The sequence below is a fragment of the Acinonyx jubatus genome, chromosome B3 (genome assembly GCF_027475565.1).
Source record: "Acinonyx jubatus isolate Ajub_Pintada_27869175 chromosome B3, VMU_Ajub_asm_v1.0, whole genome shotgun sequence".
Classification (NCBI taxonomy): Eukaryota; Metazoa; Chordata; class Mammalia; order Carnivora; family Felidae; genus Acinonyx; species Acinonyx jubatus.
This window is the reverse complement of record NC_069386.1, coordinates 91,940,849-92,012,937: the sequence shown is the minus strand read 5'-3', so window position 1 is coordinate 92,012,937 and position 72,089 is coordinate 91,940,849. Positions and strand designations below refer to the sequence as shown.

General features: G+C 36.0%; 1 non-coding gene across 1 annotated transcript; it reads left to right on the top strand.

Annotated features, from left to right (window-relative positions):
- Positions 1-46,542: 46,542 nt before the first annotated feature.
- TRNAG-UCC (transfer RNA glycine (anticodon UCC)) lies at positions 46,543-46,626 on the top strand. The gene has a single exon. It is a non-coding gene; the product is annotated as a tRNA-Gly (tRNA).
- Positions 46,627-72,089: the final 25,463 nt, after the last annotated feature.

Sequence of the window (72,089 nt, the reverse complement as noted above, 5' to 3'; positions counted from 1 at the left end):
GAAAGAAAAAAAATACCATATGATTTCACTCATATGTAGAATTTAAGAAGCAAAACAAATGAGCAAAGGGGAAAAAGAGAGAGAGAGAGAAAGAGACAGAAAGAGAGAGAAATCAAGAAACAAACTAACAGAACAAACTGATGGCTACCAGAGGGGAGGCGGTTATGGGACAGGTTAAATAGGTGATGAGGATTAAACAGTGCACTTGTGATGAGCACTGGGTAATGTGTGGGATTGTTGAATCATTATATTGTACATTTGAGACTAATATAACATTGTACATAAACTGGAATTAAAAACTTTTAAATTTTTAATTGATTAATAAGTTAATTTAAAAAGGAAAGAAAATAAAATAGTTGCCACTTTAAAATTCTTCACCTAGTGAAAATACTATTTAGAAATGAAAGTAAAAAAAATGCCATTTTCAGAAAGGCAGAAACAGATAGACTTCTTCCCAGAAAAGATATACTAAAAGAAATACTAAAGAGTGTTCTCCAAACAGAAAAAAAATTATCCCAGATGAAAGGAAAGAGATGCAAGAGAGAATGAAGGAGAATGAAACATATAAATACATGGGTAAATATAAATAAATATTTACTGGATAACAATTATGTTTCATGGGGTTAAAATACAGATAGAAGTTAAAATTCAATAACAGCACATAGATGAAGGAGAGATAAATAAAGCCAACATACTCCAAAGTGTATATATGTTCTAGGAAGAAGGTAAAAGTAAAACTTAACATTACACTTTGATCAGTAAAGGATGCAGCTAGCAATCAATTAAATTTTTACTTTAAAAAAGAGTAAAAGTAGTTGAAGAAAAAAATGAAATAATTTCAATTTCTCAATCCAAAAGATTGAGACTGTGATATATAAAGAAAAACCTGTCACCTCAGCTCTTACCATGTACCTTTACAAACTCCACAAAATAGATTCTATTATTGTCTCCAATCATAGGATTCATTGCACCCACTTATAATAACAGGAAACTGAGGCATAGAAATGATTTTAAAAAGGGACACCTGAGTGGCTCAGTCAGTTAAGCATCTGACTTTGGCTCAGGTCATGATCTCACGGTTTATGAGTTCAGGCCCCGCGTCTGGCTTCTGTGTTGACAGCTCAGAGCCTGGAGTCTGCTTCGGGTTCTGTGTCTCCCTCTCTCTGTGCCCCTCCCCCACTCATGCTATCTCTCTCTCTCATAAATAAATAAATAAACTTTTAAAATTTTTTAAAAAAGAAATGATTAAAAAGCTTTCCCAAGGGGGAGGAGCCAAGATGCCAGAACAGCATGGAAGTTTTGTGTGTCTCAAGACCAGGAAATACAGCCAGACCAACACTAAACCATCTTGCACATCTAGAAAACTTATCTGAGGATTAACACAACAATCTGCACAACCTGAACCACAGAATTTATCAGGTACACAGCGTGGAAAGGTGAACTGGGGGAGAGAGAAGCCGCTGAGGGCAGGGAGTCACTTTTGCATGCAGAGACAGGACGGAGATGGGGGGCAGAATATGGGAAAAGCACCCTGCCCCCAAAAGCAGCTGGAGAGAAAGTGGAAAAAGGGTAGACAGCTGCAGGGACCGAGCAAAAAAGGGAGAAAGGAGAAAGGAGAGGGTTTAAATTCCATTAAGACTATAAACAGGGGGAGCGCAGAGTCTGAAACTCCGCAGCTCAATCCCTGGCAATGCTCTGGTAGGGAGGTTGAAGCCCCAGGAGCAGAGTGGAGTCCAGGATTCTTCAGACCAGGAGAGGCAGTTGCCCTGCTGGGAGGACACCTGGTAAAGACTGTGTGGGTCCCCCAAAGGCAAGGACCGTGCTGGAACAAGGTCCTAAGGATGAAGCCTGGTGCCAGATTAGTGTTGTGGTTTTCCATATTCCTGAAACACTGCTGCTACAATATCTCGTGAACTTTTTCTGGAGAGGGCTGGCACCTGGCTACAGTCTCTGGGCATCGGCAGCAACACAGTCACACAAATGTTCCTGGGTGCAGCAGGCACCCGTCCATTGCTGGTGAGACCCTCCTGCAGAGGGGCAGAATGGGTCAAAGCTGCAGTCCATCAGAAGTAAGTGGTCGGGAAAAACAGCCGCATCTGAGACAAAACTCAGGAGGGAGATGCTGCCTGGGGCTTGGTCATAGTGTAAAAGCAGGGAGTGGGTGGAAGACAAAGACAAAGGATGGGTGCAGGATTGTTGATCTGGGAGGGTGACGCCATATTCACCGCCCCCGTGCATGTGCCTACACACCTGCAGACACCACAACAATCCAAGCCAGGAAGCTAAGCAGCGCCATCTAGTGGAGAATGGGCCCATTACACTAAGCCCCACCCAATTGGGCCAACCTCGCTCTTCAGGAACACAAGTCTCTCCGTCTGCTTAGTTTATGGACTATAAAGCACTTCATAGTTTGACTTCTAGGGGAAAACGAAGTAATTTTAGATGTATTTCAGTCTGTTGGCCAGTCCATCTAATCAATTTTCTTTCTTTTTTTTTTCTTTCATCTTTTTTCTCTTTTTCATTTCTTTTCTTTTTCTTGAATACAGAAAGGGAAAAAATTCGTTTTATTTTCAATTTTTCTTAAAAATATTTTTCTTTAATTTTTTTCTACTATATTTTTTACTTCATGTATATTTTTTCAAATTCTATTTAACTTCCAACATTTCAATTTAGTCTACTTCAGTGTATTCATTTTTTCAAATTTTCAAACTATTTCCTTTCTTATTTTTTTAGTTCCCCATTTTTCTCCACTCTGTCAAGCCCCTTTCAACACCCAGACCAAAACACATCTAGGATCTAGCATCATTTATCTGATATTCTTTGTTTATTTTTAATTTTTTAATTTAAAATTTTTTTATTTTAAAATTATTTTCAGTTTAATTTTTTCACCTCATTAATCCCTTTTCTCCCTTCAAAATGACAAAGCGAAGGAATTCACCCCAAAAGAAAGTACAGAAAGAAATGACAGCCAGGGACTTAACCAACACAGGTACAAGCGAGATGTCTGAACCAGAATTTAGAATCACAAAAAGAACACTAGCTGGAGTCAAAAATAGACTAGAATCCCTTTCTGTGGAGACAAAAGAAGTAAAAGCTAGTCAGGATGAAATAAAAAATACTATAACTGAGCTGCAATCACGAATGGATGCCACAGTAGCAAGGATGGATGAGGCAGAACAGAGAATCAGTGATATAGAGGACAAACTTATGGAGAATACTGAAGCAAAAATAAGAAAAGATTAAGGCAAAAGAGCACGATTTAAGAATTAGAGAAATCAGTGGCTAATTAAAAAGGAACAATGTCAGAAACATAGGATCCCAGAAGAAGAAGAGAAAGAAATAAGAGTAGAAGGGTTATGTGAGCAAATTATAGCAGAAAACTTTCCTAACCTGGAAAAGACAGACAAAAAATCCAGGAAGCACAGAGGACTCCCATTAGAATCAACAAAAACTGACCATCAACAAGGCATATCATAGTCAAATTCACAAATACTCAGACAAGGAGAGAATCATGAAAGCAGCAAGGGGGAAAAAAGTCCTTAACCTACAAGGGAAGACAGATTAGGATTGCAGCAGACCTACCCACAGAAATCTGGCAGGCCAGAAAGGAGTGGTAGGATATATTCAATGTGATGATTTGGAAAAATATGCAGCCAAGAATTCTTTATCCAGCAAGGCTGTCATTCAAAATAGAAGGAGAGATAAAAAGTTTCCGAGACAAACAAAAATAAAGGAGTTTGTGACCACTAAACCAGCCCTGCAAGAAATTTTAAGGGGGGACTCACTGAGGGGAGAAAAGATTAAAATAAATAAATAAACAAACAAACAAACAAATAAATGAATACCAAAGGCAACAAGACTAGAAAGTACCAGATAACACTACCAGGAACTCCAACTCTACAGACAACATAATGGCAATTAATTCATATCTTTCAGTCCTCACTCTAAAGGTCAATGGACTAAATGCTCCAATCAAAAGACATAGGGTAACAGAAAGGATAAGAAAACAAGATCCATCCTTATGCAGTTTATAAGAAACCCACTTTAGACCTAAAAACACTTTCAGATTCAAAGTAAGGGGATGGAGAACCAACTATCATGCTAATGGTCAACAAAAGAAAGCCAGAGTAGCCATACTTAAAATAAAGACTGTATCAAGAGATGAAGAAGGGCTTCATACCATAATTAAGGGGTCTATCTGCCAAGAAGATCTAACAATTGTAAACATTTATGTGCCAGATGTGGGAGCACCCAAATACATAAATCAATTAATCACAAACATAAAGAAACTCATTGAAAGTAAGACCATAATACTAGGGGACTTCAACACCTCACTCACAGTAATGGACAGATCATCTAATCAAAAATTCAACAAGGAAACAATGGCTTTGAATGACACACTGGACAAGATGGACGTAACAGATATGTTCAGAACATTTCATCCTAAACCAGCAGAATTATACATTCTTCTCCAGTGCACATGGAACATTCTCCACAGTAGAACACATTATGGGACACAAATCAGCCCTCAACAAGTACAAAGATCTAGATCATACCGTGCATATTTTCAGACCACAACACTATGAAACTCGAAATCAACCACAGGAAAAAATTTGGAAAGGTAACAAATATTTGGAGACCAAAGAACATCCTACAAAAGAATGAATGGGGTAACCAAAAAGTTAAAGAGGAAATTTAAAAGTTCATGGAAGCTAATGGAAATGATAACACCACAGCCCAAAACCTCTGGGATGCAACAAAGGCAGTCATAAGAGGAAAATATGTAGCATACCAGGCCTTTCTAAAAGAGAAAGAAAGATCTCAGATACATAACCTAACATTACACCTTAAAGAGCTAGAAAATAAGAGAAAACAAGACCCAAAACCAGAAGAAGAAAGCAAATAATAAAGATTAGAGCTGAAATTAATGCTATCGAAACATAAAAAAAACAAAAACAAACAAACAAAAAAAACCAGTAGAACAGATCAATGAAACCAGAAGCCGGTTCTTTGAAAGAATCAACAAAATTGATAAACCACTAGCCAGTTTGATCAAAAGGAAAAGGAAAGGACCCAAATAAATAAAACCAAGAATGAAAGAGGAGAGATCACAACAGACACAGCAGAAATAAAAACAATAATAAGAGAATATTATGAGCAATTATATGCCAATAAAATGGGCAATCTGGAAGAAATGGACAAATTCCTAGAAACAGGTACACTACCAAAACTGAAACAGGAAGAAATAGAAAATTGGAACAGACCCATAACCCGTAGGGAAATCAAATTAGTAATCAAAAATCCCAAAAAAAACAAGAGTCCAGGGCCAGATGGCTTTCTAGGGGAATTCTACCAAACATTTAAGGAAGAGTTAACACCTATTCTCTTGAAACTGTTCCAAAAAATAGAAATGGAAGGAAAACTTCCAAACTCTTTCTCGGAAGCCAGCATTACCTTGATTCCAAAACCAGACAGAGACTCCACTAAAAAGGAGAACTATAGACCAATTTCCCTGATGAACATGAATGCCAAAATCCTCAACAAGATATTAGCCAACCGGATCCAACAATACATTAACAAAATTATTCACCACGACGAAGTGGTATTTATACCTGTGATGCAGGGCTGGTTCAATATCCGCAAAACAATTAATGTGATTCATCACATCAATAAAAGACAGGACAAGAACCATATGATCCTCTCAGTAGATGCAGAGAAAGCATTTGACAAAATACAGCACCCTTTCTTGATAAAAACCCTTAAGAAAGTAGGGATAGAAGGATCATAACTTGGGATCATAAAAGCCATGTACAAAAGACCCAACACTAATATCATCCTCAATGGGGAAAAACTGAGAGTTTTCCCCCTAAGGTCAGGAACATGACAGGGATGTCCACTCTAGCCGCTGGTATTCAACATAGTATTGGAAGTCTTGGCCTCAGCAATCAGACAGCACAAAGAAATAAAAGGCATCTAAATCAGCCGGGAGGAGGTCAAACTTTCACTCTTGACAAATGACATGACACTCTATATGGAAAACCCTAAAGATTCCACCAAAAAACTGCTAGAACTGTACCATGAATTCGGCAAAGTTGCAGGATATAAAATCAATGCACAGAAATTGGTTGCATTCCCATATACAAACAATGAAGCAACAGAGAGAAATCAAGGAATTGATCCCTTTTACAATTGCACCAAAACCCATAAAATTCCTAGAAATAAATCCAAACAAAGAGGTGAAAAATCTATACACTGAAAACTATAGAAAACTTATGAAAGAAATTGAAGAAGACACAAAAAAATGGAGAAATATTCCATGTTCCTGGATAGGAAGAACAAATATTGTTAAAATGTCGATACTACCCAAAGTAATCTACATATTCAATGGAATCCCTATCAAAATAACACCAGCATTCTCCACAGAGCTAGAACAAACAATCCTAAAATGTGTATGGAACCAGAAAAGACCCCAAATAGCCAAAGCAATCTTGAAAAAGAAAACCAAAGCTGGAAGCATCGTAATCCCAAATTCAAGCTATACTACAAAGCTGTAATCTTCAAGACAGTATGGTACTGGCACAAAAACAGACACTCAGATCAATGGAACATAGTAGAGAACCCAGAAATGGACCCACAAATGTACAGCCAACTAATCTTTGACAAAGCAGGAAAGAATATCCAATGGAATAAAAACAGTCTCTTCAGGAAGTGGTGCTGGGAAAACTGGACAGCGACATGCAGAAGAATGAACTGGACCACTTTCTTACACCATACATAAAAATAAAATCAAAATTGGTGAAAGACCTAAACGTAAGACAGGAAGCCATCGAAATCCCAGAGGAATTAGCAGGCAAAAACCTCTTTGATCTTGGCCGCAGCAACTTCTTACTCAATGCATCTCTGGAGGCAAGGGAAACCAAAGCAAAAATGAACTATTGGGACCTCATCAAAATAAAAAGCTCATGCATAGCAAAGGAAACAATCAGCAAAACTAAAAGGCAACTGACAGAATGGGAGATGATATTTGCAAACAACATATCATATAAAGGGTTAGTATCCAAAATCTATAAAGACCTTATCAAACTCAACACCCAAAAAACAAATAACCCAGTGAAGAAATGGGCAAAAGACATGAATAGACACTTCTCCAAAAAAGACATCTAGATGGCCAACCGACACATGAAAAAATGCTCAACATCACTCATCATCAGGGAAATACAAATCAAAACCATAATGAGATACCACCTTACACCTGTCAGAATGGCTAACATTAACAACTGAGGCAATGACAGACATTGGCGATGATGTGGAGAAAGAGGATCTCTTTTGCATTGCTGGTGGGAATGCAAGCTGATCCAGCCACTCTGGAAAACAGTATGGAGGTTCCTCAAAAAATTTAAAATAGAACTACCCTATGACCCAGCAATTGCACTACTAGGTATTTATCCAAGGGATCCAGGTGTGCTGTTTTGAAGGGACACATGCACCCCAGTATTTATAGCAGCACTATCAACAATAGCCAAAGTATGGAAAGAGCCCAAATGTCCATCCATGTATGAATGGATAAAGAAAATGTGGTATATTTATATACAATGGAGTATTATTCGGCAAATCAAAAATAATGAAGTCTTGCCGTTTGCAACTACATGGATGGAACTAGAGGGCATGATTGCTATGTGAAATTAGTCAGAGAAAGACAAATATCATATGACTTCACTCATATCAGGACTTTAAGACACAGAACAGATGAATGTAAGGGAAGGGAAGCAAAAATAATATAAAAACAGGGAGGGGGGACAAAACATAAGAGACTCTTAAATATGGAGAACAAACGAGAGGGTTACTGGAGGGTTGTGGGAGGAGCTATGGGCTAAATGGGTAAGGAGAATTAAGGAATCTACTCCTGAAATCATTTTTGCACTATATGCTAACTCATTTGAATGTAAATTAAAAAAAATTAAATTAAAAAAATTTTCCCAAGATTACATAGCCAGAAAGTGGTAGAATCTGTATTCCAGCCCAAGAACTTCAGCTGCAGATTCCAGTCTCTTAACAACTTACTACTAATTAAGAGCCTATCCTTGCCAGCCAATATGCTGGACATTTTCATATCTCACAACAATCTTTGTTAGGTATGCATTATTATCATTTCTGTGTTTCACAGACAATGAATTAATCAAAGCATCATTTGCCTGTGATCACTCCAGTGGCAAGTAGTAGAGGTGGCTGGGACCCTAAATTCAGGTCTGCTATGATACCAAAAATATATGCTCATAACAAGAGAGATGGGAAGATCAAGATCCAAGAAGTTATAAAGGGCATTCTACTTTGGTGGTATTTTAAAGACTTTATTGAATATTTGAATTGTGTTCTTATTATAATTTCATGTGAAAGGATGGTTCTTGTAATGCTACTGAAAGTAAGCCACACAATGGCTGTTGTATATGTTACCTGTGGTTCTTAAACTTTGGCATTTATCAGAAACAGGTGGAAAACTTGGCAAAAATCCAGAGGTCTAAGCTCCATCCTACTTCAACAAGTCTAGTCCTCCCTAGCCTTTATTAGTTTTCCAAGTGATGCAGAATCACACAAAAGTTTGAAAACCACTGGGCTGCATAATATTTGCTGTTATCATTTACACCACTTGTCTATTAACCCCCAGATTATCAGGGGAAGTTCTGGTAAACCAAAACTTGGATAATAGATTGTCGACAGTCTATTATCCAAAAGGTAAAAACTTGAGCTCCTTTGGGGACACAGGACATCCCAGAGTCTGGCCAGTTTAAGAATCCAGTCTCATTCCCCACAATTTCCATAATTTTCACTATCCCCACAACCTATACAAACACTTACTGAAGCCTTACCATTCCCAAAATGTAGCTAGTGCTACTGGATCTTTGCTTTGCGCACATGATTCCCTCATCCTGGAAAACCCTTTTCCCATTTCTCTGCCTAGACACTCATAGCTATCCTTCAAAACCCACCTGAAAAAATCCTTCCCTCTTAAAGCTTTTTTTTCCCACTTTCTTTTACTCTGCTATCACACATGTCATTGAGAACCAAAAAACACTTTTCATATCTCAGTTATGACACTTTGCATTTTGCATTATATATTTATTTTCTAGTTAACACATCTACTCTGTCACCCGCATCCCATATACTCAAACTTGAAAGCAGGAATTGTACTTTACTTATTTGTTTGTTTGTTTATTATTTATTTATTACTGTAACCCTAGCATCTGGGCATAGATGGTGTTTAGAAGATTCTTATTGCATGAAGGGAAGCAAGAACTATAAACTGTCTAATATACTCTAACCCAATTCTTTGTACGATGTACCTTAAAGATATGATCCAAAAGCAAAGAAAAAGTCAATTTCTCCAATGAGTGTTATTTATAATTCAAAAATGTTGAAAGTGATCCATATACCCAAGATTACGGACTTTGGGTAACAATGATGTGTTGATGCTGGCTCATCAGTTGTAACAAATGTACCACTCCCCTATGAGATATTAATGGCAAAGGAAGTGATAAGTGTGTGGAAGCAAGACATATATGGGAACTCTATACTTTCTGCTCAATTTGCTGTGAAACTAAACCTGCTCTATTTTTTTTAAATAAACATTTTAAATATGTCAATGTGTTGAAAGTATATTTATAAAGATAACGCCATTAGATATTAATGGAATGCAAAATGGTATATACATTGGAATTCATATATTATATATAGTTACTTAGGTATTTAATGTAAAATAAGAAAAATAGAGTTTAATGTCATTCTTTACTTTTTTTTCTTTACAGTTGTTGAATTTCACAGGATGAAGGGAAATAAAAGGCAGAAGATAGGGTAGAGAAGGGAAAGAAGATGAGAAAGCAATTGTGCTACTTTTCTCTATGAGAGAAATTTATGTCGTAACTCTAAGAACCACTTCTTCAGGGAGCTGTTCTCAACCCCCATTCCATTGTTATGATGATAGGCTTGAAATATACTTTTTTGCAAATGTTAGATTATTTTTGTTTGTAAAGACTGCTGTGGTTTGGACCTAACTAAAATAAGTCAGCCTTCTCAAGCAAAGAAATACAAACTTCAATATTCATTTCAATCTGCTTACCTCATAGAAAACACCCATTATCCATTATATGAATTCAAGCCAAGAAAATAGTTATAGGCTAGACTGAGTTGGCTCTAAAAATGCAATTGCAAAATTCACAATCTGCTCTGCAGGGTTTCAATCCTACTTATGTAACAATTTTACACACACAGCAGTTTTTCAGTATGTTCAGAGGCAATTAACAGAAATGTTACTAACTCGTGTATTTGATAAATCTGTTTCAAAGATGCAAGAAGCAAACAGTATAACATTGTAAAGGTGAATCTTATCCAAGTTCAAACTACAGATAAGATGAAAATTAGAAAGTGGGTAAATGGATATTTCAGATCTTAGTTTTCATTAACATGCTATATTGATAGAAGTCATTTTTCCTTCTTGGTCGACTTTTTTCTCAAAGTAATACTTATCTGATTAGTAGCTCTTTCTAATCAATCATATGTTTCATAAATCTATGTAACACATGCTAGAGACAGAGAATCCATAGGTTTATTTATTCCTGTTTTCCTTGCCTACTTGAAAAGAACAGGAAAAGGTATCATATTTCACGGAGGAATAGTAATAAGAATGTGTGCACATTTTAGGACATGTGCACAAGAAATTACTATACTTCTTCCTTGCACCAATTGAGGTCACTAGGGTTGAAATCATTTCTGTGCAGTGCATAATGGAGGAAAAGCAACAAGGGGTTTGCACTGACTTTTACTATCAGGATTTCTAAACTAGCCATTTCCTTCAAAATACAGACTGACAAACAGATTGCCAAGCTTTCATTGTGTCCCTTTATAAGATTCTAGCCAACTATCTTGCTGACACAGCTGTCCTACCTGGGGCAAGGGGATAGAACAGATGACCTCTCTACATGGACCTTCTTCACCCACAACTCTGCAAGCAAGCTAAAATAAGGAGAGAAAATGATGGAAAATAAAGGTTGAAATTTTGATAAAATAAATTAGCTCATAAAAATGGAAGCCAAAACTATCTAACTCAAAATTGATATTTTAAGGATGAAATTTTAAAAATTAGAAACACAAGATTGAAGTGCTTATTCATAGAAAATCTATTGTGTTGCTTCTTATACTAGTCATGTAAAAAATAATCTCTCAGGTTATCTGTTTGGGGATATGTACAAAATAATGTCTTTAAAGAAAAATTATCTGGCCTTAGGAAGAGACCCTGGAAACAACTGCCTTAGATGATACCATTTGGAGATACTAATTCATGGCCCATGCATAGCTCTCTGCCTCCTTTTAGAACCTATATCACTTGGCTCATAATTTCCCCTATTAGTCTCTCCATGAAAGGAACATGTTCATGCAATGTGATGAGATTGTGTTGATTACCTACAATGTGCCAAGCAATGTAAAAAGTGCTGATAATTCAAAATGAATGTGGGGCCTCTCTTAAATTACTTAAAGTACGATAACCAGATAGCTCAGCATGTAAAAGAAATTGTGCAAAGACTCTTGACAAAGGAATGTACATGGTTCTTTGCAACAGAAATCACAACTAACTGACACAGCACAGTGTCAGGAAAGACATGTAGGTTGGGTGCTGACACTTAAACCAGGCCCAGAAGGCATTGCTGGTAGATGGAGCAGTAAGCAAATACAAAGAACAGCAGGAGAAAGCTGATGCTCAGAGAGCCCTTGTGTGACTGGACTATAAGCCGTGTCAAGGAAGCCTTTTATGAACTACTCTTCTGAGATAGTAGTGGGAGCTCAAGACCCTCTGGATGCCATTGCTCAAATACAGAGCAACAAGCAGGGGAAAGGAAGCCAAGCTACCTTTGGCTTTCCTCTATAATACATGAATACACATACTCCATGGACTAGTCTCACATTTTCAGCAGAACTCAGAATTCGTATCACAAGAAGGTTCAATGAAGAAAAATAGGAACCTGCAGCTCTGGAGGGCAACAGGCATTTGGTCACAGCAACATGAGATAGACCTTCAGTGCCAAACTCAGTGCCAAGCCGGATGGAGTGTGGCACCACAGGGTCCTGGATGGACAGAACTCCTGCTGATTGAGGAGAGCTAGTCAGCATAAAAGGCAACTGGCCCTGTGGCAGAGCATAGCTGGCCCCTGGGAGCACAACGATACTCAATAGGCAAAATTTAAAAAAATAGATATTAAATTACAAAATAAAGACAAAAAGGAAGAGGCTCTTTAGGTAATTTTATCTCCCATCTCTTCTTTCCTCTGCCTCCTTCTCTTACTGAAGGAGGGCAGTGGGCAGAATGAGGGAGAATCAGAATATAAAATCCATTTGGAAATAGTTAATATACATACATACATCACTCAAATAAATAGAAGATTAAACATTTTTAAGTCTGGGGAACTCCCAGCTAAATGAGAATGTGAGGACACAAAGAATGAAGCCAGATATGTTCATTGCTCCTGTCTTTTAGCACCACCTATAACTTTTTGTTACACTTTCCTCTTTTCATCTCTTTCCCTTCTGGTGGCCCAAACCAATCTTTCTCTTTTCTTTCCTCAATACATAAAAAAGATGGGCAAGATTTGTAGAAAAAAGGACACAGATTAAGATGGAGAGAAAGTATAGAGATCTAAGAAGGCAGTACGGGTAAAAAGGAGCAAGAAGAGGAACGCTTGAGAGAGGAAGAAAGAGTAGGGGCAAGAAATAAGAAGATACAAATAGTGCATCATGGTTTGTTTTGTTTTAAAATATTTTGACATTTTTGAAAAAGAAAGTGAGAAAGATGAGGGAATGAACAGGGACAAGATGCAGTGGTCAACAAATCTCACCTCTCCTCATTTTGCCTAAGTCTAAGTTCAAAGAAATCACAACCCCTTGTGAGATCAATACTTTATCTTTCAATACTAAAGGAAAACCAAAAATAAGGATGGGGATAAGTCTCCTTTATACGTTAATCTTGAACAAAGACACACATTCCCTGATTCACTGAATATAAGTCTCTGAAGTTAGCAAGGCATGGTCTATTTTTTTTTTTTTTACTTCTTAAAATGTTCTAAGGAGCCCCTTAACTACATTTTCCACAGGAAAGGAAGCATTAGCAGCATAACCAGCCTCTCATCTAATCACTATTAAGTTTCTGTCCTGTCTCTAAGCTACACAAGGAATATCTCTCTTCTCTGTGGCCCATTCTACCAGGCTCACACTGCACCTGAGCAGATAGTAGGGACTCAATCTTTTTGCATCCCCAAGCACTTTGGGGTTCAAGAGGTAACTCAATTTGATAACTAAAGTTTATTTTGTGCTTACTACATGCCAGGCACTCATCTAAGTGCATTATACATACACTATCTCACTTAATCCTCATCACTGCCCCTTAAGGTAGATTACAATATTTATCACTCATATAAAGATGGAGAGGGAAGGGTGGTACATGTTGCACAAACACAGGTATGCATTCAATTAGAGCACATGTACATGTGCACATTCCCTTACTTGACTGCTGAATTAATTGGTTACAAACCTATTTAGGGTCTACTCCTTTATAACACCATCCATAACCCTCTCTTCAACCTTGCTGCCTTACACTCTCTCACTTGAGTTTTGGCTATAGCCCATTATCTGCAACAATTTCTAAAATGCACAATTTATCCTCTACCATGGGGTTAGAGTAATAAACAATATACAAATTGCAGACTTGTACTGTTTTTATGACCTCCTGAGAGAAAGTAGGTATTCAACAAGTGATTGCTACCATTTCACATACAAACTACACTAACTACACCCATAAAATCCCCAAATTTTCTTCATAATATAACATGCAAATTTAAATACAAGTGAAAATAAAAACATTCTTTCATGCCTTTTCCATTTTTGCTAAGAAGCTACTGAAGGATAAGTGCCTACAAAACAAGGGAGTGAACCAAGAAGAAGAAAAGTGTGGCATGCAAGAAATAGTGGATCCAGAACAAAAAATGACAAAGGGAAGCACCAAATTTCAGCTATGCACCAAAGCCTAGGGAACAACTGATTCAGACTATAGCAGCAGGACAAAAGACTAGGAGGTGGAAGTCTGGAAGGAAAAAGAAAAAGAAATTTGTAGATTATTTGATGTGTATGAGTGTCTAAAAAAATTATCAATAGTCAACAAAAAATTAACGGTCAATAACACATAGAAAACAAAACAAGACAATTTTAACCATGTGAAAACAAATTATATACAAGAAGAAACAACTCTAAAATCCTTGTTTCAATAGTGAAAATTAGTATATGTGGCTATTAAACACATATAAATGTATAAATGTGTTTAATACTCAGAATTGAAATGTGCTGTGAGTGTAAAATATAGGTTAAACATTGAAGTCTTAGTATTAAAAAAAGAATGTATGATATCTTGCTAATAATCTTACATTGGTTATATGTTGAAATTATAATATTTTGGATATAATGGGTTAAATAAAATATGCTATTAAAATTAGTCTATTAGCTTTCTGTTTATTTTTGTAATGTGGCTGCCAGAAATTTTTAAATTTTATTTGTTGTTCTCATTACATTTCTATTGGACAGTGCTGCAGTAGATGGTTGTCAGTAGAATGAATTTGTCTTCCTTTCCTATCACTGGTGAGACATAACTTTGAGTATGTAGACTACTCATAAGAAACAAAATTTCATCAGAGGTGGAAATTAGGATAGCTATTAAGTTCAAAGTGGTCAACAATTCCAACTGCTGTCCGATTCCACAATCCAAACAGATCTAACATCACTTCCAAAGACGCTGTCACTGTCCTTACATATTTAGTCATCTTGAACTTTTTTTCTGCCCCAGGAAGGCATATGTCATCACACTTTGATTAATTGGATGCTGATATTTAAATGGCTAACTAACCATTGAACTAAATTGTCGAACTAACCTTAGTTAAAGCTGGGCTAAGACCAAAGCCCAGTGAGACTACCAATGTGAATATTCAACATACGCCTGAGTAAATGGCTGACAAAGGCCTTCCATTGAATATTGAATTAAAGTATTTTTTTCTGTCAGACTTAAGTCTGTGAGCTAACTGGAATCTATACCTAAAAGTGGCATTCTTTTAAAATCCTGGTTAATATATTGTGATATCTTCACTGGCTTTAGCTAAAAAAAAAAAAAAAAAGTAGATAATCCCCACTCCCATATGTGCGATTACTTCTATTTTCATCTTTTCCTGGAAAGCTTTTTACATTTCACTCTTGTGCAACAGCTCATAATTCTTTGGAAACAAGCAAATTCTCATGATCTTCAATGTTTGGCAAAGGAGAAGAAAAAGCAGTAAACAACAATGGTTTCTTAGTTATTTTTTGCCATCTTTAAGTAAGAACAGCCCATCCTAAATTTTAAAAATCATATCAACAAATTTAACACAACAGAAAGAATCTCTTCAGGTAGAGTAGCAGAGTAGGTAATATTTCCCTTTGGTGAGTCTCTCACTTACTGGTCTCTGCCAGTAGTGATTATTAATTGTTATCAATAATTATCACCAAACAAAATGAAAATACTAATTCTAAAAGATATATACACCCCTATGTTTAGTGCAGTATTATTCACAATAGCCAAGATATGGAAGCAACCTAAGCATCCATCAATGGATTAATAGATAAAGAAATTGTGGTACATAAACACATTGGACTATTACCCGAGCACAAAAAAAAAAGAATGAAATCTTTCCATTTTCAACAACATGGATGGACCTTTAGGGTATTATGCTAAGTGAAATAAATGAGACAAAGACAAATACCATATAATTTCACTTACATGTAGAATCTAAAAAACAAAGCAAATGAACAAACAACAAAAGAGAAACACTCATAAATACAGAGAACAAACTAGTGATTGCCAGAGGGGAGTCCAGGTGGGAGGATAGGTGAACTAGGTGAAGGATATTAAGAGGTACAAACTTGCAGTTATAAAATAAACTAGTCAGAATGATGAAAAGTACTACATAGGAAATATAGTCAATAATTTTATCATAACTGTACAGTAACTGATGGTAACTACTCTTATAGCAATGAGCATTTTGTAATGTATACAATTGTCGAATCACTGTTGTACACCTGAAACTACTCTAATATTATATATCAACTATACTTTTAAAATAAAAAGTAATAAGGAGTACTTGGGTGGCTCAGTCAGTTGACAGTTTGGCTCAGGTCATGATCTCATGGTTCTTGAGTTCAAGCTCCACATCAGGCTCACTGCTGTCAGACTGTCACCATCAGAGCAGAGCCCACTTTGGATCCTCTGTCTCCCCCCCCCCACTCCTCCCCGCTTGTGCTCTCCCAAAAATAAATATTTTAAAAGTAAAGTAAAATTAAAAAAAAATAAGCAAAATAAAAATTACATTTTTTTAGATGCCTGAATTGATGCCAGCTCCCTCCATATACCTCAAGGCTTTTCCTCAGTTGAGGGCTCTTCCACCCACTCAGCCCAAACTTCATTTGTAATTACCTTCAGCTTTCTGCTTCAATGTAATTTACTCAGAAGAAAGTTTTCCTGAGTAACTTCATCTCCTCAGGACTACTCAAAACAAGGCTAGCTCCCTTATTATGTGCTCTAGTAAGACTGTCAGACTGTATGTTAAATGACTAGTTTGAAATGTAGGTCTCTCCATCTAGACTAGAAGTTCCATGAACATAAAGATCATGCCTGTCTTGGTAAGCCTCCGACTGTGCCTAGCACCCAGAACAACATCTGACCTTTGATCAACATTTGATGCAAAGTCCATCTGCACCTCCACTCCAACTTGAGGTGTGATGCCATCCTGAAAGAGGTTGGAACATACATATACCTGAATAATAAACTGCTACAGGAAGTATAAAAATAGCAAATATTCCATTTGATTCCTACACTGGTACATGGTACATTTTACCACATCACTATCATCACTGAAAGAAAATTCCACATCAAACCCACTTAAAGGTAACCATGTTATCACTGGTTAAGGCTGATCAGTACAGGAATTTTTATTTGGTATTACTAAGTGTGCAAACAAAATGCACTTGTAATTGCATGTACTTACAATATAGCCAGACTAGCTAACTTTTCATCACGAAATTAACAGTTTCAGTCACAAGTTTTATTCGTAAGGCTGCTTGATCTCCAAATAAATAAGCCCATTCCCTGCCATCACTCGGGTAGCTACAACTAGCATATTTCCCTCAGTCAGAGCTAACAGCAAACTAGCACGAAGTTCAAGGAATGAATCAACCAATTAAGTGTTAAATAAGTTTTCTAATTATTTTCACCCTTAAAATTGCAATCTTTCAGAATATAATCAACCAAGAGGAAGGAAAGTGCTGAATAAAAAACAAAGTTAATCAAATCATAATGAATGATTAGAAAAGAAAAGTATCTCTCAGCTTAGAAAAATGATAGTGGTAACTAAAATCAATCTATTTCATTATTTAACGTATTCCATTATAACCTAGGTGTGTGTTACATTTACTTCTAAATAGAATAATTGATCTTCCCTGAATTTGAAATATACTCATTTAAAAAAACACAACTAATTAACTAATGTATTGAACCTGTCATTAACTTCACACACTAATATATTCTTCCTTAAAATTCTCTTACTATCTCTCTCCAGTAAAAATATTTAGAAGTATAAGACTTTTCATTTAAAATGTCATCCCACTTAACTGTTTTTTTAAAAAAAATCAACCTATATCAAATATATATACTTTTATATATATAGTTTGTTGAATATTTGATTATTAAGCATCATCTGCTCACCTCCCCCCACCTCCCATGTGTCTCTTTTTGGGCCACTCTCATTCTGCTCTCTGGTTTCCAGCTATAACTTTTTCTCAGTTTCTTAAACATACTGTGATCTTTCTAATCTTGAGGTCTTTGCCCTTTGCTAGAGAGTTCTTCCTCTTTTCTGTGCCTTGTTACATCCTACTCCTTCTTTAATTTGAGTTTAGCTCAAGTGTCACTTTGTTAAGAAATGCCATCTGTGTTCTTCCACTAAGTCACTGTCCTGCATTTTACCCTCTCAAGGCCCACTAGCTTTCTCCCACAAGGGATAACTGTAACTTTTTTAAAGCTTTTTAAAAATGTTTATTTATTTTTGAAAGAGAGAGAGAGCACACGAGCAGGAGAGGGGCAGAGAGAGAGGGAGAGATAGAGAATCCTAAGCAGGCTCTGTGCTGACAGCACCTAGCCCAATGCAGGGCTTCAAATGACAAACTGTGAGATATGACCCAAGCTGAAATCAAGAGTTGGATGCTTAACTGACTGAGCCACCCAGGCACTCACATAACTGTAGCTTTTAAAATAATTGTTAATGGCTGTTTAGCATCTATCTAAAGAATCACTAATTTAAATCACTAATTAAAAAAATCATTAAATTAAGATGTCATTCCTTCTCCTGAAGTTGCTTCCTCATCCTTAATTTTATGGAAAGGAGCTGTAAACAATGAAGGCTGAATCAGAACACTGAGTTTCAGATGAACTCATGCCATATATATACATATACATATACATATACATATACATATACATCATATACATATACATACACATACACATATATATGTGTATATATATGTGTGTATATATATGTATATATACACACATATATATGTGTATGTGTGTGTGTATGTGTATAATGAAATCTAACATTTAAAACTCTTTAGCTCTTAAAGTGCAAAGATGATCTAGGACCATCAAGCAGGCCACCCCCAAATTACCACATTTAATCAAGTGTCCAGGCTAGTAGGCCACTGTTGTCCTTACCAATCCTCTGCCTCAACCTTTCTTGTTCTCTACCCTGCAATGGACAGAAAGAACCTGCCACCAGACAATCATCTAATTACCCTCTGGGGAGGGGGATGTTCTATCCTGTTTCAAAGAGCATTTCCTTCCTCCTCCACCCCCCACCAAATCTTCTCATTTATATGCAAAGAATGTTCTGCTCATTTGAGTTAGTTAACACTCCAGCTCATCTTAAGAACAGCACAGACGGTAATCAAGATCTCATAATGGGACAGGAACAACACCTTCCCCAAAATGGAGAGACAACATGTATTAAAAACAGGTATATTTGCCTGGAGTTACAGTGACACTGAATGGTAACTACATAGCGAAGGAAATCCTGAACAGAAGTCAGGCCTTAAACTCTAGTTCTGATTATGCCACTAGCTCTGATACCTCAAAATAAATCCTTATGCTTCCTTTATCTTCTCTTCTCAAAAGCAAAAGAGATAAGCTAAATGACTACTTAGGCCTTTTCCAGGTTTGTGGTTTTTACTTTAATTCTTAAAACTTATACAAACAAGTTGCTTCCTCAGTCCCTACCCATTTGGCTAAGAAGAAAGGGTTTGTCTCTAACACAAGTTCTTTAACAGGCTTGTTATATCTGCACTGCTGCATTTAGCTTGTTTTTGGTGGCTTCATTTAGCAGTGTAGCTTGTCAGGAGCACTTGCATATTTACACTGTAATAGTCCTTCAGAGCAATTATGATATCAATAGAACAATTATGATTTCAATGCCACCATAACATCTTATAGACATAGCTAGCACTAGAGATAAAATTTTTATGAGACATACTCAAGCTACTGCACAAAGCAGCAGTTTTTCCAAATATAAATAGTTGAGGTCTTTAAAAACATTTTGGTTTTAAGAGATTAAAGGACATTAACATACACCAGATTGTGGTGTCAGTGTGGGAAGAAGATATCTATTTAAATGTGTTTCCAGAAAAACACAGCACATATATCATAGTCTATTTGGCTGCACTACAACTGCAAAATGGTTTAGCCTATGTGTGCTTCTTCAGACCACAATTACAAAGATCCAAGGCAAAGAGATATAAAATTACCATATTCAACTCATATTAAGTGGCTGAAACAATTAAAAAATTGACATTTTCAGATTTGTGAATATACTTTTCTGAGATTTTTGGATAACCTAAATATCTAACTCAAATACTCCTCCATAAGTTTTATGTCACACACACAAAAAAAAACTGTGTGTGTGTGTGTGTGTGTGTGTGTGTGTGTGTGTGTGTGTCCTAGCTCGATGCTGTGGTCTTTGTTGTACAGAGTCAGGGAAGTGAGTAAGGGAGAATTGATGAGGTCTGTAAAGGCAGAGTTACTAGGGAATAGAATACAGAAATGTGGAAGGGAGAAATAAAGGCCTAGAGAGAAGTTTAGGGTATTTGCAGTGAAGAAGCTTAGAGATGTAGGGAACAGAGCCTACTTGCCGAGAAATGGTAGGGAGTGGGAAACTAAGCTGGGCTCTGCAATCTCACCTTGGCATGCTTTAAGAGATTTAGGTGAATATTTTAAATTGTTTTTAAAACTATCCATTGGTCTGGTTCTATTCTTTTTTTTTTAAGTTTATTTATTTTGAGAGAGATTGAGTGAGAGAGAAAGCATGTGAGCAAAGGAAGGGCAGAGAGAGAATCCCAAGTAGGCTACACACTGTCAGTGCAGAGCCTGATGTCAATCTCATGAACTGTGAGATCATGACCTGAGCCAAAATCAAGAGTCAGAAGCTTGGTGAAGTGCCACCCAGGCGCCCCTGGTTCTATTATTGATGGCTGATATCTCAAGAGTAGGCCTTAAAGCTGCTTAGGTATATACATGTTATGCTTATATTTTACAAAGTAACAAAACCAGTTATTAAAAGGCTAAGAGTTCCACAATACAATAAGTTTTGGATGGTTGATATTGTTCATCTAGCCTCACATTTCCAGTTCTTAGCCAGAGTAGGTGTTCAATGAACATTTGTAGAATAGAAAATGGATGAATGGGTGGTTTCCAGATTCACACACAGTAGAAAAGGCAATTATACAATAATCTGCACAAAAGAAAAATTCCAAATAATTTTTTTTCTATTATCTCAAAGTTTAGATGAAAGTTACTCTAAGTCTGAATTATTGCAGATAATTTTCTCAACTCCTTATTTCACTTGTTATGGCTTAAGTCAATGTTTCCATTAAATATTTCTCTATGTGCAAAAGCTTTATTAGATAACATAATTCGTTCACAAATAATGACTTCATTGGCTGGATCCAAATTCTTCTGCTTCTTTGCTAGGTTACAAACAGAAATAATGGGTTTAGTTCAAGTCAAGCTGTAGGTCTTAGAATAAAAATCAAACGGCACAACTTTGACTGTTTACATTTGATGCTGGTTGCCCCTGAGCCACAGTAACTTTCTGTCAAAGGCAGGGAGTGTTTTGCCACTTTATCATAATTTCAAAATTATTTCATGACCTAAAGTTAGTATTAAGCAGTCACTTAGAGGAAAAATATTCACCATGGCAACAATCTAACATAGCATAAGTTTGAAAGGTAGAATAGCATAATTTTATCTCACTTTCTACCACTTTATACCCACATAATCAATACATACACACTCAGCTAACATGCAAAGTAAGCAAACTTTACCTGCTATGTTCACTCTGGATCAGTATTCCTTTCCTCCTCCTCCTTCTTCCCCAGAGATTTAGTGCCCTTCTTATTCTCTGAATGGCTCCCCAACTTAGATGGCAGGTTGAGAGTAAACAGAATTGATATAGTCATTCTAGCTAAGGCCATTAGCTAAGAGTAGTTTAACATGCTTGGAATTATCAGAGGGCTTTTGCATTTAACCCAAAATTTTAACCCATTTTAACCCACATTCATTCATATTGGCAGCTAGGTGCATTTTGACACCTTTGGGTCACATTATCCCTCCTCTACTTATGTTTAAGATATTCTTATATATATCCTATCTATTTCTCTGTTACCAACACAATATTACTTTAAGCTATTCATTTAAAATTTGCAAAGTGTCTCAAGAGTAATCACATACCTTACCACAACTTCCTAATTCAGAATGAGGAGAAGAACAATGGAAATTAATTAAGGTCATTTTGTATTTTATGCTAAGTAATTGAAAGCTTACTAATTTCCAGTACTAATATGTTACCACAGCAGGATGTATTCCAACAAAAAGCTGAAACTGATTTCCAATCCTATAAAGTATTTATATATTACTATATATCAAAATATTTGGAAACAATCTTGTCATCTTACTGTGCTCATTAATTTTCCTAAAATATTATATTATAAATTTGCTTGTTTATTCCAATTTTCATTGACAATTTAAAAATAAACTTCAGCCCGGCTTCTGTCTGAACACTCCAAAATTTTAACCTTGAAATAATCTTGTTAGTGATTAATGTGCATTTTTCCCAGAGCACAGTTTATATCAAAAATGCTCATACTTTGAAACCAAAATGAAATGTCATTTTTCCTTTTAGGCTTTAGTAGAACTGCCTAACTTTACTATCATCTTAACAATAGTTTAAACATTGACTTTGTTTTTATATGTATTCCGAACTGAACTACAGCTATTCCAACAGTCTACCCAGAAAAGGCCAAATGATAATGCAATTACTAAGGGGATTGCACATAGTCTGAGCAGGGAGGTCAGACTTTAACTAACCTTGCTAAAGTTTCTTTAATTTTCTCCTTGGCTCCCTTTATAGCTGCCAGATTGAGGGGGAGGAAAAATACTTCTATATTTACAAGATGATTGCCAAATTATTTGAGCTGCCCTGATAATTAAATAGCTTGACATGTCTTTTCATTTTTTGTCTTATAATATTAATTTTTATTTTGTATTTCTTCTGAAACCACAATCCTTTTAACTGGGATTGGAAAGGCAAGTTTTCTTGCCAGAGAAGTAAACACAGATACCAAACTGATCATGTCCTAGCCTAGATGACTATTTCTAAAACCTTATCCTGGTAGACTTCTGAGAGAATGGTTGATGGTGGATAGTCAAATCAAATTTTCCAGCCAGATTTCCTTCACTTAGAGTCCACTGTTCCCACTATCTCACATTCAAGCCTATTGCTTTATTTAGCTTGCAAAAAAATTTCCACTTTGAAACGACTGAAGGTAGGCAACACAGTAAGAATGACAGCTTTTGGATCCTTGGGCCAAACCCAGGCATATAAGAGTGTCTTAAGATTATAACTTCTTGGGGCAACATCTCCACTAGGTGAAAACTGGTACACTATTTGAGCAATAGGTATCATCTGTGTCATCGTGTACAAATTCTTTAAGTGCACCTAATGAGTCAATCTTATCATCTTTCCATCATTTGAACCGGACTAATAACATCACTCATTTTAAATATATATGTATATCTTTATAGTGAGTCTTAATGCCATTTCTGAAGGCTTTGTGAATATTCAGTTCCATAGTAATGTTCAGATGTAATAGAATCATGTTGAGGTATTAAATGAAACTCGAAATGCCAGATGAATTACATAATTCCTCTTGCTATTAACCTTTACTACCCTAGTCAGTATTCTTCACAAGAAGATAAGTGAACTAGTAATGGTCTTCAAAGCTAGGTAAGACAAGAGCAGAGAAAATTAGTCTAAGAAAATGATCTCGAAAGCAAAACATTTATTCGAAGCAATAAAGTATTTTCAATGAAATAAATGACCAAACATTGGATATAATTTCAAAATAAAGTTCCCATTTTAAAAAATGAAGTGATTAGAATACACAATTGAAAAGATTTCCTCCAGTCCTAGGTTCTATGATTATGGATTACATAGTATCAGGTATCCCACATAACAGTACAATAAGAGATGATTTAAAGTATAAGTTAGGTTTTTAACTTCTAAAATTATGTATGACCCCTAAAAAGGGTTATAGAGCACTTCAAACACATCACAACTACCAAGTCCCCAAAGCCAACCATATTTCTAACAACCTTATAGTCATTTCCATGATTGGCCTGATGCATAATTCAACTTTTATTTCATTTCCACTATAAAAATATAAATGAGGGGCGCTTGGGTAGCTCAGTCAGTTAACTGTCCAATTCTTGAGTTCAGCTCAGGTCAGTTCATGAGACTGAGCCCCACATCAGGCTCTGTGTTGACAGGGTGGAGCCTACTTAGGATTCTCTCTCCCTCTCTCCCTGCCCCTCCCAAGCTCTCTCTCAAATAAATAAATAAACAATTAAAAATACAATATATAAATGAACACTCAATATATGTACACAGTATCTTTTGGAAGTAGAGTAAAACATTGAAAAACACCCACATGCAGAAACAAAATATAATATGCTCTATATTCTATATATTTGTACATTTCTAAAGAAATAATGTCCTATCCCAGTTTTTTTTTATTTAAAATAGGCAAAGTACATGGTAATGAAAGAGAACATTTCTCCCTCTTATACCTGTCATTAAGTAATTCTTCAGCTGGTGTCTCATATATATCCTTTATTTTATATCATTTATATTTATCTATATCAGTCCTTCAGAATAAATGTTTTAACTTTTCCAAGAACTCTGTAAAGTGAACAAAATATCTACCCCAACATTCTCAAAAAGACAGGCTTCTAAGTATAATTCTTTCATGCATCTTGCTTGTCATTTTGAAGTCATAATAGCAATGTGTGTAGTTTCAAAGCCATTCTCTTTTAAAAACTGAAACGGAGACTGTCTTTAATTCCAGTTGCATATTGCTGAGAAATTTAACTTTGTTTCATTAATATTCCCTCTTAACAGAAATTCTAATTCACAGCAGAGGGCCAAGCTAAGGTCAGCAATTATGACAGCAGAGTAGCAGAGACTATTAATGACAGGCAATATTGTAGCTGCCTTAATGCCCAGTGACAGCAGTTCATGTCAGGCTGTTAAAGAGATCTAAAGGCACATAGTCTGAAGCAAGCAGCTTTTCAAACTCATCTGCTTGACATTCTACTTCACAATGTAAAGAGCTTATGATAAAGATATGTACAGGCCTGACAAATGGAGAAAACTTCCTGGCAAACAAACAACCAAACAAATAAATAAATCCCTCAACTTTGCTATGCAGTTCACTGGGAAAATATCTTTTTGAAGAGGATAGTTGGGTATTATATCAAGGTAAGAAGATTAGGGGATGAAGAAGAGTGGATAGAATCATGGTATTGGTGTCCACAGAGACTGCATTTAAAAGACTTTCCAGGAAAAGTCAAGTTCTTATTCAACTTAATACTATTCATCATGATTAATAGTGGGGAAATCTGCTTAATACAAAAGAGACTGCCACATTTCTTAGTTTCCAAAAGGTGCGATAGATTTGTGGTATCTTTTTGTACCTTAGACAAACTGCCAGTGAAAACACTTCCTATCTTCCCAAAGTAAAAGTGAAAGCATTAAACTAACATCTGATATAGTAGCATCCTATTTTTCCTGAGTATCTTAAACCACTTGTACAACCATGGACTCAGAAATACTTCCCCAAAGTCCCCAAGCATAAGAAGCAACACAATTTAAATGAGAACAACTAAAAACAAACAAAGTGATGTTGCATGTATCGATTTAACTAATCAGGAAAAAAGAGTGATTGCTCCCTGGCAGGTGGTAACCATTTTATTTATGTAAAAATAAGTCCTTCAGCAAAGCCACAAAGGATAGGAGGAGGAATGGAAAGAGGATGAAGACAAGGGATAGAAAAACAGGAAAAAGAAGAGGAGAAGAAATTTTTAAAAAGGAAATAGAGGGGCGCTTTGGTGACTCAGTTAAGCATCTGACTCTTGATTTCGGCTCAGGTCATGATCTCACAGTTCTTGAGATGAGTTCTCTCTCTCCCTCTCTCTCTGCCCCTCCCCCAATCGCACGCTCAACCATGCGCTCCCTCTCTCTCAAAATAAAAAAGTAAACTTAAAAAAAGAAAGAAAGAAATAGAACGTGTAACAGAATCCCAGGCTGAATGAAAGTAAAAGCATATAGCTAATGACGCCAAAGTCGGGATTAATGTCCAGCCTTGTATTGCAGCCTAGGCTTTGTCACTCAACACACAAGTGTGTGTCCTAGATCATTGTAGCATGATTTGACAAGAGAATATGGATGGCCTATTACATTGACTTTAAACTGTTTCAACCATGAACCAGAGTTTTTTGACTAAATAAAAGTTTTACAACACAACTAACATTAAGCCCTGCCAAAGGTGATAGTCTCTAATATTATCTAACAGGTTGAACCATGTAAAAGTTGCCTCTTATCTGGTCAAATATGGTAAAATATTGATTCAAATAAGCTAATATTTTAGACTACTGTGTTTTTTCCCTTCACCTTGCCCCTTATCCAATGTACTTCCTGAAAAAACTTGCAACTCTGAATCAATCATTCCAACTATACACCTCCATGTTCAGACTCAGCTAGTTAAAATCTGCTGGGAAAAAAATTACATAGTCATGCATATTAATACTATTTAAATGTGTACCCTTAAAAAATAATCCTCAGCTTTTCTGGATGCCATGAAAATGTGCCACCTACATCTCCTGCTGTGAGAAGCATAATTGACTGATATCCCTAGTTCCTAGGCTCTGAATCCACCACCATGTTTGTGCCTAGACTGCCCTTCCGAGACCTGTGCCCAGCAGATTACTGAGCACACCAAGGATAAAAATGCATGGATACTAATCCATCCCCATGAGATGTGGCACTCCTCTGACATGAAACTTTGGCATGAAGACTCCCTATCAACCTAGTCAAAAACTTCTAAGAACTGAGCTGCAGTGTAAGAGTCTCCCTACCAAGCTTTCTTTTTTTCCTCTCTTCTGCACAGCAGTCAGATGTGCATGCTGACCTGAAGACTCTCTCCATGCTCTCTGGCTCCCTTTCCATTTCTCCTCAAGATGTTTCCTCTAATAAATCTCTTTTGTGTCTGATCCCATCTTAGCATCTCCTTTCAGAGACCCAAAATAAAACAGTCTTCTTTCACAATAATAATAGCTGACACTTGGTGAATTAATATTTTTAATCATGTAAAACAGTGCCTGGCATATAGAAAGACTATAGAAATGTTTAATAAATAGAGGTTAAAAGCCCTACTTTATGTTAAGTATATTTATAATAATTAAAGATATGATATGTTTCATATGATTCTTAATTCATCCTATTCAGTAGTTATATTATTATCCCTATTTGAGTGTTGAGGAAAACTGGGTCTTCAAGAGATTAACTGGTTTGCTCAACTTCATAAAACCACTAAGTGGCAGAGCCTACATTCAAATCCAGGTATTAATGATATTGGCTCCTGTACATTTAACCATTGAGATAAATCAATCTTTTCCTTTTATTCATAGCTAAACTTCTCCAAATATTCTCTATATTCACCATCTCTACTTCCTTATTTCCCACTACTCATCAACCCACAACAAGCTGGTACTCTCCCCACTCCTCTATTAAATTTATTCCTACCAAGATCATTTCCAATGTACATTTGTCAGTCTGTATGTTGATTACACTGTCTTAAGATATTGTCTTCCCAGTTCAGATGACTTTTCACCCTCCGTGTTGCCCCTCTGCTGTCTATCAGTATCCATCTGCTTTATGGGTTGCTTAGCTTCTGCATCTCTCTTGAATGTCCTCAAACACCTGTTCAATATTCTCTTCTATAGCTTCAAACACTATTTTTGTCCTTACCGTATCTACAAATCTAGCTCTCAGACTTAGACCTATATATCCATCCATCTACAGGACATCTGCACTTCACTGGGCCATTGGTATCTCACACTCAGTGACCCAAATGAGTCATCACCTCACAAACCTACTGCAGCTACAGCTTACTCCTATCTCAGTGACTCATACCACTCTCATCACAATTCTTCCACAATCCAGAAGCTGGGAGATCATCTTTATTACCTTGTTCTCTTTTATCCCCCAAACACAGTTACTATAAAACTCAAACTGCCTTCCTAATTCATCTAATGTTTTCCATTCCACTCTTCTCTTTTCATTCACAACACTAACATCTCTTGATTGGATTACTGCAACAGTCTCCTAACTGATATCCTAACTCTAACCTTGCCCTGATTCAATCTACTTACTTATCAATAGTCACTTTTAATACATGCAAATATAATTATCAAATAATCAAATAAGTTGTGATTTATGAAGCCCATCAGCATCATGTTGTCACTCTTTCTCTTATTTATCTCTCATCACTTTCCCACCCCACATTCTATATTCTAGTAATACTGAGTTGTCTTCAATCCCCTGAACTCATTGCACTCTATTCTGGAATTTTATACATACTTTTCTCTCTAACTCAAAACACTATTCTCCCTATTCATCCCCTATCTTTCACTTAGCTAAATCTTCATCCTTTAGACCTCTGCTTATAAAATCTTTCTGGAAAGTTACACCTAACACCCAGACAGTGGTAGGTACTTCTCTCAAGTACTGTTTCCAAAATTTTCCTAGGTACTGTTCCCAAGATTCCTCTAAAGTAATTACATGCTGCATTTTAATTATTTTTTTTACTACCTTCTGTACTGAGTCACCATTCTAAAATACCAAGAATCATCTTTTGAATTTCTAATAGCTGGGATAGTGTGTGGCATAGCACAAGTGCTCAATAAAGGAATATGAAAATGAGGCAGATGAATCTTTATAGGACATGTTTCCAAAATGGAAAGTTAGAAACCAGAGAGGCAAATCACCAACAGAGCTCTTAAATATTACTTTTAAAGCCACAGAGGAGAACTCAACAAATTCTAAAAAGCATAATCTTAGTATAAGAATTTAACAAGTGGGTAAGCTAAGTGCTCCTCATGCCCCCCACCAAATAATATCTACTGAAAAATAATTTCAATCCTGCTAAACAAATGCTGGACTAAAAAGGAAATCAAAATGGAGATAATGAACTATAGGCTTTCTTCAGTTTCAAATTTTTATCATAAAAGACCTTTAAAGTTAAGCATCAAATTCCATTCTCGCCTAGCTGAAAAGAATATTACTTCAAGGTTAACAATGAGAAAAGTCCAGATAAAATTTTTAAAAAATCACCCTTTTTGAACCCATCAAACTGAAGTCATAGATCAACCAAGTAGTCCAAATCTGAGAGGAAACACACAGACTTACTTCAACTATGGAAAAAGAAGGCGATCACCATAGAAATCAGGTAAGAAGAAGACAGATGAAATTTTAACAACTTCTGAAGTCTAAGTGTGGGTTAGTGTGAGACTATAGAATCTCTATGACCTGCACAAAGAAGGAGAATTTACACCTTCGCATAGGCACTTTCTTCAAAATTCCATTGCATAGGAACTATGCAAGAAAGCAGACCAAACTTCCCTGACTGGTGCAGATATGCAGTTGGAAATCACCTAGTGATGATGAAAGCGGTGGGGGGGGTGGGGGGGGTGGGGGGGGAACAGCTGTGTCTGCCCCAACTCTACTCTCAAAAGCCTTAATCCTCTGGGATAAGGGAAACAAAGTTTATTGTCTTTGGAGCACAGATAAAGGCTCATTGTTGCTGGGAAAAAAATAGAAGAAAAAATTATGTTGGGGGAAGGAATAAGAAACAGTCCTAAACCCATGATCTTAAACTAATAGTATTAAAGGTCATATACCACTGAGCCATACATTCTCAACAAAGTAAACGCATTCCTCAAAGGGGCAACATACACTATTTGAAACTAAAAAAAAAAAATCTAAAATATTAATTCATTGACCTTCCAAAGGGCCACAATATATAAACATATATCTGTGGTATTAAAATTTCATAAGACAGAAAAGGAAAAAAAGTTTCTTAAAAGACTCCATAGTAAACAAAATTGTTTTTAAAAAAGGTTGAAAACACTGCACTGAGTAAGGAAAAGGACACTTTCTCTTAACTAAGTCCTGCCATATATACAAGGCAGAGCTTGAAGGAAGTGCAGGAGTGCTAAGAAGAATCTCACCCCCTTAAGGCTCAATCCCATTCCCTTGTACTTTTGGTACAAGGTATTTTTAGGAGAATTCAAAGCGTGTGCTGCATTAAAGGTAATCACAGCAAAAATAAAACCCAGTTTCAGTTCAACTCCTGACTGGTTTGACTCAGTCTTACATATGCTGCCTGAGAAGAAGCAAGCTCATTTTATTTTCTTTTTTTTTCGTTTTTTTTTCTTTTTAAATATATGAAGTTTATTGCCAAATTGGTTTCCATACAACACCCAGTGCTCATCCCAAAAGGTGCCCTCCTCAATACCCATCACCTACCCTCCCCTCCCTCCCACCCCCCATCAACCCTCAGTTTGTTCTCAGAGTCTCTTATGCTTTGGCTCTCTTCCACTCTAACCTCTTTTTTTTTTCCTTCCCCTCCCCAGTGGGTTTCTGTTAAGTTTCTCAGGATCCACATAAGAGTGAAAACATATGGTATCTGTCTTTCTCTGTATGGCTTATTTCACTTAGCATCACACTCTCCAGTTCCATCCATGTTGCTACAAAGGGCCATATTTCATTCTTTCTCATTGCCATGTAGTACTCCATTGTGTATATAAACCACAATTTTTTTATCCATTCATCAGTTGATGGACATTTAGGCTATTTCCATAATTTGGCTATTGTTGAGAATGCTGCTATAAACATTGGGGTACAAGTGCCCCTATGCATCAGTACTCCTGTATCCCTTGGATAAATTCCTAGCAGTGCTATTGCTGGGTCATAGGGTAGGTCTATTTTTAATTTTCTGAGGAACCTCCACACTGTTTTCCAGAGTGGCTGCACCAATTTGCATTCCCACCAACAGTGCAAGAGGGTTCCCGTTTCTCCACATCCTCTCCAGCCTCTCTAGTCTCCTGATTTGTTCATTTTGGCCACTCTGACTGGCGTGAGGTGATATCTGAGTGTGGTTTTGATTTGTATTTCCCTGATGAGGAGCGATGTTGAGCATCTTTTCATGTGCCTGTTGGCCATCGGATGTCTTCTTTAGAAAAGTGTCTATTCATGTTTTCTGCCCATTTCTTCACTGGGTTATTTGTTTTTCAGGTGTGGAGTTTGGTGAGCTCTTTATAGATTTTGGATACTAGCCCTTTGTCCGATATGTCATTTGCAAATATCTTTTCCCATTCCGTTGGTTGCCTTTTAGTTTTGTTGGTTGTTTCCTTTGCAGTGCAGAAGCTTTTTATCTTCATAATGTCCCAGTAGTTCATTTTTGCTTTTAATTCCCTTGCCTCTGGGGATGTGTCAAGTAAGAAATTGCTGCGGCTGAGGTCAGAGAGGTCTTTTCCTGCTTTCTCCTCTAGGATTTTGATGGTTTCCTGTCTCACATTCAGGTCCTTCATCCATTTTGAGTTTATTTTTGTGAATGGTGTCAGAAAGTGGTCTAGTTTCAACCTTCTGCATGTTGCTGTCCAGTTCTCCCAGCACCATTTGTTAAAGAGACTGTCTTTTATCCATTGGATGTTCTTTCCTGCTTTGTCAAAGATGAGTTGGCCATACGTTTGTGGGCCTAGTTCTGGGGTTTCTATTCTATTCCATTGGTCTATGTGTCTGTTTCTGTGCCAATACCATGCTGTCTTGATGATGACAGCTTTTGTAGTAGAGGCTAAAGTCTGGGATGGTGATGCCTCCTGCTTTGGTCTTCTTCTTCAAAATTACTTTGGCTATTCGGGGCCTTTTGTGGTTTCATATGAATTTTAGGATTGCTTGTTCTAGTTTCGAGAAGAATGCTGGTGCAATTTTGATTGGGATTGCATTGAATGTGTAGATAGCTTTGGGTAGGATTGACATTTTACCAATATTTATTCTTCCAATCCATGAGCACGGAATGTTTTTCCATTTCTTTATATCTTCTTCAATTTCCTTCATAAGCTTTCTATAGTTTTCAGCATACAGATCTTTTACATCTTTGGTTAGATTTAGTCCTAGGTATTTTATGCTTCTGGTGCAATTGTGAATGCAATCAGTTTCTTTATTTGTCTTTCTGTTGCTTCATTATTAGTGTATAAGAATGCAACTGATTTCTGTACATTGATTTTGTATCCTGCAACTTTGTTAAATTCATGTATCAGTTCTAGCAGACTTCTGGTGGAGTCTGTTGGATTTTCCATGTATAATATCATGTCATCTGCAAAAAGTGAAAGCTTGACTTCATCTTTGCCAATTTTGATGCCTTTGATTTCCTTTTGTTGTCTGATTGCTGATGCTAGAACTTCCAACACTATGTTAAACAACAAGCAAGCTCATTTTAAAATATAAATATTATAATTTCAGTCTCTTTTGTTCTATAGGATGTCCAACATTCAATGAAATATTATGAGACAAAAATTTTTTTTAAAAGCAATCAACACAATCAGACTCAGAAATAACCTGAGTGTTGAAACTATTGGACACACAAATTTAAATAGTTATCATTAACATGTAAAAGGATCTAGTGGGTGGGGCGGGGGGAAAGGTGAACAACCTGCATTCATAAATGGGAAATTTTAGCAGAAGAATAGAAATATAAGAAATAATCAAATAAAAATGCTAGAAATAAGAAAAATGGCATCAAAAATACGTCTTTAAAAAGCCTGTCAGTAGACTCAATACTGTTAAGAAAGAAAATCTGTAATTTGAAGACAAGTCAATAGGAAGCACTCAAATTAAAACACGGGGGTGGGAGAGTAAAAACAACAAAACACCAGACCATTATAGAGCTATGGGAGAAATATCTAAGAAATAAACATACTTGTAAATAGAACCCTAAAAGGTAAGGAGAAAGAGAATGGAACAGAAAAAAATATTAGAAATAAGATAATGGGTGACAAATTTAGAAAATAATGAAAGATATCAAACCACAGATCCATGAAGAACTCAAAACAGGATATATACAATTTTTAAACACCTACATATAGCATATCCAAACTGCTAGAAAGAAATACAAAGAGAACACACTGGAAATATCCAAAGGAAAAAAGACACATTCATAAACAGGAAATAAGCTAAGCATAACTGTTGACTTGTCATTAGAAACAATGCAAGCCAGAAGACAATAGAGTAACATCATTGAATTGCTGAAACGAAGGCTGTCAACACAGAATTCTATACACAGCCAAATATATTTCAAAAGTAGAGGTAAAATAAAGACTTTTTCAGAACAGCAAAAGCTGGGAAAAATCATGACCATTATCCCAAACTAATAAAAATGAAAGAAATTTAAAAAGACTTTGTCTTATTTTTAATCACTTTAAAAATAATAGTTACTATGTTTGCTTTAGACAATATATTTGGAGTTTATAACATATAAACAGATGTAAAAGTAAAATGTGTGACAACTATAGCACACAGGATAGTACTGCAGAATGGGAAGTACATAGTCCTAAGATTTTTACATTATACATGAAGTGGCATAATGTTCTATGATAAATTACAGATATGATAAATTAACAATGTATATTGTAAGCCCCAGGGTACCCTCTTAAAAATTAGAAATAGATGTATAAAAAGTCAATAATGAAGATAAAATGGAAACAAAATATGCTCAAGTAATCCATAAGTAGGCAGCAAAAGAGGGGGGAAAAAAGAATAAATAGAAAAAAAACAAGCAAGTTCTTAGACATCACACCAAAAACACAAATCTATAAAGGGGAAAAAATTAAAGCTTTTGCTCTGTAAAAGATACAATTAAATTAATGAAAAGACAAGCAACAGACAAGGAACAGAGTGAAGAATATACTTGCAAATTACATATCTAACAAAGGATTTCTATCCAGAATACACAAATAATTTTCACAATTCAACAGTAAGAGAACAAACAACCCAATTTTTTAAATGGATAAAAGACTTGAACAAATACTTTACCAAAAAGTTACATATAGGCAGCAAATAAGCACATGAAAAGATGTTTACCATCATTAGCCATTAGGAAAATGTAAATTGAAACCATGCTGAGATACCTCTACATCCCTATTAGAACGATTAAAATGAAAATTATTGACAATAGCAGGTACTGACAAGGATGCAGAGCAATTGGAATTCTCATGCATTGCTAGTGGGAATGTTAACTGCTAAAGTCACTCTGAAAAATAATTTTGCAGTTTCTTATAAAGTTAGCCAATCACTTAACACATGTTCAATAACACTGCTCCTGGGCATTTACTTTAGAGAAATGAAAACTTATATTCACACAGAAACATATACTACTGAAATGAGTATAGCAATCCTATTCATAATCATCAAAATCTGGAAACAACTCAAATGTACATCAACAAGCAAGTAGATTAAAACAAACAAACAAACAACAACAAAAACTATGGTATATCTACATAATGGAACACTCTATGATAAAAAAAAACTATTGAGGCACTCAATAACTTGTCTAAGTCTCAAAGATATTAGGCTAAGTGAAATAAACTGTCTCAAAGGTTACATACTATATACTTCCATAAACATGAGATTCTCAGAGTTACAGTGACCATGAACATATCATTGGTTTTCCAGAGATTAGGGGTAAAAGAAAGATGTGACTACAAAGGGATAGCCCAAGAACATTTTTTTGGAGTGATGCAATTGTTTTGAACCATAAAAATGTTAATAGTTACAGGAATCAATACATGTGCTGTGCACTATGATGATATTCACAAATTGGTTATATAATTAAAAATAAAGAGGAAAATAAACCAAAGAAATGTGAGGATACCAGACCTTTTACATACCTTCATTGTGTTTGTTTGTTTATTTTAGGGTTTTTTTAAATTTCTCTTAAAATATTAGCCTATAGCAGTGGTTTTTAAAATGTGGCCTTCTGACCAGCAGCATCAGTGCTATCTGTAGTTAAATTCTCAGGTCCCACTCCAAACCGTCCAGTTCAGAAACTTTGGGGACCCGACATAGAAATAAGTTTTAAGAAGTTCTCCAGGTGATTCTGATGCATATTAAAGTTTAAGAAGTATTGTCTATAGAGGGGTTTGTCAACCTTCCCACTATTAACATTTTGGTCCAGATCATTCTTTGTACTGGGGGGGTGGGGGGCAGTGTCCTGTGGTTTGTAGGATGTTTAGTTGCGTCTTAGATTTTTACCAACTACGTGGCAGTAGCAACCTTTCACCCACATGACAATCAAAACTGTCTCCAGATAAGACGAAAATCATATCAAGTATCTTTTCCAACCACAATGGTATGAACTAGAAATCAATTACAAGAATAAAACCAGGAAAAAAATGCAGAGAGTAAACAACATACTACTTAACAATCAATAAGTAATGAAGAAATCAAAGAAGAAATTAAGAAATACATGGAGACAAATGAAAATAAAAACACAACATTCCAAAACCTACAGGATGCAGCAAAAGCAGTCCTAAGAGTGAAGTTTATAGTGATACAGGCCCACCTCAAGAAACAAGCAGAATCAAATAAACAATCTAACTTTACACCTGAAGGAACTAGAACAAAGTCCTAACCTAGTAAAAGGAAGGAAATAATGAATATCAGAGTGAAAGTTAATGAGACTAAAAAAATTTTTAAGTAATAAAATAAAAAGATCAATCAATCTAAGAGCTTGTAGTTCATGAAAAAATAAAAAAAATTGATAAACCTAGAGCTGGACTCATCAAGAAAAAAAAAGAGAGGGGGGACTGCCTTACAGAAATGGGTAAGCTCCTAGACACATGCAACCTACCAAGACTGAATGAGGAAGACATATAAAATCTAAACAGAACAGTTTCTAGTAGAGAAGTAGAATCAGTAATCAAAAAACTCCTAAAAAAAACAAAAGTTCAGAACCAGTTTCACAGATGAATTCTACCACACATTTAAAGAAGAGTTAATCCCTATCCTTCTCAAAAGGATATGACAAAAAATTGAAGAGGAAAGAATGTTCCCAAACTCATTCTATGAGGCCAGCATTATTCTGATACCAAAACCAAATAAAGATACTGCAACAAAGAAAATTACAGGTCAATAACCTTGACAAACATAGAAGCAAAATATCCTCAACAAAATATTAGCAAACTGAATTCAACAATGCCTTAAAAGGATCATACACCATGATTAAGTAGAATACATTCCAGAATTTCAAGGATGATTCAACATCTGCAAATCAATCATTGTGATATACCATATTAACAAAATGAAGGGTAAATATCATTTGATCATCTAAACAGATGCAGAAAAAACATTTGACAAAATTCAACATCCATTTATAATAAAGACTCCCAACAAAGTAGGTGTAAAGGGAACATACCTAAATGTAATAATGGCTGCATATGACAAACCCACAAGTAACATCATACTCAACAGTGAAAAGCTGATTTTTCCCTAAGATCAGGAATAAGATAAAAATGCCCATGCTTGACACTTTTATTCAATATAGTATTGGAAGTCCTAGCCACAGCAATTAAGCAAGAAAAAGAAATAAAAGGCATCCAAATTGAGAAGGAAGAAGTAAAACTGTCACTATTTGCAGATGACATGATAGTATACATAGAAACCCTAAAGCCTCCACCAAAAATCTATTAGAAGTAATAAGTGAATTTAGTAAAGTTGCAAGATACAAAACACAGAAATATACAGAAATCTGTTGCATTTCTTCTTTTTGTTTTTATTTATTTTTTTTAATTTACATCCAAGTTAGTTAGCATATGGGGCAACAATGATTTCAGGAGGATATTTCTTAATGCACCTTACCCATTTAGCCCATCCCCCCCCCCCACAACCCCTCCAGTAACCCTCTGTTTGTTCTTCATATTTAGGAGTCTCTTATGTTTTGTCCCCTCCCTGTTTTTATATTAGTTTTGCTTCCCTTCCCTTATATTCATCTGTTTTATATCTTAAAGTCCTTGTATGAGTGAAGTCATATGATATCTGTCTTTCTCTGACTAACTTCATTTAGCATAATACTCTCTAGTTCCATCCACATAATTGCAAATGGCAGGATTTCATTCTTTTTGCAGAAATCTGTTGCATTTCTATATATTAATAGCAAAATAGTAAAAGAAGAATTAAGAAAACAATTCCATTTACAACTGCACCAGAAAGAATAAAATACCTAGGAACAAACTTACCCAAGGAGGTGAAAGACCTGTACTCTGAAAACTATAAAACACCAATGAAAGAAACTGAAGATAATAAAAACAAATGTAAAGATATTCCATGCTCATGGATTGAAAAATTGGTATTGTTAAAACGTTCATATTACCCAAAGCAAGCTACAGAGTCAATGCAATCCCCACCAAAATACCAATGGCATTTTTTACAGACCTAAAACGAAGAATACTAAAATTTGTGTGGAACCACAAAAGAACACTAATAGCCAAAGTAATCTTGAGAAAAAAGAACAAAGTTGGAAGTATCATGCTCCCAGATTTAAAATTATACTACAAAGCTATACTATCAAAGCAATATGGTACTGGCCATTTTGTAATGTATACAAATATCAAATGATTATGCTGTACATCTGAAAGTTCTGTCCTAGACATGATAATTTTGAGATAGCAGTTGGAAATGTAGGTTTAAGTGTCATGGAGAATTAATTGTAAGCCTCAGTGGAAAAGTTGAGGCTAACGATACATATTTAGGTAGCATTACAGGTGGTATATAAGCCAAGGGCCCAAGATCTAGCCCTTAAGCATGCTAACTATAGACTGTGACAAAGAGAAGCCAGCAGAACATAATAAAGAGTAGAAACCAATGAGGTAGGAGGAAAACTTACAGAACATGGTTTTAAGGAAACAAATATAAATGTTCTGGTAAAGTATGTCAAATGTTGCTGGGACTTTCATTTTAAATGAATACAGAGAATTCTTTATTCAATATGGCAAAGTAGAAGTCATTTGAGATAATAATAAAAGCCATTTTAATAGAATGGTGGGGTTGAAGGACCAATTTGCAATTTCTAACAAAATGTTCTATGAAGAGAATCAATGATAATGGGAAGTGGTTGAGAAGAACAAGCATTCAAGGAATTTTTTTAGATGAGTGATATTAAGGCTCATGCTTCTGAAAGAGATAAAAGTTCATAATTCAAAATAAAGAGATTATTGTAGGACAAGTCCTTGAATAGCAAGAAGTCCACAGGCTAAATGGAAGTGATAGTAGAATTATTTTTTCCCTGTCTTCATATTCATCATCTTAGTATCACTTGAAATCTGATCATACCTTCTTGAGAAATACCTCTCTCTTAGTTTTTATTCCTCCACCTTTCCTGATTTTCCTCCTCCCTCTCTGCCATGGCTTTTCAATGTCCTTCTCACCCAACCACCAAAAACTGGATTTCATCTTGGGCTGGTGCTCTTGTTGATTCCCATGCCCTTAAATAAATCTTATATGTTCCCAGCTCCCAAATATACCACTTTAGTTCTGAAGTTCACACTGAGCTTCAGATTCTTATAGACAACTGTCCACCCTAATTAGATATCTAATAGATTTCTCTAAATTACATTGTCCAACTTTTTTTTTAAATTTTCCAACTCTTGAGTCCTACCTCCTACCTCCTACTCCTACCTCCTACTTCCAACAAACCTAATCCTCCCGTGTCACAGACAATCATTATTCACTCAGTTCCTCTGGCCAAAAGTCTAAGAGCTGCCCTTGATTCCTTTCATTTATTTCCTGTATCCAATCAATCAGCTCAACTTCTTTGTTCCATCTTCAACATAATATTTTTAAGCCATCACTTCCTGTCCACTGTCATGATCTTAGTCTAAACCACCATCACTTATTGCCTAAGCCTCTATAAGAAGCTCCTATCTTGTTTCCTTGCCTCCATTTTTCCCCCACCCATCTTGGAAATACTTTCCACAAAGTAGTCACTTAAAACATAAATTATATCAGATCACTCTCCTACATGAAATATTCATAACTTCCCACTGATCTTAGAATAAATTTTTCAGGGTGCCTGGATGGGTCAGTTGGTTGAGCATCCAACTCTTGATTGCAGCTCAAGTCATGATCCCAGCATCATGCGATCAAGCCCCATGGTAGTGTCAATGCTGAGTGTGGGGCCCCCTTATGATTCTCTCTCTCTCTCCCTCTGCCTCTCTCCCCTGATTGCTCTCCCTAAAAAATAAGATATAAACATAAAATAAAATAAAGAATAAATTTGAATTCCCCATCTTGACCCACAAGGCACTATGTGCCTTGATTTCTCTCTTCCTTTCAAGGTTTACTTGACTCCTTTCTTATTCCTTTTCTCACTGTACTTCAGACACATTGATCCACCTTAGGTTACTCAATTATTCACACTAATTCCTTTCTGTGAGTCTTTGATAATGCTTTTTCCTCTTCCACTGGTCTTTGCACAGCTGGTTCTAATTCAATTCAAAGTTCTCTCTTCAGAAAGCCCTTTCCTAGCCACCCAATCTTAATACCCTCAGAGCATTACCTTACTCCCCTCTCAGCTTATTTTCTTTATAACATTTTCCATAATCTGTGATTATCTTTTTTATTCACTACCTTATCTATTTTTTGTTTTTCCCACTTGTCTCCCTTGGGCTCTGCTCTTCCAAATACATCCATACCTACACCTGGGTACAATCTGATATTCAACCAATTTCAGTCAACCATTTATTGAGAATGAATGACTCAACAAATGAATAAACTTATAAAATAAATTGTCTTTAGAAAACTAATGACTAATCATCAATTCCTTCTACTTGTTCAAACCAGTTATTCACTTATTTTTTTTATCATAATGATAATCCATGTTAAACTCACCAATCTGTAGATCCCAGAGTCTACTGTTTATCTTCTAGAAAGTCAGGATGGCTTTTATTCATAATTTGTTTTCTGTATTTAATTTAAAAACTTGTAGAAATTTGCAATGACAGTACTTCTAGGATTCACCTCTTAGCCTATCATAAGGCTCCCCTTTATCCTTTAGTGTAGGCTCCAATATGGAAAACAATTTATAAGTTACAAATTTCCTAGCAGCATCAGCAGCCACCACTGTTATTCTACCTTCCTCCAAACAAATTTCTTATATTTCCCACAGTCCTAAGCACTTGATCTTCATTGTGTCTTGCATCCCTGGAAGAATTTCTATATTAAATAAGCAGGTGTTATTACTTCTCAGTCTAGAATTCCCTCAGCATATTAATCTTCACCCCAAGCAGGACTTGGTCCTTGATCCCCAAGGACCTTGGTCCCCACATTTGTTTCCACTAGACAATCACTTCATAGTTCTATGTTTTAAAATCTTGTGACCCCCATAACACTTGTTGTGTCTGTAATCTGGCATGTTTTTGTCCCCTAAGTTTTTAATTACTTCAGTTTTAGAATTCCCCAACCTATTATAACCTGCACCAATTCACTAGAAGTAGAAACTCTTCTTTCTACTACCTTATTCCTCATAATAATGGAACACATTTCCAACCTTCCACATCCCACTGTAGCTCCCCTAGTCCTTTTAAGAAAGGCCAAGTGGGTTTTGATCATTTCAGCATGATCTTTAGGCTGTGTCAGTTCCTCTTCTACCACACAAAGTAATAACAATAATTCTCTTTACTGATTCAATATGTCTCTTTTTTCTTTTGCTTCTCTACCTTCAAATTGTTTTTTGTAACTCTAGATTATGTCTTATAGCATTCTCCACAGTGAGAGATATGCAGTCATTAAGTCCAAGGTCCGCTACAGACATCTATTGTTCAAATAAATTCTTCCTTTCTTCAACTCCTTGAACAGAGTTAAATGCTATTCCACAGAGGAAACAGTCTTCCATCAGTCCAACTTTAATCCAGGACTTTATTTGTCTGTATTGGTCCTGTTTGACTCATTTTTAATGTACCTCTTAATCAATGTATATTCTCATAGAGTTAAAACGTTATAAATTTCTAATCAAGGAACTTACCAAGCATGTGTTTTCCTTCTTAAAATAACTGTGGTCACCTTGAAACTCATTTAATAATGCTCAAGATGATTAGGAGTAAAATTTGAAGCTTAGCTCCCTCAGGCTTATCTAAATTTTCTGTAATCATTAGTATAGCCTTTCCAGTCATCCAAGGAAGACTCCCTCAAAGCTCTTGAAATTGACTCCCAGTCTGCAACTTTAACAAGGCATTTCTCAATTGTTTCATGGTTGTAGGCAAACTCTGAGTCAGTCTGTTGAATTTTGTCTTTGAGATCTCACCTCACATCATTTGTTTTATCTAGGAATAACTAAAATAACCCTCTAACTAAAAGGAGTTGAGTACCTGTGTTTTCTTTATCCTTTCATATCTATGTGCCTTAACATCTAATCTCTTAATCTTTCTTACAAAAATAATTTCTCCTCTTCCCCATCTGAACTCTATCTAATCCTCCCTTTTCCTTTCTCCCTCCTCTTGTTCCTCTTATGATTTATGACTAACAGACATAATTATTTTTGTAGATAATTCTATTCTTCCCAAGTTTCTAAGTAAATCTGAGAGTCCTGGAGTCATTGTGTTCCATACATGTGTCAGATATCCTTTCTAGCTCTCAGTTTGTAATAACCCCAGAGAAATTTTCCTCTCTACCTCAATCTAAGAAAATGACCTAGACTCTAAATAATTAAGGCCAATATTCCTCCTTATATGTTCTTTGATATATCAGCCTCAAGTACTGGTCCCTAAAATGCCCAATGATTAAATCCACTGAAGCAACCCAAAGTTAATAAATAATTTCTTTTGAAGACAAAAATATTTTTAATATTTTAATCTTGTTATTTTTATGAAGATATTTGACGTTAAGATTTGAATTTTGTCGGGGTGCCTGGGTGGCTTACTTGGTTGGGCGTCTGACTTCGGCTCAGGTCATGATCTCACAACTTGTGAGCTCGAGCCCTGCATCGGACTCTGTGCTGACAGCTCGCAGCCTGGAGCCTGCTTCAATTCTGTGTCTCCCTCTCTCTCTCTGCCTCTACCCTGCTTGTGCTCTCTGTCTCTCATAAATGAATAAATGTTTACAAAATTTTTTAAAAAGATTTGAATTTTGTCTTTAGACATAATTGAACAAAATGCTGAGAGCATTTTCTCTTGTTTTAAAGTGGGAAATTTTTTTTAAGTTTGATCCTTCATCTAGCAAATCTTTATATGCCTGCTTCCTAAGGTATACCAAGCATAGCATTAAGGGAGTAGAATATAGAGATGTGCAAGACACTGGCCCAGCCCTTGAGACCCTGAGAAATAAACAGGCAACAGTAATTTACTGTGGTAAATGTTATGATGAATGAAAGGCAAGATGCCATAGAAGCACACAAGAGGTACATCTCATTTGGATGGAGCTAGTGTTGTTAGGGGGGAAATTAGCACTGATTAGGAAAATGTTCTTAGGAAACTTGAATTCTCTAGACTAACACCTAACAGGTTGAGCAAGTATCAGATAGATGAAGTAGAAATAAGAAGGAAGGTAAACAAAATGTTCCTGATCTGAAACACCAACTCAACAGGCAACACAATGGCACTAAATTCATATCTTTCAGTACTCACTGTTAATGTCAATGGACTAAATGCTCCAATCAAAAGACATAGGGTATCAGAATGGGTAAGAAAACAAGACCCATCAATATGCTGCTTACAAGAGACTCATTTTAGACTTAAAGATACCTGCAGATTGAAAGTAAGGGGATGGAGAATGATTTATCATGCTAATGGTCATCAAAAGAAAGCTGGAATAGCCATACTTATATCAGACAAACTAGATTTTAAAATAAAGACTGTAACAAGAGATGAAGAAGGGCCTTATATCATAATTAAGGGGTTTATCCACCAAGAAGATCTAACAATTGTAAATATTTATGCCCCCAACATGAAAGAACACAAATATGTAAGTCAATTAATCACAAACATAAAGAAACTCATTGATAAAGATACCATAATAGTAGGGGACTCCAACACTCCACTTATAGCAATGGACAGATCATTTAAGCAGAAAACCAACAAGGAAACAATGGCTTTGAGTGACACACTGGGACCACACGGGCTTAAGGGATATATTCAGAACATTTTATCCTAAAGCAGCAGAATACACATTCTTTTCAAGTGCACATGGAACATTCTCCAGAATAAATCACATACTGGGTCACAACAGCCCTCAACAAGTACAAAAAGATTGAGATCATACAATGCATATTTTCAGGCCGCAATGGCATGAAACTTGAAGTCAACCACAAGAAAAAAAATTGGAAAGACCACAAATACTTGGAGATTAAAGAACGTCTTACTAAAGAATGAATGGGCTAACCAGGAAATTAAAGGAGGTTTAAAAAAATGCATGTAAGCAAACAAAAATGAAAACATGACAGTCTCAACCCATTGGGATGCAGCAAAGTAGGTTATAAGAGACAAGTGTATAGCAATACAGATCTTCCTCAAGAAGAAAGAAGTCTCAAATATACAACCTAACATTATGCCTAAAGGTGCTGGGGAAAAAAGACAGCAAACAAGGCTGAAAACCAGCAGAATAAGGGAAATAATAAAGATAAGGGCAAAAATAAATAATATAGAAATTTTAAAAGACAGAAGAGATCAATGAAACTAGGAGCTTGTTCCTTGAAAGAACTAACAAAATTGGTAAACCCCTGACCAGATTATCAAAAAGAGAAGAGAAAGGACCCAAATAAATAAAATCACTAATGAAAAAGGAGAGATCACCACCAATACTGCGGAAATACAAACAATTTTGAGAATATTATAAGCCACTTATATGCCAACAAATTGGGCAATCTGGAAGAGATGGATAAATTCCTAAAAATACATAAACTGCCAAAACTGAAACAGGAAGAAATAGAAAATTTGAACAGACCCATAACCAGCAAAGAACTTTAATCAGTAATCAACAATCTCCCACCAAACAAGAGTCCAGGGCCCGAAAGCTTCCTTGGAGAATTCTATTCAATATTTAAAGAAGAGTTAATGCCTATTCTTTTAAAACTGTTTCAAAAAATAGAAATGGAAGGAAAACTTCCAAACTCATTCTATGAGGTCAGAATTACCTTGATTCCAAAACCAGACAAAGACCCCACTAAAAAGAACTACAGACCAATATCTCTGATGAACATGGATGCAAAACTTCTCAACAAGATACTAGCAAATCAAATCCAGCAGTACATTAAAAGAATTATTCACCACAATCAAGTGGGATTTATTGCTGGGTTGCAGGGGTAGTTCAATATCCTCAAATCAATCAATGCGATACGCCACATCAATAAAAGAAAGGGTAATAACTATATGATCCTGTCATAGATGTGGAAAAGGCATCTGATAAAATACAACATCCTTTCTTGATAAAAACCCTCAAGAAAGTAGGGATAGAAGGAACATACCCCAACATCATAAAGGCCACATATGAAAGACCCAGAGCTAAAATCATCCTCAATGGGGAAATCTCTCAATTTTTCCCCTAAGGTCAGGAACATGACAAAGATGTCCACTCTCACCACTGTTATTTAACCTAGTACTGGAAGTCTTACCCTCAACAATCAGGCAACAAAATGAAATAAAAGGCACCCAAATTAGGAAGGAAGAAGTCAATCTTTCACTCTTTGCAGACGTCATGATACTGTATGTAGAAAACCCAAAAGACTCCACTAAAAAGTTGCTAGAACCAATACATTATTCAGCAAAGTCACAGAATATAAAATCAATGTACATAAATCTGTTGCATTGCTATTCACCAATGATGAAGCAGCAGAAAAAGAAATCAGAGAATCAATCCCATTTACAAGTGCATCAAAACCCATAAGATACATAGGAATAAATCTAACCAAAGAAGTCAAAGATCTGTATTCTGAAAACTATAGAAAACTTGTGAAAGAAATTTAAGAGGACACAAATAAATGGAAAAACATTCCATGCTCATGGAATGGAAGCACGAATATGGTCCAAATGTCTGTATTACCCAAAGCACTCTGCACATTCACTGCAATCCCTGTCACAATAACACCAACTCTTTCAGAGCTAGAAAAAAACAATTCCAAAATTGTATGGAACCAAACCAAAAGAACCCAAATAACCAAAGTAATGTTGAAAAAGAAAAGCAAAGTGGGAGGCATTATGATTCTGGACTTTAAGCTATATTATAAAGCTGTAATCATCAAGACAATATGGTACTGGCACAAAAACAGACACATAGGTCAATGGAACAGAATACAGAACCCAGGAGTGGACCCACAACTCTATTGTCAACTAACCTTCAACAAAGCAGGAAAAAATATCCAGTGGAAAAAAAACATTCTCATCAGCAAATGGTGTTAGGAAAACTGGATGATGACACACAGAAGAATGAAACTGGACCACTTTCCTATGCATATACCCAAAAATAAACTCAAAATGGATGAAAGACCTAAATGTGAAACAGGAAACCATCAAAATCCTAGAAGAGAACACAGGCAACAACTTTGACCTTGGCTGCAGCAACTTCTTACTAGACACGTCTCTGGAGGCAAGCAAAACAAAAGCAAAAATTAACCATTGGGACTTCCTCAAGATAAAAAGCTTCTGAAATGAAGCAAATAAAGCAATGAAAAAAACTAAAAGGCAACCTACAGAATGAGAGAAGATATTTGCAAATTACTTATTAGATAAAGGGCTAGTATACAAAATCTATAAAGAATTTATCAAATTCAACACCCAAAAGATAAACAATACAATTAAGAAATGGCAGAAGACATGAATAGACATTTCTCCAAAGAAAACATGCAAATGGCTTACAGACACATGAAAAAATGCCCAACATCACTCATGATCAAGGAAATACAAATCAAAACCACAATGAGATGACCTCACACCTGTCAGAAGGGCTAAAATGAACAGCTCAGGAAACAATAGATGTTGGTAAGGATGTGGAGAAAGGGAACCCCTTACACTGTTGGTATAGCCACACTGGAAAACAGTATGGAGGTTCCTCAAAAAGTAAAAATAGAACTACCTTATGACCCAGCAATTGCAATACTAGGTATTTTCCAAAAGATAGTAAAATACTGATTCAAAGTGGCACATACACCCCAATGTTTATAGCAGCACTATCAACAATAGCCAAATTAAAGAAAGAGCCCAAATGTCCACTATCAACAATAGCCAAATTAAAGAAAGAGCCCAAATGTCCATCAACTGATAAATGGATAAAGAAGAGGTGTTTTGTGTGTGTGTGTGTGTGTACACATGTCTATATGTGTATATATATTATATAATATATATGTGTGTGTACACATATGTGTATATGTATATAATATAATATATATACAATGGAATATTACTCCAAAAGAATGAAATCTTGCCATTTGCAATGACATGGATGGAATTTAAGTGTATTATGCTAAGCAAAATAATTCAGCCAGAGAAAGACAAATACCATATGATTTCACTCAAATATGGAATTTAATGTATCAAAATCTAATAATACACTTAATTGAAAATCAAAGAAATCCATTAATTGTGTTTATTCTCCCACCAACCCAGTCCCACTAATCTCCTATAAGAAGAAATACCATATGATTTCACTCATATGTGGAATTTAAGAAACAAATGAACAAAGGAAGAAAAAAGAGAGAGTGAGACAAACCAAGAGGAGACTTAAAACAGACTCCTACTGTAGAGAACAAACTGATGTGTACCAGAGGGTAGGTGTATGGGGGGATGGTTGAAATAGGTGATGGGGATTAAGAATTACACTTGTAGTGATGAGTACTAGGTGATGTATGGAATTGTTGAATCACTATATCGTATACCTGAGACCAATATAACTATTGTAAATTCCAGTGTATATTACCTACAGTGGAATTAAAATAAAAATTAAATAAATAAGGGGCGCCTGGGTGGCTCAGTCGGTTGAGCGACTGACTTCCACTCAGGTCATGATCTCACTATTCTGGGTTCAAGCCCCGCCTCAGGCTCTGTGCTGACAGCTTGGAGGCTTGGAGCCCGGAGCTTGTTTCAGATTCTGTGTCTCCTTCTCTCTCTGTCCCTTCCCCACTCACACTCTGTCTCTCTCTGTCTCTCAAAACTAAATAAATGTAAAAAAATCTTTTAAAAAATTAAATAAATAAGTAAATATTTAAATTTAAAAAGTAACATTTTTGGATCGCTTAATACATTCCAGAATCTTTCTAGGTACATTACAGCTAACAACTCACAAAATACTCATAGTAACCCTGTAAGGTAGCTATTAAAAATGTTTAAAATGTCATTCCATGAACTATAACTATATATAGCACAGAAGAAAATGCAGTACATGAAAATAGGGAAAGATCACTATGTAACACATGGTATGCACCAAAATATTATTGAATGAATAAATTAATTCAAAAGTGTTTGAATACTTCCTACATGCCAAACAAACATCACAACCCTTATGATGTTTATGTGAGGAGTGAAAGAAAATAAATAACAAATATTTAAAAATAAATAAATAATCTGATATATTAGAAGATCATATTACTATGGAAGAAAAATAGGGGAGGGTAAAAGTAAAGAGTGGGATCAGAGCAGGAAGCTGATTACAATTTTAAATAAGGTAGATCAGTGTGAGCCTTATTACTAAGGAACTCTTTGTGTAAAGAGTTGAAAGATATGCTCTTTAGGTATCCAGAGAAGAGCATCTTACATGAGGCAGTCTAGGCTCTACAGTGCAAGCATGCCTGATATAATCAAGATATAGTAAAGTGTAGGTGAAGAGGAGCAAAGGAGATGTGGTCTGAGAGTTGATATGGGTGGATGCAGATAATGTTGAGTTTTGTAGACTTTGAAAGGACTTGGGTATTTAATCAGAGTGAAAGGGTAAGTCACTGAAGGGTCTGAGCAAAAGAGGACTTGACCTTACATTATAGAAGGATAACTGACTTCTCTGTTGAAAATGAACCATAGTGTGTACACTAATTTCCAAGTACTGTTATAACAAAATATAATAAACTGGGTGATTTAAAAATCATAGTTCTGGAGGCTAGAAATCTGAAATCAAGGTTTTAGTAGGGCCAAGCTCTCTATGCAAGCTCAAGGGGAGGAAACTTCCTTGACTCTTAAGAGTTTATGGTGGTAACTAGCAATCCCTGACATTCCTTGAACAGCAGATGCAGATCTTTGCCTCTATCTTCACATGGCCTTCTCCCTCTGTTGGTATATGTCTGTGTCTCTGTTTTTTTCTTCTTATAAAGACAGTAGTCACTGGATTAGAGCCCAACCTAATCCAGTATGATTTCTTCTTAACTTAATTAATTACATCTGCAAAGATCCTATTTCCAAATAAGGTCATATGCTGAGGTTCCAAGTGGACATGAATTTGGGGGAGACACTAGTGAACCTATTATACTGAAGTAAAAATATAAGTAGGGATACCCTGTTAGAGGGTGATTGCAATAATCCAGGCAAGAGATGATGGGGCTTCACACTGGTTTGTTAGCTGTAAACATGGTGAGAAGTATTGGATTTTGGTTATATCTTAAAAATAGACTAACAGGATTTACTAATGGATTAAAAGTAGAATGTGGAAGAGAAAAATCAGTGATCACTCCAAGTTTTGGCCTGAGCAACTAGAAGGACAGAATTGCCATTGACTGATCTATGAAAAACTGATAGTAGATAGAAGTTTGAGCATCACTAGGGTGACGAGGAAGGATAGAGACTTCAAAAAGTAGTTTTGCATGCATAAAGTTTTAGGCGCTATTCAACATCTCAGTGAAGGTATCTATTAGGTGGTTGGGTATACAGTTCTGAAGTTGGGTTAAATCTGGGCAGGAGTTGGCAATTTGGCAGTTACCCGTATATAAATGATATTTAAAACCATAGTTGGAGAGCACTGTTTAGTCTGTGAACATAGAGTTGGTATGCACGTGGAGAATGAATGGAAGAGAGAGCAGGAAAAAGCAATTCCCAAGGAATAAGTAAACATGCAACCCAAAAAAGAATAGCAAAATTAAGTTTTTATTTGATATGTCAATAAACACTTGGGATTTTAGGGAATATTTGAGTATTTAGAGATGACAAAAACAAGAAATTTCTGCATATATCAATGAGTCCTTAAGCAAAAATGACCAATTCCAAATAAAAGGCAGTTAGTAAATAGAATGGAATGTGTGATAGAGTATTCTGGTACTTGGATAAGGGAAATTTAGTGAGAACTTAAACGGGTGGAACTGTTTTCTTGGCATAATAAACAAAGAATGCTTCCTGGTTCCTCAGAAAAGAACAACTGGAAATGGATATTAGAATACTATTTGTCGGATTCATGACTTTTAGATTTAATGTATGCTTAAATTAACTACAGAATAAATTTACTATCATTTAGTTGACTGTTGGGACGGGAGTTAATTTTTCTCATTTCATCATAAAGCTTCAAATTTAAAATCTCTCATAGATAGGTAATTATAAATATACATAAAAACACATATATGAGATAGATCCTTCCTAACAAGTATAGTTTCAATCCTGGCATCCCTGTCAGTAATTACTTCATATGTATATCATATGGTAGTATACCAGAAAACACTTTGGAAATATATAACAAGAGCCTTAAAATGTTCATAAACTTTTATCTAATAATTTTATTTCAGGGAGTATATCCCAAGAACTAACACACATAAAAGCTTAGTTTTCAAAGCTTAATATTCATATCATAGAATGGCTGGGAAATCACTGTGTCTTCATATCCTGGAATGCATTGAGTAGTATGTTGGATGATATTGACCAGAGCTATCAATAGCAGAGGAGGGACAAAACCAAGTATTGTTAGAAACAAAATAAGTCATCGGTCAGTAAATTCAGAGCAGAGCATACTGATAAGTACAATCTTGTGGAAAATCAGATGAAAGATAAAAGATCCCTAGATGAAAGAGGGATAAAGACACTGCAGAAATTTTAAATTATTAAAAATATAGAAGTGAGGTTCCCCCAAGACCTCCGTAGGAATAAGTAACCTAGTACAGCTGTCAGCAAAAATCAAATTGAGTGTGCACTTTTTTCTGTTGTCCTAAAATTAGGGTCTCCTTCTGGTACTATGTATGTTTTGAGAAAAACCCATATGTAAATGAAATAATTACTAATCAGAAGTGCAGCTTCTGATCAGAAGAGCTTCTAGTTAGCTCCACCTTAGGAAAAGTTCTGGGAAGGGCCCACTAAATTACTGAAGTGAAAGATTCTAAATGACACAGAGAATGAATTGGGTTTTTATATATCAAGGATTTCACTGTGCCTGGGTGCTTGGGAACATCTCAGGTATTACAGACTCTTTGTTCCTTAGAGCCGACTTGTTTATACTCCATACATAAACAAAGTTTTATCCATTCATAAAATGTATTATACCTGTCTGCATCATTATTAGAAGGAACTTTTAGCCAGAAAAAGGCAAAGCCCATTTTCCTGGTGTCCTGGGTAAACTGACTTGGGGTTGGATTTATTACAGCTGACTGCTGTTTAGACTGCTCACCCTATTGTTTGCTAATACTCAGAACAGTTGATTCCACTCAACATTAGTAGCAAACAATAAATCAGGAGCCAAAAGAATATCATGCAAGCATTAAACATGTTCATGAAGAATTTTCAGTAAAACTAGAAAATGTTTATATTAAAAGCAAAATATATTTATATATTCAGTATTACATCAATAATGCACAAAATTAGGAATAGAAAAAATACTAATAGTTCTCTCTGGTGGTAGCAGTATAAAGAACTTTTTAATCATTTATATCAGAAAATTTCTCTATGAAGACCACATTTTACTTTATAAATAGGGAATGAGGAGAGTTTCTGGGGCTCAGAGTGGATAACAGGTAAGCAGCTCCCGTTAACAAGGTTCATTTCTTTCTTAATATGCTTACTTACTATTATTAAAGATCAAACTAGTTGCAGTCCATAACAGAGAAAATAATTAACAAATCTGTGAATTGTGTTTCTGCTTATATTCAACCCCTCAATGCCTAATCAACCCTATTAAAAATAACTTTTTTATTACTGAAGTATATAGCTGACATACAAAAGATGATTTTTTACAAAAAGTAAGCAAAAAGTACTTCTACTTTTTATAAAAGTAAAAAAAATTAATTTATAAATTTTATTGTTTTTCTTCCTTGATACAAATATTTCCTGACCCATAGGAAATTGAGATTTAAGTTTCTCTTCATCCTCTTTCTTCTGTGTGTACCTCCCATTTCACATAGAATTCATGACATATGAGCAATCTAAAATTTCATTCATAATGTGGAAAGATGCTGCTGCCTGCCCTTTTCTGTGTCCCCACTGCTACCAAGACAATAAAAAAGCAGAGGATGACCACAACTAACCCTAGCAAGTAGAATAGATATTTGTGCTCCACATTCTACACTTTCTCTGACAACTTGGAACTACAAACTTCTGAGATTTATATATTCCTCAAAAATAAATTGCTGTATCTCTATTTCTTTCATAAACCAAAAGTTGTTTAATAAAAGAGAAACTCAATAGACCCAAGTCACTTTATCTTTGTGCAACCTAGGCATCAGATATAGGAGATACAAGGCATACTGTGCCAACCTGTCTATTTCTACATCTCTAAATTTGTGAATTAAGCTATGTATCCATTATCACTTTGGCATGAGGTGTGTCTACTGATTGATTTCTTTGCAGTGTCCTATAAATCACCTACTTGCAATAGGATTCTGAGATCATCAACTGGTATTACTAGTTCCTGAACCTACTCTAATGGTTATGGAATATGGATCCTGAAAAATCTCCCTGTGCAATGGGACTAAAGAGAAGCAACTTTCTCGGTCAACCACTGCTCCTAGCGCTCAAAGCTAAGGTTAGCTAGGAGCCATAGAATTGGTGAAGTAAAAAGTCCTAAAAAGAAAAGTGATTAATTACTATAAATTCTCTAATCTTGTATCATACCTTCAAAATGGTCTGGATGTGAAAAAAAAAGGTATAGGATCAAAAATATTATATTGATGTAAACACTTGAGATAAGACAATTTTTGAGACAGAATCAACCCTAAGAAGAAGAAATTGAAGGGCCATCCATTTTGACCCAAAACTCAATAACAACATTGAATTTTATTTTATTTTATTTTAATGTTTATTAATTTTTGAGAGAAAGAGAGCACGAGTGGGGGAGGGGCAGAGAGAGAGTGAAACAGAGAATCCAAAGCAGGCTCCGTGATGTGGGGCTCCAACTCACACACCGTGAAATCATGACCTGAGCTAAAGTCAGACAACCAACTGAGCCACCCAGGAATCCTAACAACGCAGAAATGAGGCTTGTTCTATTTCTCAAAACAACTAACTAAAAGACTGTTCTTAAACTAATTAGTTTTGTGCAATGATGTCTTTGTTTCTTTATTTGAAAATTTTACTTCTGACAATGTTTCTCTACAGCTCCACATATTTCCTCCATATTCAATTATCTAATCTAGTACCAAATCTTCCCTTGCTATTTTATGCCACTCCCAAGAGATGAAACGAAGAACTTGGAAACTTTTACCCCAATCTTCTACTGAAGATTTCAGAACTGAATAAAGTCCAGGGAGAGGGGATAAGAATAGTATCACTGTCAGCCCACAAGACACTTACAGGAGTGACACATTATATCAGGATTTCCCTGTCTTCTTAATCTTGGAACATGAAAACCCTCCTAGGCAATTAACCTAAAAATGTTTTTCTGCATCTCTTTAACATCTTTCTAATTCTTTGAGAATTTCCTCTTATCCATTATTAGGAAACCTCCCTTAAAGTTTTCCTTGTTGGAAAACAATCGTCAATTTAGGAAAAAATAAAAGCATCAACTAATTTATGGGAAAAACTTTAGACTTTACTTTTCCCCCGAAGAAGCTTTATTAGCCTGTAAAACATTATCAAAAGTGTTAAAAGAACCTAAATCAACCTAATCATAAAGGATTTTGTATTGGCACATTCGGAAAGCCTTGTTTATGCCACAAATAAAGCCATTCATTATGTGCTTTTGTTTCCCAGCATCTCATTAACTCATCTTGCACAGCACATCTAAAGTAGTCTCTTCACTTTTTCTGTATGGTTCAGAATTATCCTTGATAATGGCTTTCAAATACATCAGGGCATCCCTGCATTTTAAGATCAAAGGGAAATACTGAAAATGAAAAATGGTCCAAGGGAGCACCGGGAGAATACATATCCCCCCGCCCTTTGTTTATCACTGCACTGTGCCACAACAAGATAAAATAACACAGCTTGCGCTTGCCCTCAAGGAGCTTATATTACCACCTACCTGAGAAGGCAAGGCACATACAAAACAAAAGTGAAAAGTACAAACAGCATGTACTAAAGCCATATGGTTGACATTATAGTGTATAATATTGTGATTTAAAGAGGAAAGTCAATAAGCATTGGAATCTACAAAGCAAGTTTCCAGAAGGCAGGTGTGCTTCAAGATAGCTAATATGTGCATAAGGTGATGCAAGACATAGGAACCCATCTCAGAGAGGAACAACAGTGTGTTGTAGAATAATGAGATATATCTGCTCAGAGCCAAGGGTATTGAGGAAAGTCCTGGAATACCTTGAAACAGATAAATGCAAAAATAGAAAGCACAGCATTCCCATTACAATTACAAATAACAAATTATCCTAAAATCATTGGCCTAACATAACCACTTTATTATTCTTATGTTTTAGGTTCATCCGAAATTTAAAAAGAGTAATACAGGAATGGCTCATCTCTGCTTCATAACAACACTGGCCTTAGCTGGGAAGACCTGGTGGGCTACAAGGCTACAAGGTGGAATCACCTTGATGGGGGGAAAAAGGAACAAAGGCCAAACTTTGCTGTGGCTCATAGTCTCCAGGTAGGATTCTTGAAGCACACAGATTGTGACACTCCTACAGCTCCCTCAAGGACTTCCTTTAATGTTTTACCACTATAGCTCTGCTCTTGCAAATGCTACTTTCCTCTGATAGCCATAAACACCCCCCAAGATATATGTTAGCAATTACCTTTCAAATATATGGCCCACTGACATACATCTGAAGGGTCTCATGACTAATGTTTTACTAGACAGTAGTAAAGAAACTTATCTTAACAGCAGCTAGCCCTCCAAGGTCCTGGAGACCTTGCTTTTAACATGCACAAATTCCGTAGAGACTTACCCTATCTCTAACCCCCACTTACTAAAAAGTACACAATCAGTTACTCCTCACAATCCCAGTGCAGCTCTTTCTGCCATGGGTCCTGTCCCTGTGCTATAATAGAAGCACCTTTTTACACTGAAAACATCTCAAGAATTCTTTTCTGACTGTTCTCTTGCAGCCCATCAACCTGAAGGTTCACTTACTTACATTTATCTAAGCTGGGATGACCTGAAGATTAGGACTGATGACCAGTTAACTCCATGTGCCCTCTCCATATGGCTTTCCTTCTTCACAGCTGGACAGCCTTAGGGTGGTCAGATTTCTTACATGTCAGTTTAGGTCTCCAAAGCGGAGTGTCCCAGGGACAAGCTACATCATCTATTGACCCAGCCATGGAAATCACAATGTTGCTTCCATCATACTCTCTATTGGTCAAGCAGTGACAAGCACACCCAGATTCAAAGGGTGGTGTCTTAGACCCCACCTCTCAATGAGAGAAGTGTCAGAGTATTCTGAGGCCATGTTTTAGTATCAACAAACACAGGTTTGCTGAGTATTTTCTCCCACAACATCTAAAATACTTCACAATTTAATAAATTCCCTAATACTCAGGACAGGAAAAACCAAGTAAGTGTTCAAAGTTGGAATGACCACATGTCTCAGTTGTCCCAGGAACAGTCCCACTGTATAATTGTCCCCGTGTAAGTATTAATTGTTCTCTTTTCATTCTCAAAAGTGCCAGCTAAATAAGCTATATGATCGGGGCACCTGGGTGGCTCAGTCAGTTGAGCGGCTGACTTCGGTTTGGGCCATGATCTCGCGGTCCGTGAGTTCGAGCCCCGCATCGGGCTCTGTGCTGCCGGCTCAGAGCCTGGAGCCTGTTTCGGATTCTGTGTCTCCCTCTCTCTCTGCCCCTCCCCTGTTCATGCTCTCTCTCTCTCTCTCTCTCTCTCTGTCTCAAAAATAAATAAACGTTAAAAAAATTTAAAAAAAAAAAAGCTATATGATCATCCTATTTGATGCTAAGTTGCCCTAATTTAAAGACCCCATCTACACATACAGGGTGAATTCACACCCTCATCTCCCTCCCAAATAACTGAATTTAAAATGTCCAAGTTAACTATATAAAAGTTCCAACTGCACTCTCTTTTTGAGAAATATGCCAGTTATTTTACCAGTATGTGAAAATGGTAATCAGCAGGGGATGGTAAAAATGAGGCAGAACCAAGACCACGTGATTCCAAGGCTCTCTCCTCTAATTCAGGTCCCACAACAGGGTAACAAGGCAGGGTATAATTCCAGTTTTGTTCATTAATGTAAGGAATCAATATTCTCTATGCTAATTCTTGTTGCACAGTAGTAGCCTCTCCGGGCTTTCATAAAGCCTTAAGTGACAAAACACCAATAAGAGCCATATAACTAAACTGCACATTATTAGTTTCAAAAGCAGATTTTCCTACTTTAGAGAATAGGCAAGTCAAGGAACAATTGAACACTTTTTTTCGACAGTCCCTTAAAAGACTGAAAGTTGTTTATTGTGATTTTTTTAAATAAGGGAGTGTATTTCTCTAAATAGAGGACTTTTCCCTCTTAAACACTGATTGTGCAAGCCAGACTAGCTGCTAACACTAAATTGCAGATATTTATGATTTCAGTTAACATCTTCCCTTGGATGTAAGAACATCTTGCTTTGGCTTTTAATACAGTTTGCTATCAACAAGAGCACCATCTTTAAGAATAACATTCAGCAAAGAAGAAACGCGAAAGGAATTTTGTTTACGTTTAACTAAGAAACACTTATGATATTAACTATGAATGGTGAATGTTAGTCTTTAAAATGCCAACAATGAGACCTTCTCCCCTTATTTGTATCTGCACTGCTAGAACAAGAGTTTTCCACCAAAACGTCTATTTAGAGATTTTCCATTAACAAGTTGTCCACTACTCTTCTAGTAAATTAAATTCACCAGATTCAGTTCATGTTGGGAGTTGGGCCCCACTTGCCTTACATAGAAGGACCTTAGTACATACAAATTCCTGGACCAGGTTGTCAAGAGTTTAATATTAGATTTTAAATAATAGCTTTTTAGCTATTCCAAACTCATCCCTGATTTAAATTCCAGAATGTATCATACACCTATATTACAATTTTCATTTCATCTACAAACCTGTTCCAGTTAGGGTTCTGTGTTGGGGGGTCCCCAAATCCCCCTCCAAATTCAGTGATTTGCTAGAACTCACAGTACATATAGTTATGACCTATTACAGTGCAAAGATACAAAGCAAAATCCATAAAGGGAAAAGAAACATGAGCAAATTCTGGAGGAAACAGGCTCAAGATTTCAAGAGTCTTCTCCTTGTGTAGTCAGATAGGATGACTTAATTTTTCCAGCACCAAATTGTGTGATGTGTATGAAATGTTGCCTATCAGGGAATCTCATTAGAGACTCACTGTCCAAGGTTTTCATTGGGGGCACCTCTGCCTAACACATACCAAAATTCCAGACTCTCAGAATGAAAGCAGGTGTTAAGCATAAGCCATAATGTTTGCATAAACACTTTGGCACAGTAAACGACCCTGATCAGTTAGGGAATGGTGGGAACATTCTGAAAATCTGAGTATCCAGTCATCAGATAATGGCTAACCTTGCTAACAGAACTTTCTATAGCAGTCCCAAGCCAGTTATGTTAATTCTTCTGTGCAGGTTCTCCAGCTCTGGAGATCTAGGTAAATTTGACTTGAACCCCTCTCCCAATTCGATGCCCCCTAGTCGATTAAGCTTCCCAAATTTTTGCAAACTGCCTAGGGCCTTTTCTTAAGGTCTCCAGCTGAATTTTTCAGTTGCTTGTTTTTCCTCAGCTGCCTGACCACCTTCATGGTAATCAAAGTCAGGACAGTCTTGTGCTCTTTCTGACACCAGTATTCAAGGTATAATGATGATAGAGAGCCAGTACAAAAGACCATACACACATTTGTAACAATCATGTTCATTTCCCCTAACTCTTTCCCATGACTGTTCCTCTCACCATTTTCTTCTCTCACTTCTAGTAGTGCTTTTCCCGTTAAAATAGGGTGGCAAACCAGAAAGAGTGATTTTAGGAATCAAATCATGCCCAGGTAATTCCCTTGAGAAAACATACCGTATATATTCGTTTACTAATGCAATTCTCAAAAAATACATTTCTAAAACAAAGAGGTTGCTTTGGCACCTACTTCATGTCATTTATTAGGCCCTTATGTAATCTTCTTTCCTAGGAGTTCTGCTCAGCCACCTGGAAGGTGAGCAAAATTGGAATATTTTAATATACTCTACATAAAATTATCCTTCAGGTAATTTCCTAGATGTTCCTAAATTTGAAAGCAAGAAATGTACCTTTCATAGAGCTCTCTGGCCGCAGGAAAGAAACCTTTGGCAGAAACTTTTCTGCCCCTCTGGAGCATCATTTGGCAATGTAATTTTGTACCAATCTAATATTCAGGCGTATCTGCATCAGGGTGGCTCAAAATACCATCCTTGCAATATTAGATCTTTGCAACACAACATCTTATTCCTCCCATTTCCATGAAATTCAAGTTGCACTTTAGAAACTGTTTCTCCCAAAGATTATTTTTAATTCAATTTAAATTAAGCAAATGCTCACTTGAGCAGCTAAAGCTCTCTTAAGGACGCTTGAATTAACGATAATTATTTAAACATTCATATACTTATATGCAGTTCTCCTGATTTAACCTCCAAGCAACATAATTCAAAATTATATCCATGGAAGGAGAGTTAGTTAATTCATGCCCTTCATAGAAGAAAAAAGTATTTCTTTTGAGGATTATTATATTAAAGGAAAATAAAATTATTGAAATGGACTCCTAAATTCTTCACCTCCGCATCACACAGTCACAAGGTAGACCATACAGACTTAGGTAAAGTTTTAAAACCTAAAGCTCTTACTACAAAAATATAATAATAAATGAGAATGTAAATTCCCTTGATAAAGTTCTGGATTTGTTCTTGAACTCTATCTCCACATGTCTGAGATTCACTGACTTAATCTATAGACAAAAAATATGAAGATTAAAAAAGAATATCAATGAAAACTGAGTGTGTTCTATAAGCTGGAGGAGGTGACATGGATGTCAAGTTGATATTATGACAAAAGCAGGGTCAACAGATCTTCATCATCCTGTCAGGTTTTCATTAACTCTCAGCATCTTGCTCTCCAATAATAGACCTGTCTTACCTTTGTTATTGAGACATATTCTTTGAAGGCCAATGCACCTCTGTGGCCATCACAACACCTGGCATGCTGTCTCACACTACATAAATGCTCAACAAGTACTAACTGAATTAATATAGAAATAGAAGTGTTACTCTCCTCTTCATAGAAATCTAGGCTGTTAGGGTTAAAAGCAAAGGTTCATATGGCCTCCCTCAAATACAACACAATATTACACAGATTTTCTCTTTAAACCCCAGCTGGCCAGAACATAAGTATCAATGGGCTTTTGATACAATGGGAAAAAAAAAGGAAACAAAAAAGAATTAAGGTAAGGCTTAAAGATGCAGATCTTAAGTTCTATTTAGGTAAAGTAGGTGGAAATCAAGTAGGGTAACCAGTTAGAATCAAAAACACGGTAAGAGGACCAGCAACTGAGACCTGAAAAACAAGTCGGAGTGAAGACGCAAGTAGGAAATATACTTTTAAAAAATAAAAACAACCATTTGCATCATGCAAAGATTTTCTATATGTTTCTATATGTTCAGTAGGAAGTAATCCACAAATCTGGCCCACTTAAAATTTATAAAAGATGACAGTGGAGATGCTTGGTTAGAGTGGAGAGTAACCAGCCAGGAACAAAACCATTTGAGTCTATCCATAAGGGAATTCTAAAAAGATAGATGTATCATTTCTCATTCCTGTTTTCCCTCTCTGAGAAGAACAAGAACATGCTTGTTTACATGGCAACCCTTTTTCCCTTCTTATAAATTTGAGACAGGATGCATGAGATGGAAAAGTTTTTTGTCCTGCAAAGCAATGTATCTCATCCAGTTACAGAATGTACACTGCAGCATCATTTTTAATACTGTCAGTGAGACCAAGCATAAAATGGAAAAGTAGGTTTCCCGCCATCCTCCACTTACATGCTATAATCAAAGAGTAACCCAAGACCATTATCTTCCAGGAAGATCTTCTAGCTTATAGCTGATGAAATATAATTTTAAAATCTCTACTTAGACTTAAGATATTGTCTTTAGGTAGCCCTTATTAAAATACACATATTTCCTAAGAACAATAAAATATTAACTCAGCGAATGGTTAATCATACTGTGGTACATGTATACCATGGAATACTACTCAGCAGTCAAAAGAAATGAAGTATTAATTCACACAACAACTTGGATAAATTCTTAGATGATTATGCTAAGTGAAAAGAAAAACCAAAGGTTACATACTATATTATTCCATTTATATAATATTTTCAAAATCACAAAATTATAGAAATGGAGAACAGATTAATGATTGCCAGGGGTTAAGAATGAAGGAATTGGGGAAGGGGGAATGGATGCAGTTGTAAAAGAACAACACAAGGGATATTTGTGGTGATGGAACTGTTCTAGATCTTATCTGTGATGATGGACACATGAATCTATACATGTGCTACAATTGTGTGGAACTAAACACACACACACACACACACACACACACACACAAATACAAGTAAAACTGGGGAAATCTGAACAATAATCAATGGGTTGTGTCAATGCCAAGTACCAATATTATACTATAGTTTTATACAATCTTTAAGATTTGCCTCAATTCTCCTTTTTCCCATTGCCTTATAGTTTTGCAGGATGTTATCATTAGGGAAATTAGAGTAACAGGGACACAGGATCTCTCTCTGTATTATTCTTTACAACTGCATGTGAACCTACAATTAGCTTAAAAATAAAATGTTTAAAAATACTGACCCATTAACGTGATTTTGCATATAGATATACTAGCTCTTTCTGAGATGAGCCAAATAAATGCAAAATGGGCTTCAGAATTAGAAAATCTCCTTTCAGTCCCAGAAATCTGGGATTATTATGTGTTGTTAAATTATGTGACCTCTTAGACTCTTGGTTTTCTCTTCTGTAAAATGGAGATAGTAATGCCTCCTTAACAGAGTTGTTGGGACACCTGTGTGACTCAGTCGATTAAGCATCCAACTCTTGATTTCAGCTCAGGTCATGATCTCACACTTCGTGAATATGAGTCCTGTATCAGGCTCCATGCTACAGTGTGGAGCCTGCTTGGGATTCTCTTTCTCCCTCTTTCTCTGCACTTCCCCTGCTCATTCTCTCTCTCTCTCTCTCTCTCTCTCTCTCTCTCTCTCTCTCTCTCTCTCTCCCTCTCTCAAAAAAAAATATTAAAGAAACTTTATAATTAAAAAGATAGGAATGTTGTGAGGAATAAATTAATCAGTATCTGGTACCTTGATTAGCACTCAATAAAAGGGAGTGACTATTGTTAACAGATGAGCAATAAAGAAGTAAAATATAGGTTCTTCCTCAAGGAGACAGAATTATGGGATATACTACATGGGGTCCTGGAGCTCAAGGCAGCTTGTGGCAAACAGATGCTGGAGCACTATGGGAGCCAAATGATTTGCAACATCTACCTCTTTATTCTCCCTGGAATGTTCTTCCAGGTATCTACTCAGCCAGCCTCTTAACTTCACCCAAGTCTCTGCTCAAATATCAGCCTATTGAGAGACTTAACCTGACTATTCTATGGTGAGAAACCTTCATCATTGTCTTCACCCTGACTTTATCACCACTTAGTATATGTTATTTGACTGACTCTTTCCACCTCCCTATATTCCCAGGACCTAGAACATCACTGCCATATATCACTGATAAATATTATTTGATGAGCAAATAAATTCTTATTTCCTAAAGCCAAATAATATTCCAAGTAGTCATTTTTCAAAGTATGTGGCAGGGTAGATATATATAAGAGAAAAAGATCACAGTCATTCCTTTCTAGAACAAAGTAATTCCATGTTTACCTTCCTCTCCTAGCCTCTTCTTTCTACACACCATTGCATTCATTCATCCAACATAGTATCCAATGTGTGAAAGTCACTCAGATCATGAAATGCCTTCATAAACATTTTCAAGGTTTAAAGCTTGCCCTTCTGAGATTGGCTTTGGTCCCCAGTAGAATCTAGAATGTCACTGTCCATACCCTAGTTCTTAATGAAAATAGATGGACAAGTCAAACACTATGCAAAATTATAAAGCAGGCCTTATTTATCCTTTGTATGACTCTACCTCCTCCATGACAATACCTTTCACCCTTTATCACTATCAACTATAACTTGGCTACCTAAGCCAATGCAACACCTCACCCAGACATGATCATTCATGAGAGTCACCCCATGCCCAGAACTCTTCTAAACTCTATGACTCCATGAATTTTAGCATCGTTCAAATTATACCAAGAAGGAAGTCACAAATCTCCTTTTACACAGTGCTACTACTCTTACTGGCTATTTTCCACCTAAGCTTATCCAAGTATAGCACAAGTCTTCTGGCTGAAAGTAAGTCACTCTGAATACTCTAAGACAAGGATATATGAAATTACAATACCAACTGCTGATTAACTTCCATTCTGGTGATTTGCAACAACCGTGACATTACTCTAATAGTAGATAGTAATTTTTAATGCCTTTCACTGGTCATTTTACACTACAGGCTATCTTTCAAATTACAAATGAAAGTCCAAATTTCAAATGAAACTTTTGAACCCTGTGAAACATTATGTATCATATTTGGAAAATCACAAATGATTCTATTTCAAACATCAAAGTATTAGAGAAGTAACTTCAAGTTGTAAATTATAGCAAACCCCTGGAAGCAATTCTCTGCAATTAATCCTGCCAATACGAATTTTCAATGGTAGCTAAAGTTCTTAATAAGCTCAGTCAACTTCCACTAAAACAAAATCCTGAGCTGGTTGAAATGAGAAACAAATATAGACATGTTACAGGGGGAGACAGCTATGCCCTAATATTTATTTTTAAACATTTCTAAGAAAACAAAAGATCTTATACATATTTACTAAGAATGGGGGTTTGGGGAGTTGGTCAGGTTTTGTTGTGCATTGAAGATTGAAATTTAGCATGCTAAGGAAACAAGAAATATCAAGGTGAGCGAGAGGGAAAAAGCTATCAGGCTATGCTCTAGTTTTAAAATTCATTTCTTAGAGAACAGTATATTTGAAAGCATGAAAAAATGGGTAAGTCAAAAACCCAAAGGGGAAAACTAGGGTTTTTGATATCTGAGTTGTTTTACAAAAATATTATATCCCAACAGATTAAGCTATAGATGGTTCTACAAGGTACTTGTTTCATAAAGCATGACAAACCACCAAAGGGGAAGCAGAAGGAGAGTCACCTAGCTTGCTCACCTGCTGAACCAGAACTCTTCATTTCCCTTTGATAGTTTTGGCAGTAACCTTTTGGGAGACTTAAAGGATGGGGATTGAATCTGAACAGTTTTCTTTATAAAGCCCTCAGTGAATTAAGTGTTTCATTTATAAATGATTCCATGATGCTGCCTTTCTTTTAGTTTACTCAAATACGTCTATATCATCCCCTAATAATGTGTTTTGTACTTAGTATGTATAAACATTCTAGCTATAGGGCTAAGGGCACCGTATTGCATTACTGCTTTCATCTTAGTCCAAAAGAGCTTTTTGCAACTCATTCACTCCATCTATTCAATAAATATTTAGTGGGTGCTAGAATCTGCTTGAACGGATTCCAATGCTAGCTTTGCTACTTACTAGCTACATAATAATGACTCAAGTTACTTAACCTGTCTGTGCTTCAAGTTCCCTATCTGTAAAATGGGAAGAGCTGTAGTACCTACTTCAATAGACTGTTCAAGAATTAAATGACTTAATAAAGTACTTAGAACAGTGACTGCTGCATAGTGGAACCCAGTAAGCTTTAATTGTTGTTGTCACTCGCCAGGCCCTGCACTAATGTTACAGCAAGCAAAGCAGAAATATTCTTGCTCACTCGAAATTTTCAATCAGTAACTAAATATATATTTCATTACCAACTGAAATAATGGGCTATGAAGAAGAAACAATAGGATTCTATAAGAGTATATAATATAGGAATCTTTACTTGTACAGAGTCAGGCCCCTGGTATCTGGTTGATATCTGGCCAGCGCACTCCCTTTCTTTTGCTCATTCAAGCACCTGACTGAGCTATTGTTTCAGGTTTGGTTGCTAATTAGGGTTAAGATGGGATTTTAGGGCTGGAAAGAGAGGCTCTGGTTCAATCTCAAGGATAAACCATACACACAACTTTTTAGGCATTTGCCCAGATAAAAATATAAAGTTTTCCCCATTTAAAACTATCCTTTCTGTGTATATTTTAAGATCCTCTCCAAGGAGAGGTGATTATGCTTGCCTGAGATTCATGCCTTCTTGGATTAACTTTCAGGATATATATGTTAAGAAAAAGGCTTACAGGGGCACCTGGGTGGTTCAGTGAGTTGAGTGTCTGACTTCAGCTCAGGTCACGATCTCATGGTTTGTGAGTTCGAGCCCCGCGTCAGGCTCTGTGCTGACAGCTCAGAGCCTGGAGTCTGCTTCAGATTCTGTGTCTCCTCTCTCTCTCTGTCCTTCCCATGCTCATGCTCTCTCTCTTTCTGAAAAATAAATAAACATTACATTTAAAAAAAAAGGTTTACAAAACAGTGACAACTGCAACCACCTGTATCAGTATGACATAACCAATTAGGACCAAGAACTAAGACCACCTGGGTCAACATGATTAAGCAATTTGCCCATGAAAGTTAAGACAATGAACCAATAAATTACTGCTTGGAGGACTCTGAAAATTAATTTCTGAGACAACATTTCTCACTGGGGAAGACAGCTCACTTCGCAGTCTCCCTTCAAGACTTGCACTGTGCCCTATCCATCCAATCCAAAGATTTTATGTCATAAAATCTTCCCAATCAACCTGATCCCCACTTTACAAGGCCCATCTTAAAATCACTCAGCCCACCTTGGTAAAACTGACTTAAAAATCACTTGTCACAAGCACTGACATAGTGTGTACAAAGTATCATTTGATTGACAGTTATTTTCCCTTAGGTTGGCTTGGATTCCTTAAATGTATAATTGCTTAGAATAAGAATGCTTTAAGCAAATTACTAAACTGTGGTAAACTGGTCAAATCTACCAGGTCTGTTAAAAATATCTAGTATTTTGGGCACCTGGGCAGCTTAGTCTGTTAAGCATATGATTCTTGACTTCAGCTCAAGTAATGATCTCCCAGTTTTTGGGTTTGAGTCCTGCATCGGGCTCTGCCCTGACAGCTCAGAGCCTGCTTGAGATCCTCTCTCTCTCTCTGCCCCTACCCTGCTTATGCTCACTCTGTCTCTCTGTCTCAAAATAAATAAATAAACTTAAAATAATATATCCAGTACTTTATTTTTTTTAATGTTTATTTTTGAGAGAGACAGAGAGAGACAGAGTACAAAGGGAGAGGGACAGAGACAAAGGGAAACACAGAATCTGAAGCAGGCTCCAGGCTCTGAGTTGTCAATACAAAGCCCAATGCAGGGCTTGAACTCACAGACCGTGAAATTATGACCTGAGCCAAAGTCAGATGCTTATCCGACTGAGCCACTGAGGTGCCCCTCCAGTATTTCAAATTATGAAGACAGAGACCTTAATTATTACAAGTGTGCTTATATTCTGTCAACTTGACAGGATAATAAAATCAAACAAACCTCTCTCCTATTGACAAGTATTTATAACCCTGAAATATATTTCTGCATAATGTAGCATCTTTCTGGAATTGTCATTCTGAAATGAACTTGTCTCTTACCATAACAATTATAAATGCTGAAGATTCTCTGTTGCTACTACAAATTCACTAATGAGATAGAGTCTGCTTAGTTAGGGTATGATCATTAGATACTTTTAAAGGGACAGGTTGTTTTTTTAACACAACAGCAAAATATACCTGATCACCTAGTGCACTATAGTCAATTTATCAATGGGGGGAAATCATTACCCTGTATGGTACTTGAGAGGAGGGTGCTTATGAATGTCATTTCTGGAGTTGCCTTTCATTCATATAAGTATGCTATATTCAGTATCAGAATTTAATCCTTCTGACCTTCCCATTTAAGAGGTGACTGCCCACAATTCACTTGTTAATTGAGCCACCAGGTTGAGATTTCCCCTGAGGGTACAATACTGATGTTGAAGTTCATTCTCAACCCAGTAAAGACCGGAAACAATCCAATTAAACAACTGGTAGCCCTACCACTGGGAAAAGCTAGTTTAAAAAGAGGTAAACATAAAAATTTTATTTAATTCAAAATACCTTTCAATCTGTCTATAAAAGTGCCAGGGAATGGATAAATAACAGTAATAACAATACATGATGTGTCGTAAACATATTAAAATTCAACACAAAAGTGTCTGATTCTAATAATTATAAATGCTAACTGACAAAATACAGTATCACTCATCCCAGGCCTAAAACTCTGCAAATACCTAATGTCCCCCATTTTGAATCACTGCGAAGACTCTGTCAAGGTGTTGACTTTCTTACTACAATGAGCTGTAATAAACTTAGCTTTGGTATATTAACACATGTATTAACAGGTAATGAGATACTGAGTGTTCAACAATAGTACATATGTTATGATTCCACTTATAAATAGTATTAAATATCAGAAGTATAAATGAAGATTATATTAGCTAATGGTGTGATAGGTGAGGTTGTTTTCTTTTTTCTATGCTATGTGTTCTCAAATGGTCCACAATAAATATTCTTACTTTTAAAAGAAAAAAGGTTGGGGCATCTGGGTGCCTCAGTCAGTTAAGTGGCCGACTTAATTTATGCTCAGGTCATGATCTCACCATTTCAGGAATTTGAGCTCCATGTCAGGCTCTGTGCTAGCAGCACAGAGCCTGCTTGGGATTCTTTCTCTCTCCCTCTGTCTCTGCCTCTCTCTCATCCATGTTGTCTCTGTCTCTCTCAAAATAAATAAACTTAAAAAAAAATACTTAAAAAATAAATACAGAAAAGAAAAAGGTTATCTTAATATTTTAAGGCCCTCTACAAAGTAACTCTTTTTAAAATGCTTATTTATTTATTTTGAGAGAGAGAGAGAGAGAGAGAGAGAGAGCAGGGGAGGGGCAGAGCGAGAAGGAAACAGAATCCCAAGCAGGCTCTGCACTGTGAGTGCAGAGCCCAACTCAGGACTCACTCTCATGAACCCTGAGATTACGACCTGAGCAAAATCAAGAGTCAGATGCTTATCCTAGGAGGCTACCCAGGCATCCCCACGAAGTAATTCTTTAATTTTAACGCTTAGGCAAGATATTATCATTGACATTGAACCAAATGTCAATTATCATTGACATTAAAACAACACTCCTAATTAACATTTGCTGGAATAAGTAGGCTGTCTGTTCGGGAGTGAGGTCTGTTATTGTGACATGAGAATTTCTCTGGCATTTTGAACATTAAGTGATGTGAAGATCTTCAGTCTCCCTCCCTTCCTTTCAAAATTGAAATTACTAATATAAACTAACAGTGGAAATATAGTTTTACCCCCACTACCTTAACATACAGATAAACAAAAAATAGAAAACAATGCCCTAAATTGAGTTGCTACTCTAGCAATGATTTATAATCATGTTCACTTAAACAATAACCCAAAGAATAAATGGGTTCAAGCAAGTGTTCATCACATGCTGACAAGTAACCCCTTCAGTCCAGATGCTCACTCTCAGGTTTGGGTTTGTTATGGTTTTCAATTTTTGTTTTTTGGAATGGTGGGGTTTTTTGGTTGTTTTTAAGAACTATTTTGCATACACATCACTTATATTCAAATTTACCATATTTTTTTTTACTGATCTTAACCAAGTTAATAAAATTTAATCATTTACAAAGAATTGCTTAAAACAATTTATCAAAATTTATTAAGCTCACTAGGACATTTTCCCAAACTGAGCTAATGAGGAAATGTGTACTTTTGAGCTTCACCTGGAAGTAGAGTAAAAGCAACAAGGTCAAAATTCTAAATGTGATATTTTTAAAAGTCATTCAAGTGTATGCAAGATACAACAATATACCTTTAATACAATTAAACCCCTTAAAAGACTTTCAGGGCTTTGACTCTTCAGAATGGAGATATCCACAAATGTCCAAACACATGAAACAGGCTGGCAACAGGACTTCAAAGAAATCTGTCCACATGCCTTTTAGACTCTTACTTACAATACATGAATTGACTTAGGTAATTAAGTTGCATATCTTGGCACAAAGATATTGAGTTCCTAGGGTAAATTTTAAATTATTTAAATGTAATCATGATGCTAAATATGATTTTAAAAAGTCATTAAAAATTTACCAAAGACCAAAATTGATCCTTATCCAGTAAAACAAATTTCTGAGAACAATGTAAATACTTATTAAGAATCTCTACAGGAGCTCCTGGGTGGCGCATTCGGTTGAGCATTCGACTTCGGCTCAGGTCATGATCTCACAGTTTGTGGATTAGAGCCCCGTGTTGGGCTCTGTGCTGACAGCTCAGAGCCTAGAGCCTGTTTCAGATTCTGTGTCTCCTTCTATCTCTGCCCTCCCCCAACTTGTGCTCTGTCTCTGTCTCTCAAAAATAAATAAATGTAAAAAAAAATTTTTTTAAGAATCTCTACAATATTAATTACTTCTGACCCAGTAATTCTCAGTTTCCTATATGAAAAAAAAATGATTTAAATACACTTAAGATGTATTTACAAATTATGTTTTTAAAATATGCAACTTTTAAATTGAAAATAAATTTCAAACTGTTAACTAAGAGTGGTTATCTCTGAAGGGTGATTTTTTTTCCTTAATAGTTTTCTATAGTTCCCAAATTCTTTTTATTGAACATTTATCAATTTTGTAATCAGAAGATGTAACTTGGGGGTGAAGAGTATTTTAAGAAAGAAAATAAAACCATACATTCAAGGCATGCAGTACAATTCTCCCTACTCTCTTACCGGCTTTTTAATCATTAGCACTTTTAATATTGCTAAATTCAAAAATATAAACAGAATCTCCAGACCTATAAATCATAGAATTTCCTGTTCATAGGAAAAGGATGCAGAAAAATAATTATATGCAGGTCCATATCATGTAGAATGTAGAACGCTTTCTCACAACTCACATTAAACCATGCTGAATATGTTCAGCCTTATGTATTTTAGGCTTATGTATTTTAGTTACATAAGCCATCTTTTATTTTTTAAGAAAAGTACAAAAATGCAAGAAAGCTACTTTTAACAAGGCAATGCTCTGAACTCAGTGAAAGCTTTATTATCCCACTTAGTACATTATTCTTAAGATCAAAATTCGTTATTATATTTTCTGAGATGACACCTATCTGTCCCATAGTCCTCTTGTTCAATAACTTCCATTTAAAAATTTCTCTGCTTTCAAATCAAAGGAAATATTAAGGTATATCATGTGTCTCTGAAGATCTAAGACTCCAAATGCTTTGGGTCTTTAGAAGTACAACTATAGAGAAACCACAAAGGACTACAAAGCCGGATGAAATATTAGCCATGGCCTTTGTATAGATTATAGCCAAAGGAGTGTATTTGGCTTGAGGGACTCAATGATTTATTACTATTCAACTAACCTCCAATGAAAATATTGCTATGTCTCTGGAACAGACTTCAGAAACATCTCTAGGTGTCAACTACATGAGAGAGGGAGAGACTGGCTTAGCATATAGACTGAGTCTATCACTGTCAGTAATACCATAAAAGCATAACATAAGCTATTTCTGAGTCCCCTCTGGCTAGTAAGAAAGACCAGGATCTAAGCTCATAAGGTCTTGATTTACTGCCACCGTTTTCAACACATTGGCTCACTTGCTCATAATAAAGTTGAAAACATGATACTCCTTTTATATTTAGAAATAGTCATTCTACTTTCATGCTTCCTGGTTTGGGAATCAAAAAATAGCTGGAGAAACATGGTATTGAGTGTATGGCTGTGTGATAGGAATACAAATGTAGAGAATGTGGCAATGATAAATTGCTGATATACTAAATTCTGCTACTGATAGAAAAGTAACTGCTTTTATACTGGTTATTATCTTAGTAATGAAAATCCCAACCACTCAGCCATAAGAAAGAAGGAAATCCTGCCATTTGCAATAACACAGATGGATCTTGAGGGCATTATGCTAAGTGAAATAAGTCAGAGAAAGACAAACACTACATGATATCACCTATATGTGGAGTCTAAAAAAGTGAAACTCATAGAAACAGAGAGTAGAATGGTGGTTATCACAGTTGAGGGTTGGAGAAAATGGAGAGATATTGGTCCAGCTATAAGAAGAATAAGTTCTGGGGATCTAACATATAGCATGATGATTCCATTTAATTAGTACTGTGTTATATACTTGAAAGTTGCTAAGGAAGTAGATCTTAAATATTTTTTAACACACACACACACACACACACACACACACACATACCCACACAAATGGTAATTATGTGACCTGATAAAGATATTAGCTAATGCTATGTTGGTAATTATTTTTCAAAATGTAAGTGTTAAAATCAACACATTGTTTACCTTAAATATACACAATGTTATAGGTCAATTATCTGTCAGTAATCTGGAAACCTGGATCACTGATGATGATTTCATCATAACTACTTTAGGAATATATGGTTTACTGTTACTGATAAGACTTAATTAAACTTAGCTTTCTGTTTCTTCATGGTACTTAGTATTGCTTAATTTTTATTTTTTTAAGATTTATTTACTTATTTTGAGAAAGAGAGAGAGCATAAGCAGGGAAGGGGCAGAGAGAGAGAGGGAGAGATAATCGCAAGCAGGCTCCACACCATCAGCACAGAACCTGACACAGGGCTCAAATTCACAAGCTGTGAGATCACAACCTGAGCCAAAATCAAGAGTCAGGTGCTCAACCAACTGAGCCACCCAGGTGCCCACTTAATTTTTAGATATTACACTAACAACATCTTCCAGACTCATTGGAGAAAAGAGCTAATCAAAAGGACATAAAGGGTTGATTTTCATTTCTCTGTGATAATTCTGTTAAAGTGCACATTACTAAGACAGCTCTACTTAAGTATCATTAAACCATCTTCATTTAGCCACATCTATTCATCACATATTTATGGAACATCTATTATCTAGCCTTGTTCTAGAGATGTAATAAAGAAGAGAGGAAAAGTGTTCTGTGTTTACATCAGCCAGTAGTAAGACAGAATTTGGGGCTAAACTTGAAAATCTTCAGATTACTGGGGTGCCCTGGCTAGCTCAGTTGGTACAGCATACAACCCTTGACCCCAGAGTCATGAGTTCTAGCCCCACGTTGGGTGTAGGACTACTTAAAAAATAAAATATTTTTTAAAAAATAAAATAACTTAAGATTATTACCACAATTTTTTAATTTTTTTAATGTTTACTTACTTATTTTGAGAGAGAGAGAATGAGCAGATAGGGGTAGAGAGAGAGGGAGAGACAGAATCTCAAGCAGGCGCCACACCAGCAGAGCAGAACCTGAGGCAGGGCTTGAACTCACAAACCACAAGATCATGACCTGAGCTAAAACCAAAACTCAGACGCCCAACCTACTGAGCCACCCACGTGACCCAAGATTATTACTATAATTTAAAATAACTATTATTTTTTAATGATTCCAATAATCCAATTAAGATTTTTAAAAATTCTGAAGGTGAAAAAAATTCACCTTCAGTCAATACTAAAGAAAATGCTTTATTTAATATCATTGCATGTTCAATTCAAAGAGAAGAGAGCTAAAACAAACAAAAACAAAACAACAAAGCCCACTGCTCTGAATTTAAGGAAAAAGGTTTTCTCCTGCTATGTAACCATAAAAATAGCATAAGTAATGTTATTAATAAAAGCTGTTCCCAAAATAGTCGTGATTTTTTGCCACTTCATATAAAATATTGTCTATTATTAATTAATGCCTTAAACCATGGACAACAGAAGTACTTTATTCCCAAGTCAACACCTGCACTTCTGTCCCTCAGAATAAAAAACAATTGCTAAAACTGTAAGAACAAAAACAAACACTAATTTGCAAAAAGCAGTTTAATACATTCACAGCTGGAAAGCTAATAAACTTTGGAAAGATGTTTTCCACTCCAGTCCAACTCAAATGACAGTGTCTACATCTTCATTTAATAGAAAATAAATCTCAAAGAAAGAGATTAATCTCTAAATCCCTGCCATCCATCATCAAGGGCAAATTAGGTAACTGCTTGCTTCTTGTTTCACCATTTCAATAATTCATAAGATTCTCCTACAAAGATTGCATAATTTAAATCTCTGAGAGTAAACTATCTTTATAGTTGAATACATGTGGTATGGTTTAAATAACTGACTTTGACGTTTCATGAACTAAGTTATAACCCATCTGAATGGGTAGAAATATCATCAACTACAAAATTCATTCCTGGACAAAACTGAGAAAAAAGAGCATGTTTCCTTTGGGGTCTTCTCATGTCTTTGTTTTTACCCTTCACTCACTTCTCTACTTCCCTTCATTCCAGCCCCTGATGCCTGTGCCAATCTCTGGATGTCAGTGACTGTATTCCAGAGTTAACTCTTATTTTTTCCATTCTATTAAGGGCTCATATTACTTAAAAAGAAGCTGTTTGAATTGATTCTCACTAAAATGTGATTGACTAGTTATTTGGTCCACTCTCCCACAGGTATGCCTTTTAAGAGCACATGAGAAAAAAGAAAAGAAAAAGAGCAGATGGTTGGTGTAACAAATCAAAATAAAGAATTTCAAGCAGTTTGTGTAGGGAAGAAAATATTGGACTGGAAGATTTCTCAGGCAACCCCTCATTTCAACAGGGTTGGTGTTGTTTGAGGTTGGTAAATAAGTAGAGATAACCACTCCCTGCATTTCTTTGGTACCCTATAAATATCTCTATTTACTCACCAATTATAAACTACATCATCTATTCATTCAACACGCAAATGTATGTCAACCGTGTATTCTGTTCTATGCATTATCTTAGGCCTAAAGGTGCAGTGGTGAAAAGAGAACAGTCAATCTGCTCTCATGGAGGTTTTGGTAGTGAATGCCAGATAGTATAAAAGTAAAGATATAAGTAAACTAGATAATTTCATATTATATAGGTTCCTGAGGAAACAAACAAGGTGCTGAGGTGGTGTGTGCCAGGAGATGCTCCTCGAGGA